This window comes from Nesoenas mayeri (genome assembly GCF_963082525.1).
Source record: "Nesoenas mayeri genome assembly, chromosome: 38".
NCBI classification, from domain to species: Eukaryota; Metazoa; Chordata; class Aves; order Columbiformes; family Columbidae; genus Nesoenas; species Nesoenas mayeri.
In genome coordinates, this window is record NC_137579.1 from 159,772 (window position 1) to 230,961 (window position 71,190).

The 71,190-nt window shown below is 61.3% G+C and overlaps 2 protein-coding genes across 3 annotated transcripts in view; both read right to left on the bottom strand.

Moving 5' to 3' along the window:
- LOC308051356 (methyl-CpG-binding domain protein 1-like) overlaps positions 1-5,175 on the bottom strand; it is a gene marked incomplete at its 3' end in the record, with an annotated part of 37,115 nt that extends 31,940 nt beyond the window's left edge. The window contains exons 1-2 of the mRNA XM_080361737.1: positions 5,132-5,175; positions 2,330-2,448 (exon numbers count right to left, since the gene is read on the bottom strand). Of these exons, the coding sequence (XP_080217863.1) occupies positions 2,330-2,439 (110 nt within the window). The 5' untranslated portion in view covers positions 2,440-2,448; positions 5,132-5,175. The remainder of the gene's footprint in view (positions 1-2,329; positions 2,449-5,131) is intronic.
- Positions 5,176-10,188: 5,013 nt separating this feature from the next.
- Positions 10,189-41,443, bottom strand: CXXC1 (CXXC finger protein 1). 2 transcript variants are annotated; one of them, XM_080361741.1, is made up of 15 exons: positions 41,424-41,443; positions 41,242-41,339; positions 39,984-40,084; positions 38,912-39,021; positions 36,783-36,938; positions 34,554-34,580; positions 33,919-33,954; positions 32,956-33,063; positions 30,264-30,448; positions 28,489-28,696; positions 26,100-26,210; positions 24,652-24,701; positions 23,680-23,776; positions 17,400-17,528; positions 10,189-10,948 (listed from the first exon to the last, which is right to left on the bottom strand). In XM_080361741.1, exons 1-15 carry the CDS (start codon positions 41,424-41,426, stop codon positions 10,808-10,810), a joined length of 1,560 nt encoding a protein of 519 aa, XP_080217867.1. In that variant the 5' UTR covers positions 41,427-41,443; the 3' UTR covers positions 10,189-10,807. The 2 variants fall into 2 exon arrangements, with proteins under 2 accessions (XP_080217867.1, XP_080217866.1); XM_080361740.1 differs by having other exon boundaries at positions 17,376-17,528.
- Positions 41,444-71,190: the final 29,747 nt, after the last annotated feature.

Consider the following 71,190-nt stretch of genomic DNA (forward strand, 5'->3'; position numbering starts at 1 on the left):
AAGTACCCCTAAGAGGGGTTGTTGGGTTATAGGGAGACCATGAATGTCAATGGGAAGTAATGGGGGGGAACAAATGGGGGGTCCCCAAAATAGGTGGGGGGGTCCCCAATATTATGGAGGGGTCCCCAAAATAAGGGGGGGGGACCCCAAAATATCCCTAAGAGGGGTTGTTGGGTTATAGGGAGACCATGAAAGTCAATGGGAAGTAATGGGGGGACAAATGGGGGGTCCCCAAAATAAGGGGGGATGCCCAAAATAAGGGGGGGGGCCCCAATATTATGGGGGGGTCTCCAATAATGAGGGGACCCCAAAATATCCCTAAGAGGGGTTGTTGGGTTATAGGGAAACCATGAATGTCAATGAGAAGTAATGGGGGGGAACAAATGTGGGGTCCCCAAAATAAGGAGGGGTCCCCAAAATAAGGGAGGGACCCCAAAATATCCCTAAGAGGGGTTGTTGGGTTATGGGGAGACCATGAAAGTCAATGGGAAGTAATGGGGGGGACAAATGGGGGGTCCCCAAAATAAGGAGGGGGGGTCCCCAATATTATGGAGGGTCCCCAATATTATGGGGGGTCCCCAAAATATCCCTAAGAGCGGTTGTTGGGTTATAGGGAGACCATGAATGTCAATGGGAAGTAATGGGGGGGACAAATGGGGGTCCCCAAAATAAGGGGGGATCTCCAAAATAAGGGGGGGGTCCCCAATATTATGGGGGGGTCTCCAATAATGGGGGGACCCTAAAATATCCCTAAGAGGGGTTGTTGGGTTATAGGGAGACCATGAAAGTCAATGGGAAATAATGGGGGGACAAATGGGGGGTCCCCAAAATAAGGGGGGGTCCCCAATATTATGGGGGGGTCCCCAAAATAAGGGGAGGGACCCCAAAATATCCCTAAGAGGGGTTGTTGGGTTATAGGGAGACCATGAAAGTCAATGGGAAGTAATGGGGGGACAAATGGGGGGTCCCCAAAATAAGGGGGGGTCCACAAAATAAGGGGGGGGACCCCAAAATATCCCTAAGAGGAGTTGTTGGGTTATGGGGAGACCATGAAAGTCAATGGGAAGTAATGGGGGGAACAAATGGGGGGTCCCCAAAATAAGGGGGGGGGTCCCCAAAATTATGGGGGGGGGTCCCAATATTATGGGGGGATCCCCAATAGTGGGGAGACCCCAAAATACCCCTAAGAGGGGTTATTGGGTTATAGGGAGACCATGAAAATCAATAGGAAGTAATGGGGGGGAACAAATGGGGGGTCCCCAAAATAAGGAGGGGGTCTCCAATAATATGGGGCGGGGTTTAAGACCCGGGGGGCGGGGTTTTGGACCCAGTGGGCGGGGTTTAGGAGCTGGGGGTGGGGCTTAGGACCCAGGGGGCGGGGCTTAGGACCCGGGGGCGGGGTTTAGGACTGGGGGGTGGGGCTTAGTACACGGGGGTGGGGTTTAAGACACAAGGGGCGGGGTTTAGGACCAGGGGGGCGGGGCTTAGAACCTGGGGGGGCGGGGTTTAGGATGCAGAGGTGGGGTTTAGGACCCAGGGGGCGGTGTTTAGGACCGGGGGGGTGGGGCTTAAGTCTGGGGGGGCGGGGTTTAAGCCACAGGGGGTGGGGTTTAGTACCGGGGGGGGAGGGGGGGGAGGGGCGGGGCTTAAGACCGGGGGGGCGGGGCTTAGGAACTGGGGGGTGGGTTTTAAGACATGGGGGAGGGGTTTAGGACCCGGGGGGCGGGGCTTAGGACCCAGGGGGGCGGGGCTTCAGGTGCATGGTTTAGGACCCAGTGGGCGGGGTTTAGGTCCCAGGAGGCGGGGTTTAGGAACTGGGGGGTGGGGTTTAGGAGCAAGGGGGCGGGGTTTAAGCCCTATAGGGCAGGGTTTAGGAGCTGGGGGGTGGGGTTTAAGACACAGGGGCGGGGTTTAGGACCCAGGGGGCGGGGTTTAGGTCCCAAGGGGCAGGGTTTAAGACCCAGGGGGCGGGGTTTAGGAGCCGGGGGGCGGGGCTTAGGGGGTACCTCTGGTAGTAGGTATCGGAGCGGGTTTATGAGCCATGGGGTGGGGTTTAAGACAGGGGGCGGGGTTTAGGACCTGGGGGGCGGGGTTTAGGACCAGGGAGGTAGGAACCCGAGGAGTGGGGTTTAGACCCCGGGGGGCGGGGTTTAGGAGCTGGGGGGGCGGGGTTTAGGACTGGGGGGGCGGGGTTTAAGATGCAGGGGTGGGGTTTAGGACCTAGAGGGCGGGGTTTAGGACCCAAGGGGTGGGGTTTAAGACGCAGTGGGCGGAGTTTAGGACCCGGGGGCGGGGTTTAGGAGCCAAGGGGGCGGGGCTTAGGGGGTACCTCTGGTAGTAGGTGTCGGAGCGGCCGCAGGTGGCTCCGGATTTGCGAAAGGCCTCTCGGCGCCGCCAGCCCGGGCCCAGCGCCGGGCACTCCACCCAGCCCTCCGCCATCCCGCGCTACTGCGGGAACCGGGCGCGTCAGGCCCCGCCCACCGGCCGCAGACCCCGCCCACTGGGTGCAAGCCCCGCCCACCCGCTGCCAACCCCGCCCAGGAGGTACAAGCCCCGCCCAGGAGGTACAAGCCCCGCCCACCGGGTGCAAACCCCGCCCACCGGGTGCAAACCCCGCCCATGACACTTAGAGCCCACCCACAACACTTAGACCCCGCCCATGAGGTGGAAACCCCGCCTGCAACACTTAGGCTCCGCCCACGGTGTGCAAACCCCACCCATGAGGTGCAAGCCCCGCCCACCGGCTGCAAGCCCCACCCACCGGCTGCAAACCCTGCCCACGTGCATCAAACCCCGCCCACTGGCTGCAAGCCCCGCCCACCGGCTGCAAACCCCGCCCACCGGGTGCAAACCCCGCCCACAACACTTAGATCCCACCCACAACACTTAGACCCCACCCACGAGGTGCAAACCCCGCCCACCAGCTGCAGACCCCGCCCACGAGGTGCAAACCCCGCCCACCGGCTGCAGACCCCGCCCACAGCACTTAGAGCCCACCCACAGCACTTAGGCCCCGCCCACGAGGTGCAAACCCCGCCCACCAGCTGCAGACCCCGCCCACGAGGTGCAAACCCCGCCCACCGGCTGCAGACCCCGCCCACAGCACTTAGGCTGTGCCCACGAGGTGCAGACCCCGCCCACCGGCTGCAAACCCCGCCCACCGGGTGCAAACCCCGCCCACCGGCTGCAAATCCCGCCCACCGGCTGCAAGCCCCGCCCACACCACTTAGGCCCCGCCCACGAGGTGCAAACCCCGCCCACTAGGTGCAAGCCTCGCCCACCGGCTGCAAACCCCTCCCATGACACTTAGAGCCCACCCACAGCACTTAGGCCCCGCCCACGAGGTGCAAACCCCGCCCACACAGCTTAGGCTCCGCCCATGAGGTGCAAACCCCGCCCACCGGCTGCAGACCCCGCCCACAGCACTTAGAGCCCACCCACAGCACTTAGGCCCCGCCCAGGATGTACAAACCCCGCCTACTGGGTGCAAACCCCGCCCATGACACTTAGAGCCCACCCACAACACTTAGGCCTCGCCCACGAGGTACAAACCCCGCCCACTGGGTGCAAACCCCGCCCACCGGGTGCAGACCCCGCCCACCCACTGCAGACCCTGCCCACAGGGTGCAAACCCCGCCCACAGGGTGCAACCCACGCCCACTGGCTGCAAACCCCGCCCACGACACTTAGAGACCACCTACAACACTTAGGCCCCGCCCACCAGCTACAAACCACGCCCACCAGGTGCAAGCCCCGCCCACCGGCTGCAAACCCCGCCCATGACACTTAGAGCCCACCCACAACACTTAAGCCCCGCCCACAAGGTGCAAACCCCACCCACAGCACTTAGAGCCCACCCACACCACTTAGGCCCCGCCCACAAGGTGCAAATCCCGCCCACCGACTGCAGACCCCGCCCACAGCACTTAGAGCCCACCCATAGCACTTAGGCCCCGCCCACGAGGTGCAGACCCCGCCCACTGGCTGCAGATCCCTCCCATGAGGTGCAAGCCCCGCCCACAGCACTTAGAGCCCACCCACAACACTTAGGCCCCGCCCACCAGCTACCAACCACGCCCACCAGGTGCTGACCCCACCCACCGGCTGCAGACCCCGCCCATGAGGCGCAAACCCCGCCCACGAGGTGCAAACCCCGCCCACACATTTAGAGCCCACCTGCAACACTTAGACCCCGCCCACGAGGTGCAAGCCCCGCCCACACCAGTTAGGCTCTGCCCACGAGGTGCAAACCCCACCCACTGGGTGCAAACCCCGCCCACTGGCTGCAAACCCCGCCCACAACTCTTAGGCCCCGCCCATGAGGTACAAGCCCTGCCACAACACTTGTCCTGGGCAGTACAAGCCACGCCCCCAAACCCCAAGCCCCGCCCCGAGCAACCAAAGCTCCGCCCCCTCCCCACCATCCTGTCCAGGCACCACAAGCCCCGCCCACAAGCCTCAAGCCCCGCCCACAAGCTCCACTACCTCATTACAACCCTGTACTGGGTGGCACAAGCCCCGCCCACAAGCCCCAAGCCCCGCCCCCGGCCTCAAGCCCCGCCCCCTCCTCACCCCCCTTGTCCCGGACACCACAAGGCCCGCCCACAAGCCCCAAGCCCCGCCCCCTCCTCACCCCCCTGTCCCGGGCACCACAAGCCCCGCCCACATCACCCAGGTTCCCCCCAAGCTCCGCCCCCAAACACCCCAGGCCACGCCCCCTCCCCCCCACGTGCAGCCCCAAAACCGCCGCATTTCCCCCCAAAACTCGTTTCTTCCCCCAAATCTTCACTTTTTACCCCCAAATAACCCCAAAATCGCCCCTTTTGACCCCACAAACACCCCCAAAACTCCTCATTCCCACCGCAGCCCCAAAATCGCCCCTTTTTCACCCATTTTCTCCCCGAGCCCGTTTTTCCCGCCAAAACCCCCAAAGCCGCCGCTTTTCCCGCCGAAAAGCCCCAAAACTCCGCGTTTTCGCCCCAAAACCCCCCGAAGCGCCATTTTTTCCCCCTCAACCCGCCCCTTTTCCCCCAAAGCGCCGCTTTTCCCCCCAAACTCGCCCCTTTTTGCCCGATTTTGCCCTTTTTCGCCCCATTTTCGGCGCCTTTTTCCCGTTTCCCGCCCCCGGTACCGTTCCCGCCATCTCGTGGCGCAGCAGCGGCCGCCGGCGCTACCGGAAGCGGAAGTGAAGGGGGGTGGTGAGGGCACGTGACGCGGCGGCGACCAATAGGAACCGAGAAGCCGGGGGGGGGGAAGGGGGCAGGGTTTGTTTTTCGGCACGTGACCCAGCGGTGGGCGGGGATATTCAAATGAAGAGACCACGTGGTGCAGAGGGCTCCGCCCCTCCTCTGGCCGCCTCGGGGGCACGTGACGTTAGGGGCGGGGTTATGTTAATGAGGCGTGCGGGCAGCGGCGGGGTGGGCGGGGCTATGCAAATGAGCGGAGGCGCTCCCGGCGGCCCCCGCGGCGCCTCCATAGAGCCCTATGGAGCCCTATAGAGCCCAATACAGCCCTATAGCGCCCCATAGTGCAATATAGGGACCTATAGAGCCATATACAGCCCCATAGATCCCCACAGAGATCTATAGAGCCCCATAAAGCCCCATAGAGCCATATAGGGACACATAGAACCCTATAGAGCCCCCCCAAGTGCCCCCTATAGAAACCCCTGTGGCCCCATAGAGCCCCCCCCCAGCCCCTATAGAATCCCCCTTGCCCTATAGAAACCCCTATAGCCCCACAGAGCCCCCCCAGCCGCTTCCTTTGACACCCATTTTATTGAGGGGGAGGGACCCAGGCATCCGGGAGGGACCCAGGCGTCCAGGGCAGCCCAAGAGTTCTGGGTGGGGGAGACTTGGGGAGGGGACCCAGGCGTCCGGGAGGGACCCAGGCGTCCAGGGATGAACACAAAGTGTCCAGGAAAAGGGACCCAGGCGTCCGGGGGGATACCCAGGTGTCAAGGGGGAGGGACCCAGGCGTCCGGGGCAGCCCAGGACTTGAAGGTGAAGGAGACTTTGGGAGGGGACCCAGGCGTCCGGGAAGGGACCCAGGCATCCAGGAAGGGACCCAGGCATCCAGGAAGGGACCCAGGCGTCCGGGAGGGACCCAGGCGTCCGGGGATGAACACAAAGTGTCCAGGAAAAGGGACCCAGGCGTCCGGGGGGATACCCAGGTGTCAAGGGGGAGGGACCCAGGCGTCCGGGGCAGCCCAGGACTTGAAGGTGAAGGAGACTTTGGGAGGGGACCCAGGCGTCCGGGAAGGGACCCAGGTGTCCGGGAAGGGACCCAGGCATCCAGGAAGGGACCCAGGCGTCCGGGAGGATACCCAGGGGTTCTAGGGGGGGACCCAGGCATCCGGGGCAGCCCAAGAGTTGTGGGTGGGGGAGACTTGGGGAGGGGACCCAGGCGTCCGGGAGGGACCCAGGCGTCCGGGAGAGGACCCAGGCATCCGGGGGTGAACACAAAGGGTCCAGGAAAAGGGACCCAGGCGTCCGGGAGGGGACCCAGGCGTCTGGTGCACCCCAAGACTTGTGGGTGGGGGAGACTTGGGGAGGGGACCCAGGCGTCCGGGAGGGACCCAGGCGTCCAGGGATGAACACAAAGTGTCCAGGAAAAGGGACCCAGGCGTCCGAGAGGGACCCAGGCGTCCGGGGATGAACACAAAGTGTCCAGGAAAAGGGACCCAGGCGTCCGGGGCAGCCCAAGAGTTCTGGGTGGGGGAGACTTGGGGAGGGGACCCAGGCGTCCGGGAGGGACCCAGGCGTCCGGGGATGAACACGAAGTGTCCAGGAAAAGGGACCCAGGCGTCCGGGGGGATACCCAGGTGTCAAGGGAGAGGGACCCAGGCGTCCGGGGCAGCCCAGGACTTGAAGGTGAAGGAGACTTTGGGAGGGGACCCAGGCGTCCGGGAAGGGACCCAGGCATCCAGGAAGGGACCCAGGCGTCCGGGAGGGACCCAGGCGTCCGGGGATGAACACAAAGTGTCCAGGAAAAGGGACCCAGGCGTCCGAGAGGGACCCAGGCGTCCGGGGATGAACACAAAGTGTCCAGGAAAAGGGACCCAGGCGTCCGGGGCAGCCCAAGAGTTCTGGGTGGGGGAGACTTGGGGAGGGGACCCAGGCGTCCGGGAGGGACCCAGGCGTCCGGGGATGAACACAAAGTGTCCAGGAAAAGGGACCCAGGCGTCCGGGGGGATACCCAGGTGTCAAGGGGGAGGGACCCAGGCGTCCGGGGCAGCCCAGGACTTGAAGGTGAAGGAGACTTTGGGAGGGGACCCAGGCATCCGGAGGGGACCCAGGCGTCCGGGGTGATACCCAGAGGTCCGGGGGGGGGACCCAGGCGTCCGGGGCAGCCCAGGACTTGAAGGTGAAGGAGACTTTGGGAGGGGACCCAGGCGTCCGGGGGGATACCCAGGCATCCAGGAGGGACCCAGGCGTCCGGGGAGGGACCCAGGCGTCCGGGGGGGACCCAGGCGTGCGGGTCAGCGGTGCGAGCGCAGGTCGGGCGTGAGCGGGTCGTGCTGGATGGTCTGGTGCAGCATGAGCCCAGGACGTGTGGGTGGGGGAGACTATGGGAAGGGACCCAGGCGTCCGGGAGGGACCCAGGCGTCCGGGAGAGGACCCAGGCATCCGGGGGTGAACACAAAGGGTCCAAGAAAAGGGACCCAGGCGTCCGGGAGGGGACCCAGGCGTCTGGTGCACCCCAAGAGTTCTGGGTGGGGGAGACTTGGGGAGGGGACCCAGGCGTCCGGGAGGGACCCAGGCGTCCGGGGATGAACACAAAGTGTCCAGGAAAAGGGACCCAGGCGTCCGGGGCAGCCCAAGAGTTCTGGGTGGGGGAGACTTTGGGAAGGGACCCAGGCGTCCGGGAGGGACCCAGGCGTCCGGGGATGAACACAAAGTGTCCAAGAAAAGGGACCCAGGCATCCGGGGGGATACCCAGGGGTCTGGGGGGGGACCCAGGCATCCGGGGCAGCCCAAGAGTTGTGGGTGGGGGAGATTTGGGGAGGGGACCCAGGCGTCCGGGGGGATACCCAGGCATCCGGGAGGGACCCAGGCGTCCGGGGAGGGGACCCAGGCGTCCGGGGGGGACCCAGGCGTGCGGGTCAGCGGTGCGAGCGCAGGTCGGGCGTGAGCGGGTCGTGCTGGATGGTCTGGTGCAGCATGAGCCCAGGACGTGTGGGTGGGGGAGACTTGGGGAGGACACCCAGGCGTCCGGGAGGGACCCAGGCGTCCGGGGATGAACACAAAGTGTCCAGGAAAAGGGACCCAGGCGTCCGGGAGGATACCCAGGTGTCAAGGGGGAGGGACCCAGGCATCCGGGGCAGCCCAAGAGTTCTGGGTGGGGCAGACTTGGGGAGGGGACCCAGGCGTCCGGGAGAGGACCCAGGCATCCGGGGGTGAACACAAAGGGTCCAGGAAAAGGGACCCAGGCGTCCGGGAGGGGACCCAGGCGTCTGGTGCACCCCAAGACTTGTGGGTGGGGGAGACTTGGGGAGGGGACCCAGGCGTCCGGGAGGGACCCAGGCGTCCGAGGATGAACACAAAGTGTCCAGGAAAAGGGACCCAGGCGTCCGGGAGGGACCCAGGCGTCCGGGGATGAACACAAAGTGTCCAGGAAAAGGGACCCAGGCGTCCGGGGCAGCCCAAGAGTTCTGGGTGGGGGAGACTTGGGGAGGGGACCCAGGCGTCCGGGAGGGACCCAGGCGTCCGGGGATGAACACAAAGTGTCCAGGAAAAGGGACCCAGGCGTCCGGGGGGATACCCAGGGGTCTGGGGGGGGCCCAGGCATCCGGGGCAGCCCAAGAGTTGTGGGTGGGGGAGACTTGGGGAGGGGACCCAGGCGTCCGGGGGGATACCCAGGCATCCAGGAGGGACCCAGGCGTCCGGGGAGGGACCCAGGCGTCCGGGGGGGACCCAGGCGTGCGGGTCAGCGGTGCGAGCGCAGGTCGGGCGTGAGCGGGTCGTGCTGGATGGTCTGGTGCAGCATGAGCCCAGGACGTGTGGGTGGGGGAGACTATGGGAAGGGACCCAGGCGTCCGGGAGGGACCCAGGCGTCCGGGGATGAACATAAAGTGTCCAGGAAAAGGGACCCAGGCGTCCGGGAGGATACCCAGGTGTCAAGGGGGAGGGACCCAGGCATCCGGGGCAGCCCAAGAGTTCTGGGTGGGGCAGACTTGGGGAGGGGACCCAGGCGTCCGAGAGGGACCCAGGCGTCCGGGAGAGGACCCAGGCATCCGGGGGTGAACACAAAGGGTCCAGGAAAAGGGACCCAGGCGTCCGGGAGGGGACCCAGGCGTCTGGTGCACCCCAAGACTTGTGGGTGGGGGAGACTTGGGGAGGGGACCCAGGCGTCCGGGAGGGACCCAGGCGTCCGAGGATGAACACAAAGTGTCCAGGAAAAGGGACCCAGGCGTCCGGGGCAGCCCAAGAGTTCTGGGTGGGGGAGATTTTGGGAAGGGACCCAGGCATCCGGGAGGGACCCAGGCGTCCGAGGATGAACACAAAGTGTCCAGGAAAAGGGACCCAGGCGTCCGGGGGGATACCCAGGTGTCAAGGGGGAGGGACCCAGGCGTCCGGGGCAGCCCAGGACTTGAAGGTGAAGGAGACTTTGGGAGGGGACCCAGGCATCCGGAGGGGACCCAGGCGTCCGGGGTGATACCCAGAGGTCCGGGGGGGGGACCCAGGCGTCCGGGGCAGCCCAGGACTTGAAGGTGAAGGAGACTTTGGGAGGGGACCCAGGCGTCCGGGGGGATACCCAGGCATCCGGGAGGGACCCAGGCGTCCGGGGATGAACACAAAGTGTCCAGGAAAAGGGACCCAGGTGTCTGGTGCACCCCAGGACTTGCAGGTGGGGGAGACTTGGGGAAGGGACCCAGGCGTCCGGGAGGGACCCAGGCGTCCGGGAGGGACCCAGGCGTCCGGGGAGGGACCCAGGCGTCCGGGGGGGACCCAGGCGTGCGGGTCAGCGGTGCGAGCGCAGGTCGGGCGTGAGCGGGTCGTGCTGGATGGTCTGGTGCAGCATGAGCCCAGGACGTGTGGGTGGGGGAGACTATGGGAAGGGACCCAGGCGTCCGGGAGGGACCCAGGCGTCCGGGGATGAACACCAAGTGTCCAGGAAAAGGGACCCAGGCGTCCGGGAGGATACCCAGGTGTCAAGGGGGAGGGACCCAGGCATCCGGGGCAGCCCAAGAGTTCTGAGTGGGGCAGACTTGGGGAGGGGACCCAGGCGTCCGGGAGGGACCCAGGCGTCCGGGAGACGACTCAGGCATCCGGGGGTGAACACAAAGGGTCCAGGAAAAGGGACCCAGGCGTCCGGGAGGGGACCCAGGCGTCTGGTGCACCCCAAGACTTGTGGGTGGGGGAGACTTGGGGAGGGGACCCAGGCGTCCGGGAGGGACCCAGGCGTCCGAGGATGAACACAAAGTGTCCAGGAAAAGGGACCCAGGCGTCCGGGAGGGACCCAGGCGTCCGGGGATGAACACAAAGTGTCCAGGAAAAGGGACCCAGGCGTCCGGGGCAGCCCAAGAGTTCTGGGTGGGGGAGACTTGGGGAGGGGACCCAGGCGTCCGGGAGGGACCCAGGCGTCCGGGGATGAACACAAAGTGTCCAGGAAAAGGGACCCAGGTGTCCGGGGGGATACCCAGGGGTCTGGGGGGGGACCCAGGCGTCCGGGGCAGCCCAAGAGTTGTGGGTGGGGGAGATTTGGGGAGGGGACCCAGGCGTCCGGGGGGATACCCAGGCATCCGGGAGGGACCCAGGCGTCCGGGGAGGGACCCAGGCGTCCGGGGGGGACCCAGGCGTGCGGGTCAGCGGTGCGAGCGCAGGTCGGGCGTGAGCGGGTCGTGCTGGATGGTCTGGTGCAGCATGAGCGCCAGCAGCCCCGCGCGGTTGGTCATGGCCGCGCGCACGTTGCGCTCCTGCTCAAACAGCTCGTCCAGCTTGTACCACTGCGGGACACACGGACACGGGACATGGGGACGTCATATGGGGACATGGGGACAGGATATGGGGACAGGGGGAAAGGATATGGGGATATGATATGGGGATATGGGGACAGGATATGGGGGCAGGACATGGGGACAGAGGGACATGATATGGGGATGTGGGGACATGGGGACAGGGGGACAGGGGGACATGGGGACAGAGGGACATGATATGGGGACATGGGGATATGGGGACAGGGGGACATGGGGACAGAGGGACATGATATGGGGATATGGGGACAGGGGACATGGGGATATGGGGACAGACATTGGGACATCAATAGGGATGTGGGGACATGATATGGGGACAGGGGGACATGATATGGGGATATGATATGGGGATATGGGGACAGGATATGGGGACAGAGGGACATGGGGACAGAGGGACATGATATGGGGATATGGGGATATGGGGACATGGGGACATGGGGACATGGGGACATGATATGGGGATATGGGGACATGGGGATATGGGGACAGACATTGGGACATCAATAGGGATGTGGGGACATGATATGGGGACAGGGGGACATGATATGGGGATATGATATGGGGATATGGGGACAGGATATGGGGACAGAGGGACATGGGGACAGAGGGACATGGGGACAGAGGGACATGATATGGGGATATGGGGACATGGGGATATGGGGACAGACATTGGGACATCAATAGGGATGTGGGGACATGATATGGGGACATGGGGACAGGGGGACAGACATGGGGACAGCAGTGGGGACATCAGTAGGGAAGTGGGGACATGGGGACATGGGACAGGGGGACATGGGGACAGACATGCGGACATCAATAGGTATGTGGGGACATGATATGGGGATGTGGGGACAGACACAGGGACAGACATGGGGACATCAGTGGGGAAAGGGTATGGGGACAGGGGGACGGGATATGGGGACAGGGGGACAGACAGGGGGACATGGGGATATGGGGACAGGCGGACATGGGGACAGACAGGGGGACATCAATAGGAAGGTGGAGACACCCTGATGTGTCTCCCAGTGTCACTCCATGATGGCCCCACTGTCCCCAATGTCCCCCAGTATCACCCAGTATCACCCTGATGTGTCCCCCAGTGTCCCCAATGACATCCCCAGTGTCCCCAGTGTCTCCCAGTATCACCCAATATCACTCTGATGTGTCTCCCAGTGTCACCCCATGATGTCCCCCAGTGTCCCCAATGTCTCCCAGTATCACCCTGATGTGTCTCCCAGTGACATCCCCAGTGTCCCCCAGTGTCCCCAGTATCACCCTGATGTGTCTCCCAGTGTCACCCCATGATGTCCCCAGTGTCCCCAGTATCACCCCATTGTGTCTCCCAGTGTCCCCAATGTCTCCCAGTATCACCCAGATGTGTCTCCCAGTGCCCCCAATAACATCCCCAGTGTCCCCAATGTCTCCCAGTGTCCCCCAGTATCACCCTGATGTGTCTCCCAGTGTCACCCCATGATGTCCCCAGTGTCCCCAGTGTCTCCCAGTGTCCCCCAATATCACTCTGATGTGTCTCCCAGTGTCACCCCATGATGTCCCCAGTGTCTCCAATGATGTCCCCAGTGTCCCCAATGACATCCCCAGTGTCCCCAGTGTCTCCCAGTGTCCCCCAATATCACTCTGATGTGTCTCCCAGTGTCACCCCATGATGTCCCCAGTGTCTCCAATGACATCCCCAGTGTCCCCAATGACATCCCCAGTGTCCCCAATGTCTCCCAGTATCACCCAATATCACCTTGATGTGTCTCCCAGTGTCACCCCATGATGTCCCCCAGTGTCCCCAATGTCTCCCAGTATCACCCAGTTGTGTCTCCCAGTGTCCCCAGTGACACCCCCAGTGTCCCCAATGACACCCCCAGTGTCCCCAATGGGTCCCCCAGCACCTCCCAGTGTCACCCACAGCATCTCAGCACCACCCAATGGACCTTCTAAGGTCCCCAATGTCCCCCAGTATCACCCAGTATCACCCTGGGGTGTCTCCCAGTGCCACCCAATGACATCCCCAGTGTCCCCAGTGCTGTCCCCACGCCGTCCCCATTGTCCCCATGTCACGCACCACTCGGACCCTCTCCAGATCCACCTCGGGCTCCCAGTGTCCCCCAGTATCACCCTGATGTGTCTCCCAGTGTCCCAAATGTCCCCCAGTATCACCCACTATCACCCAGTTGTGTCTCCCAGTGTCCCCAATGACATCCCCAGTGTCCCCAGTGTCTCCCAGTGTCCCCCAATATCACTCTGATGTGTCTCCCAGTGTCACCCCATGATGTCCCCAGTGTCCCCAATGACATCTCCATTGTCCCCAATGTCTCCCAGTATCACCCAGTGACATCTCCAGTATCACCCCAGTGTCCCCAGTGTCACTCACAGCATCTCAGCACCACCCAATGGACCTTCTAAGGTCCCCAATGTCCCCCAGTATCACCCAGTATCACCCTGGGGTGTCTCCCAGTGTCCCCAATGACATCCCCAGTGTCCCCAATGTCTCCCAGTGTCCCCCAGTATCACCCTGGTGTGTCTCCCAGTGCCACCCCATGATGTGACCAGTGTCCCCAGTGATGTCCCCAATGTCTCCCAGTATCTCCCAATATCACTCTGATGTGTCTCCCAGTGTCACCCCATGATGTCCCCAGTGTCCCCAGTGTCCCCCAGCATCACTCTGATGTCCCTCCCCAGTGTCCCCAATGACATCCTCAGTGTCCCCAATGTCTCCCAGTATCACCCAATATCACCTTGATGTGTCTCCCAGTGTCACCCCATGATGTCCCCCAGTGTCCCCAGTGTCCCCAGTATCACCCTGATGTGTCTCCCAGTGTCCCCAATGTCTCCCAATATCACCCAGTATCACCCTGATGTGTCTCCCAGTGTCACCCCATGATGTCCCCAGTGTCCCCAATGTCTCCCAGTATCAACCCAGTGCATCCCCAGTATCACCCTGGTGTGTCTCCCAGTGTCCCCAATGACATCCCCAGTGTCCCCAATGACACCCCCAGTGTCCCCAGTGTCCCCCAGTACCCCCCAGTATCACCCTGGGGTGTCTCCCAGTGCCACCCAACGACATCCCCAGTGTCCCCAGTGCTGTCCCCAGGCCGTCCCCATTGTCCCCATGTCACGCACCACTCGGACCCTCTCCAGATCCACCTCGGGCTCCCAGTGTCCCCCAGTATCACCCTGATGTGTCTCCCAGTGTCCCCAATGATGTCCCCAATGTCTCCCAGTATCACCCTGATGTGTCTCCCAGTGTCCCCAATGTCTCCCAGTATCACCCTGATGTGTCTCCCAGTGTCCCCAGTGACATCCCCAGTGTCCCCAGTGTCTCCCAATATCACCCAGTATCACCCCGATGAGTCTCCCAGTGTCCCCAATGTCCCCCAGTATCACCCTGATGTGTCTCCCAGTGTCCCCAGTGACACTCCCAGTGTCCCCAATGACATCCCCAATGTCCCCAGTGTCTCCCAGCGTCCCCCAATATCACTCTGATGTGTCTCCCAGTGTCACCCCATGATGTCCCCAGTGTCTCCAATGATGTCCCCACTGTCCCCAATGACATCCCCAGTGTCCCCAGTGTCTCCCAGTGTCCCCCAATATCACCTCGATGTGTCTCCCAGTGTCACCCCATGATGTCCCCAGTGTCCCCAATGTCCCCCAGTATCACCCTGATGTGTCTCCCAGTACCCCCAATAACATCCCCAGTGTCCCCAATGTCTCCCAGTGTCCCCCAGTACCCCTCAGTATCACCCTGGGGTGTCTCCCAGTGTCCCCAATGACATCCCCAGTGTCCCCAATGACACCCCCAGTGTCCCCAGTGTCCCCCAGTACCCCCCAGTATCACCCTGGGGTGTCTCCCAGTGCCACCCAACGACATCCCCAGTGTCCCCAGTGCTGTCCCCACGCCGTCCCCATTGTCCCCATGTCACGCACCACTCGGACCCTCTCCAGATCCACCTCGGGCTCCCAGTGTCCCCCAGTATCACCCTGATGTGTCTCCCAGTGTCCCAAATGTCCCCCAGTATCACCCAGTATCACCCAGTTGTGTCTCCCAGTGTCCCCAATGACATCCCCAGTGTCCCCAGTGTCTCCCAGTGTCCCCCAATATCACTCTGATGTGTCTCCCAGTGTCACCCCATGATGTCCCCAGTGTCCCCAATGACATCTCCATTGTCCCCAATGTCTCCCAGTATCACCCAGTGACATCTCCAGTACCACCCCAGTGTCCCCAGTGTCACTCACAGCATCTCAGCACCACCCAATGGACCTTCTAAGGTCCCCAATGTCCCCCAGTATCACCCAGCATCACCCTGGGGTGTCTCCCAGTGTCACCCAATGACATCCCCAGTGTCCCCAATGACATCCCCAGTGTCCCCAATGTCTCCCAGTATCACCCTGATGTGTCCCCCAGTGTCCCCAATGACATCCCCAGTGTCCCCAATGTCTCCCAGTGTCCCCCAGTATCACCCTGGTGTGTCTCCCAGTGCCACCCCATGATGTGACCAGTGTCCCCAGTGATGTCCCCAATGTCTCCCAGTGTCCCCCAATATCACTCTGATGTGTCTCCCAGTGTCACCCCATGATGTCCCCAGTGTCCCCAGTGTCCCCCAGCATCACTCTGATGTCCCTCCCCAGTGTCCTCAATGACATCCCCAGTGTCCCCAATGTCTAACAGTATCACCCAATATCACCTTGATGTGTCTCCCAGTGTCACCCCATGATGTCCCCCAGTGTCCCCAGTGTCCCCAGTATCACCCTGATGTGTCTCCCAGTGTCCCCAATGTCTCCCAATATCACCCAGTATCACCCTGATGTGTCTCCCAGTGTCACCCCATGATGTCCCCAGTGTCCCCAGTGATGTCCCCAGTGTCCCCAATGTCTCCCAGTATCAACCCAGTGCATCCCCAGTATCACCCTGGTGTGTCTCCCAGTGTCCCCAATGACATCCCCAGTGTCCCCAATGACACCCCCAGTGTCCCCAGTGTCCCCCAGTATCACCCTGGGGTGTCTCCCAGTGCCACCCAACGACATCCCCAGTGTCCCCAGTGCTGTCCCCAGGCCGTCCCCATTGTCCCCATGTCACGCACCACTCGGACCCTCTCCAGATCCACCTCGGGCTCCCAGTGTCCCCCAGTATCACCCTGATGTGTCTCCCAGTGTCCCCAATGATGTCCCCAATGTCTCCCAGTATCACCCTGATGTGTCTCCCAGTGTCCCCAATGTCTCCCAGTATCACCCTGATGTGTCTCCCAGTGTCCCCAGTGACATCCCCAGTGTCCCCAGTGTCTCCCAATATCACCCAGTATCACCCCGATGAGTCTCCCAGTGTCCCCAATGTCCCCCAGTATCACCCTGATGTGTCTCCCAGTGTCCCCAGTGACACTCCCAGTGTCCCCAATGACATCCCCAATGTCCCCAGTGTCTCCCAGTGTCCCCCAATATCACTCTGATGTGTCTCCCAGTGTCACCCCATGATGTCCCCAGTGTCTCCAATGATGTCCCCACTGTCCCCAATGACATCCCCAGTGTCCCCAGTGTCTCCCAGTGTCCCCCAATATCACTCTGATGTGTCTCCCAGTGTCACCCCATGATGTCCCCAGTGTCCCCAATGTCCCCCAGTATCACCCTGATGTGTCTCCCAGTGCCCCCAATAACATCCCCAGTGTCCCCAATGACACCCTCAGTGTCCCCCAGTATCACCCAGCATCACCCTGGGGGGTCTTCCAGTTCCACCCAATGACATCCTCAGTGTCCCCAATGACATCCCCAGTGTCCCCAATGTCTCCCAGTATCACCCAATATCACCTTGATGTGTCTCCCAGTGTCACCCCATGATGTCCCCAGTGTCCCCAGTATCACCCCATTGTGTCTCCCAGTGTCCCCAATGTCTCCCAGTATCACCCAGATGTGTCTCCCAGTGCCCCCAATAACATCCCCAGTGTCCCCAATGTCTCCCAGTGTCCCCCAGTATCACCCTGATGTGTCTCCCAGTGTCACTCAATGACATCCCCAGTGTCCCCAGTGTCTCCCAGTGTCCCCCAATATCACTCTGATGTGTCTCCCAGTGTCACCCCATGATGTCCCCAGTGTCTCCAACGATGTCCCCAGTGTCCCCAGTGACATCCCCAGTGTCCCCAATGTCTCCCAGTATCACCCAATATCACTCTGATGTGTCTCCCAGTGTCACCCCATGATGTCCCCAGTGTCCCCAATGTCCCCCAGTATCACCCTGATGTGTCTCCCAGTGCCCCCAATAACATCCCCAGTGTCCCCAATGTCTCCCAGTGTCCCCCAGTATCACCCAGTATCACCCTGGGGTGTCTCCCAGTGCCACCCAACGACATCCCCAGTGTCCCCAGTGCTGTCCCCAGGCCGTCCCCATTGTCCCCATGTCACGCACCACTCGGACCCTCTCCAGATCCACCTCGGCTCTCCGCAGCTTCTCCCAGCAGTAGTGGCGGTGGCAGCGGCGCTTGGGGACGCGGCAGAACTCGCCCGTCAGCTCGAACACGTCGCGCACCAGCGGGCACCCGCACACCTCGTCAGCAGGGACCTATGGGAGACGGCACCCATGGGTGCCCCGAGCACCCATAGAGACACATACAGACTCATAGACACTCATTGGAACCCATAGACATCCATTGGAACCCATAGAGACACATAGAGACACATAGGGACACACAGGAACCCATGGGTGGGGGACAGAACCCGCACACCTCGTCAGCCGGGACCTATGGGAGACGGCACCCATAGACACCCATTGGAACCCATAGACACCCGTTGGAACCCAGAGACACCCCTTGGAACCCATAGAGACACCCATTGGAACCCATAGAGACACATAGAGACACATTGGAATCCATAGAGACACATAGGAACCCATAGACACCCATTGGAACCCATAGACACCCACTGGAACCCATAGAGACACATAGAGACACATAGAGAGACATAGAGAAACATAGAGACCCATTGGAACCCATAGAGACACATAGAGACCCATTGGAACCCATAGAGACACATAGAGACCCATTGGAATCCATAGAGACACATAGAGACCCATTGGAATCCATAGAGACACATAGGGACACACAGGAACCCATGGGTGGGGGACAGAACCCGCACACCTCGTCAGCCGGGACCTATGGGAGATGGCACCCATAGACACCCATTGGAACCCATAGACACCCATTGGAACCCAGAGACACCCATTGGAACCCAGAGACACCCATTGGAACCCAGAGACACCCATTGGAACCCATAGGGACACATAGAGACACATTGGAATCCATAGAGACACATAGGAACCCATAGACACCCATTGGAACCCATAGACACCCACTGGAACCCATAGAGACACATAGAGAGACATAGAGAAACATAGAGACCCATTGGAACCCATAGAGACACATAGAGACCCATGGGAATACATAGAGACACATAGAGACCCATTGGAACCCATAGAGACACATAGAGACCCATTGGAATCCATAGAGACACATAGAGACCCATTGGAATCCATAGAGACACATAGGGACACACAGGAACCCATGGGTGGGGGACAGAACCCGCACACCTCGTCAGCCGGGACCTATGGGAGATGGCACCCATAGACACCCATTGGAACCCATAGACACCCGTTGGAACCCAGAGACACCCATTGGAACCCAGAGACACCCATTGGAACCCATAGAGACACATAGAGACACATTGGAATCCATAGAGACACATAGGAACCCATAGACACCCATTGGTACCCATAGACACCCATTGGAACCCAGAGACACCCATTGGAACCCAGAGACACCCATTGGAACCCATAGAGACACATAGAGACACATTGGAATCCATAGAGACACATAGGAACCCATAGACACCCATTGGAACCCATAGACACCCACTGGAACCCATAGAGACACATAGAGAGACATAGAGAAACATAGAGACCCATTGGAACCCATAGAGACACATAGAGACCCATTGGAACCCATAGAGACACATAGAGACCCATTGGAACCCATAGAGACACATAGAGACCCATTGGAACCCATAGAGACACATAGAGACCCATTGGAATCCATAGAGACACATAGGGACACACAGGAACCCATGGGTGGGGGACAGAACCCGCACACCTCGTCAGCTGGGACCTATGGGAGACGGCACCCATAGACACCCATTGGAACCCATAGACACCCGTTGGAACCCAGAGACACCCATTGGAACCCAGAGACACCCATTGGAACCCATAGAGACACATAGAGACCCATTGGAATCCATAGAGACACATAGGAACCCATAGACACCCATTGGAACCCATAGACACCCACTAGAACCCATAGAGACACATAGAGACACATAGAGAGACATAGAGAAACATAGAGACCCATTGGAACCCATAGAGACACATAGAGACCCATTGGAACCCATAGAGACACATAGAGACCCATTGGAATCCATAGAGACACATAGAGACCCATTGGAATCCATAGAGACACATAGAGACCCATTGGAACCCATAGAGACACATAGAGACCCATTGGAATCCATAGAGACACATAGAGACCCATTGGAACCCATAGAGACACATAGAGACCCATTGGAACCCATAGAGACACATAGAGACCCATTGGAATCCATAGAGACACATAGGGACACACAGGAACCCATGGGTGGGGGACAGAACCCACACACCTCGTCAGCCGGGACCTATGGGAGACGGCACCCATAGACACCCATTGGAACCCATAGACACCCGTTGGAACCCAGAGACACCCATTGGAACCCAGAGACACCCATTGGAACCCATAGAGACACATAGAGACACATTGGAATCCATAGAAACACATAGGAACCCATAGACACCCATTGGAACCCATAGACACCCACTGGAACCCATAGAGACACATAGAGACACATAGACAGACATAGAGAAACATAGAGACCCATTGGAACCCATAGAGACACATAGAGACCCATTGGAACCCATAGAGACACATAGAGACCCATTGGAACCCATAGAGACACATAGAGACCCATTGGAATCCATAGAGACACATAGGGACACACAGGAACCCATGGGTGGGGGACAGAACCCGCACACCTCGTCAGCTGGGACCTATGGGAGACGGCACCCATAGACACCCATTGGAACCCATAGACACCCGTTGGAACCCAGAGACACCCATTGGAACCCAGAGACACCCATTGGAACCCATAGAGACACATAGAGACCCATTGGAATCCATAGAGACACATAGGAACCCATAGACACCCATTGGAACCCATAGACACCCACTGGAACCCATAGAGACACATAGAGACACATAGAGAGACATAGAGAAACATAGAGACCCATTGGAACCCATAGAGACACATAGAGACCCATTGGAACCCATAGAGACACATAGAGACCCATTGGAATCCATAGAGACACATAGAGACCCATTGGAACCCATAGAGACACATAGAGACCCATTGGAATCCATAGAGACACATAGGGACACACAGGAACCCATGGGTGGGGGACAGAACCCGCACACCTCGTCAGCAGGGACCTATGGGAGATGGCACCCATGGGTGCCCCGAGCACCCATAGAGACATATACAGACCCATAGGGACACATAGAGACCATAGAGACACATAGAGATATAGGAACCCATAGAGACACATAGAGACCCATTGGAACCCATAGAGACACATAGAGACATATGAACCCATAGAGACACATAGAGACCCATAGAGATATATAGAGACACATAGAGATATAGGAACCCATAGAGACACATAGAGACCCATTGGAACCCATAGAGACACATAGAGACCCATAGAGATACATAGAGACCATAGAGACACATAGAGATATAGGAACCCATAGAGACACATAGAGACCCATAGAGATACATAGAGACCCATTGGAACCCATAGAGACCCACTGGAACCCATAGAGACACATAGGAACCCATAGAGACACATAGAGACCCATAGAGACCCATTGGAACCCATAGAGAGCCATTGGAACCCATAGAGACACATAGGGACACATAGAGACCATAGAGACACATAGAGACATAGGAACCCATAGAGACACATAGAGACCCATTGGAACCCATAGAGACACATAGAGACCATAGAGACACATAGGAACTCATAGAGACCTATTGGAACCCATAGACACCCATTGAAACTCATAGGGACCCATTGGAATCCATAGACACCCATTGGAACCCATAGAGACACATAGAGACCCATAGAGACCCATAGGAACCCATAGAGACACATAGAGACACATAGGAAGCCATAGAGACCCATAGAGACCCATAGGAACCCACAGAGACCCATAGGAACCCACAGCACCCATAGAGACCCATAGGAACCCATAAAGACACATAGAGACCCATAGGAACCCATAGCTCCCCATAGAGCACCCATAGCACCCCATAGCACCCATGGGTGCCCCACACCCACCTTGGGCTCGCGGGAGTGCTCGGGACACAGTGCTCCTCACAGCACCCATAGGAACCCATAGAGCCCCATAGAGCCCCCATAGCTCCCCATAGAGCACTCATAGGACCCCATAACACCCATAGAGCACCCATAGCACCCATAGCACCCATGGGTGCCCCACACCCACCTTGGGCTCGCGGGAGTGCTCGGGACACAGTGCTCCCCACAGCACCCATAGGAACCCATAGAGCCCCATAGAGCACCCATAGCTCCCCATAGAGCACCCATAGGACCCCATAGCACCCATAGAGCACCCATAGCACCCATGGGTGCCCCACACCCACCTTGGGCTCACGGGAGTGCTCGGGACACAGTGCTCCTCACAGCACCCATAGGAACCCATAGAGCCCCATAGAGCCCCCATAGCTCCCCATAGAGCACCCATAGGACCCCATAGCACCCATAGAGCACCCATAGCACCCATGGGTGCCCCACACCCACCTTGGGCTCGCAGGAGTGCTCGGGGCACAGTGCTCCCCACAGCACCCATAGGAACCCATAGAGCCCCATAGAGCCCCCATAGCTCCCCATAGAGCACCCATAGAGCACCCATAGCACCCATAGCACCCATGGGTGCCCCACACCCACCTTGGGCTCACGGGAGTGCTCGGGACACAGTGCTCCTCACAGCACCCATAGGAACCCATAGAGCCCCATAGAGCCCCCATAGAGCCCCATAGAGCACTCATAGGACCCCATAGCACCCATAGAGCACCCATAGCACCCTACAGCACCCATGGGTGCCCCACACCCACCTTGGGCTCACGGGAGTGCTCGGGACACAGTGCTCCCCACAGCACCCATAGGAACCCATAGAGCCCCCATAGCTCCCCATAGAGCACCCATAGGACCCCATAGCACCCATAGAGCACCCATAGCACCCCATAGCACCCATAGGTGCCCCACACCCACCTTGGGCTCGCGGGAGTGCTCGGGACACAGTGCTCCCCACAGCACCCATAGGAACCCATAGAGCCCCATAGAGCCCCCATAGCTCCCCATAGAGCACCCATAGGACCCCATAGCACCCATAGAGCACCCATAGCACCCATGGGTGCCCCACACCCACCTTGGGCTCGCGGGAGTGCTCGGGACACAGTGCTCCCCACAGCACCCATAGGAACCCATAGAGCCCCATAGAGCCCCCATAGCTCCCCATAGAGCACCCATAGGACCCCATAGCACCCATAGAGCACCCATAGCACCCATGGGTGCCCCACACCGACCTTGGGCTCACGGGAGTGCTCGGGACACAGTGCTCCTCACAGCACCCATAGGAACCCATAGAGCCCCATAGAGCCCCCATAGCTCCCCATAGAGCACCCATAGGACCCCATAGCACCCATAGAGCACCCATAGCACCTCATAGCACCCATAGAGCACCCATAGCACCCATGGGTGCCCCACACCCACCTTGGGCTCACGGGAGTGCTCGGGACACAGTGCTCCCCACAGCACCCATAAGAACCCATAGAGCCCCATAGAGCCCCCATAGCTCCCCATAGAGCACCCATAGGACCCCATAGCACCCATAGAGCACCCATAGCACCCATGGGTGCCCCACACCCACCTTGGGCTCGCAGGAGTGCTCGGGGCACAGTGCTCCCCACAGCACCCATAGGAACCCATAGAGCCCCATAGAGCCCCCATAGCTCCCCATAGAGCACCCATAGAGCACCCATAGCACCCATAGCACCCATGGGTGCCCCACACCCACCTTGGGCTTGCGGGAGTGCTCGGGACACAGTGCTCCCCACAGCACCCATAGGAACCCATAGAGCCCCCATAGCTCCCCATAGAGCACCCATAGGACCTCATAGCACCCATAGAGCACCCATAGCACCCATAGCACCCATGGGTGCCCCACACCCACCTTGGGCTCGCAGGAGTGCTCGGGGCACAGTGCTCCCCACAGCACCCATAGGAACCCATAGAGCACCCATAGCTCCCCATACAGCACCCATAGGACCCCATAGCACCCATAGAGCACCCATAGCACCCCACAGCACCCATGGGTGCCCCACACCCACCTTGGGCTCGCGGGAGTGCTCGGGACACAGTGCTCCCCACAGCACCCATAGGAACCCATAGAGCCCCATAGAGCACCCATAGCTCCCCATAGAGCACTCACAGGACCCCATAGCACCCATAGAGCACCCATAGCACCCTACAGCACCCATGGGTGCCCCACACCCACCTTGGGCTCGCGGGAGTGCTCGGGACACAGCACCTGCAGCCTCTTGCAATAGGTTTTGCTTTGGGGGTTGTAAACGTCGCAGAACAGGCGGGTGGCCCTGGCGGAGGGACCCAGGCGTCCGGGAGGGACCCAGGCGTCCGGGGGGACCCGGGAGTTTGGGGGGACCCGGGAGTTTGGGGGACCCAGGCGTCCGGGGGGGGACCCGGGAGTTTGGTGGACCCAGGAGTTCAGGGGACCCAGGAGTTCAGGAGGGACCCAGGAGTTCGGGAAGGGACCCAGGAGTTCGGGGAGGGGACCCAGGAGTTTGGGAAGGGACCCAGGAGTTTGGGAAGGGACCCAGGAGTTCAGGAGGGACCCAGGAGTTCAGGAGGGACCCAGGAGTTCGGGAAGGGACCCAGGAGTTCGGGGGACCCAGGAGTTCAGGAGGGACCCAGGAGTTCGGGAAGGGACCCAGGAGTTCGGGAGAGGGGACCCAGGAGTTCGGGAGAGGGGACCCAGGAGTTCGGGAGGGAAACCATAAGGAGGGACCCAGGCGTTCAGGAGGGGACCCAGGAGTTCGGGAGGGGACCCAGGCATCCGGGGTGACCCGGGAGTTTGGGGGGGACCCAGGTGTCCGGGAGGGGACCCAGGCATCCAGGAAGGGACCCAGGCGTCCGGGAAGGAAACAATAAGGAGGGACCCAGGAGTTTGGGGGGGGACCCAGGAGTTCGGGAAGGGAAACCATAAGGAGGGACCCAGGAGTTCAGAAAGGGACCCAGGAGTTCGGGAAGGGACCCAGGAGTTCAGGGAGGGACCCAGGAGTTCGGGGAGGGACCCAGGAGTTCGGGGAGGGACCCAGGAGTTCAGGGAGGGACCCAGGAGTTCGGGGAGGGACCCAGGCGTCCGGGGGGACCCAGGTGTCTGGGAGGGACCCAGGAGTTCGGGAAGGGACCCAGGCGTCCGGGAGGGACCCAGGCGTCCGGCCGCACTCACCCCTCGATGCGCGTTGGGTACATGGACCCGAAGGACGTTTGGCTCTCGTACTGCGGGGGAGTGGCCGCTCAGGGACCTATAGGGACCTATAGGGCCCCTATAGCCCCTATAGAGCCCCGTATTGGAGCCTATATGGCCCTGACAGAGCCCCATATGACCCCACAGCCCCTATACATCCCCATTGCGGGGTCCATATGGCCCCTATAGGAGCCCAGAGAAGCCCCACGGCCCCTATAGAACCCAAGAAGAGAATCCATATGGTCCCTATAGAAACCAGGGGAGCCCCATGGCCCCTATAGAGCCCACGGGCAGAGCCCATAGGGCACCTATAGAACCCAGACACCCCCTTACAGCCCCTATAGAGCCCCAGAATAGGGTCCATATGGTCCCTATAGAACCCAGACACCCCCCTATAGAGCCTCAGAACGGGATCCATATGGTCCCTATAGAACCCAGAGATCCCCCCATAGCCCCTATAGAGCCCCAGAACGGGATCCATATGTTCCCTATAGAACCCAGAGACACCCCTATAGAGCTCCAGAACGGGATCCATACATTCCCTATAGAACCCAGGGGGATCCCCTACAGAATACAGGGGACCCCTATAGGACATGGGCAGCCCCTATAGAACCCAAGACAAGGATCCATAAGGTCCCTATAGAAACTAGGGGAGCAACACGCCCCCTATAGACCCCATAGGGCTCCTATAGAGTCCATAGAGCACCTATAGAGCCCATAAGGCACCTATAGAACCCCCTATAAAGCTCCGGAATAGGGTCCATATGGTCCCTACAGAAGCTGGGGGAGCCACATGGCCCCTATAGAGCCCATAGGGCTCCTATAGAGCCCATAGAGCACCTATAGAACCCCCTATAAAGCTCCAGAATAGGGTCCATATGGTCCCTATAGAACCCAGACACCCCCCTATAGAGCCCCAGAACGGGATCCATATGGTCCCTATAGAAGCTGGGGGAGCCGCGCGTCCCCTATAGAGCCCATAGGGCACCTATAGAGCCCACAAGGCACCTATAGAACCCCCTACAAAGCTCCAGAATAGGGTCCATGTGGTCCCTATAGAATCTGGGGGAGCCACACGCCCCCTATAGAGCCCATAGGTCACCTATAGAGCCCATAGGGCACCTATAGAACCCCTTATAAAGCTCCAGAATAGGGTCTATATGGTCCCTATAGAAGCTGGGGGAGCCACACGCCCCCTATAGAGCCCATAGGGCTCCTCTAGAGTCCATAGGGCACCTATAGAGTCCATAGGGCTTCTATAGAGCCCATAAGGCACCTATAGAACCCCCTATAAAGCTCCGGAATAGGGTCCATATGGTCCCTATAGGCCCCGGGGTCCCCTATAGCGCCCCCTCCCGGGTCCCCCCGGGCCCTGCAGGGGGTCCCAGCCCCACACGTGGCCTGTAGGGCCCTATAGGATCCATAGGTACCTTGGCGTAGCAGCGCTCCATATGGCGCAGCGCCACCTTGGGGTTGATGGGGTGACCGCAGGACACGCAGAAGATCTGCAGGTCCGTGTCCTCGCTGTCCCCTTCGGTGCTCTGCGGACCCAGGCGTCCGGGAGGGACCCAGGCGTCCGGGAGGGACCCAGGCGTCCGGGGAGACAAGGGAGGTCAGGGGGACACAGGAGTTTGGGGGACCCAGGAGTTCGGGAGGGACCCAGGAGTTCGGGGGGACATTGGAGGTCAGGAGGACATGGGAGGTCAGGGGGGACCCAGGAGTTTGGGGAGGGACCCAGGAGTTCGGGAGGGACCCAGGAGTTCAGGAGGGACCCAGGAGTTCCGGAGGGACCCAGGAGTTCGGGGAGACATGGGAGGTCAGGGGGACCCAGGCGTCCGGGAGGGACCCAGGAGTCCGGGGAGGGACCCAGGACTTCGGGGTTGCCTTAAGACTTCAAGGAGGGACCCAGGAGTCCAGGAGGGACCCAGGCGTCCGGGAAGGGACCCAGGCGTCTGGGAAGGGACCCAGGAGTTCAGGAGGGACCCAGGAGTTCAGGAGGGACCCAGGAGTTCGGGAGGGGACCCAGGCGTCTGGGAGAGGGACCCAGGAGTTCGGGAGGGACCCAGGAGTCTGAGAGGGACCCAGGCATCCGGGGAGGGACCCAGGAGTTCGGGGTGGGCTTAAGACTTCAGGAAGGGACCCAGGCATCCGGGCGGGACCCAGGAGTTCAGGAGGGACCCAGGCGTCCGGGGAGGGACCCAGGAGCTCAGGAAGGGACCCAGGTGTCCGTAAGGGACCCAGGCGTCCGGGAGGGACCCAGGCGTCCGAGAGGGACCCAGGCGTCCAGCATTGGCTTAAGACTTCAGGAAGGGACCCAGGTGTCTGGGAGGGACCCAGGAGTTCAGGAGGGACCCAGGAGCTCAGGAGGGACCCAGGAGTTCGGAAGGGACCCAGGAGTTCGGAAGGGACCCAGGAGTTCGGAAGGGACCCAGGAGTTCAGGAGGGACCCAGGAGCTCAGGAGGGACCCAGGAGTTCCGAAGGGACCCAGGAGTTCAGGAAGGGACCCAGGAGTTCCGAAGGGACCCAGGAGTTCAGGAAGGGACCCAGGAGTTCAGGAGGGACCCAGGAGTTCGGGAGGGACCCAGGAGTTCAGAGAGGGACCCAGGCATCCAGGAGGGACCCAGGCGTTCGGGAAGGGACCCAGGAGTCCGGGGTTGGCTTAAAACTTCAAGGAGGGACCCAGGAGTCCTGGAGGGACCAAGGAGTTCGGGAGGGACCCAGGCGTCCGGGAGAGGGACCCAGGAGTTCGGGAGGGACCCAGGAGTCTGAGAGGGACCCAGGCGTCCGGGCGGGACCCAGGAGTTCAGGAGGGACCCAGGCGTCTGGGGAGGGACCCAGGAGCTCAGGAAGGGACCCAGGCATCCGGGAGGGGGACCCAGGCGTCCGAGAGGGACCCAGGAGCTCAGGAGGGACCCAGGAGCTCGGGGCTGGCTTAATACTTCAAGGAGGAACCCAGGTGTCTGGGAGCCACCCAGGAGTTCAGGAGGGACCCAGGAGTTCGGGGAGGGACCCAGGAGTTCGGGGAGGGACCCAGGAGCTCAGGAGGGACCCAGGAGTCCAGCATTGGCTTAAGACTTCAGGAAGGGACCCAGGCGTCCGGGGAGGGACCCAGGCGTCCGGGAGAGGGACCCAGGAGTTCAGGGAGGGACTCAGGAGTTCGGGAGGGACCCAGGAGTTCGGGAGGGACCCAGGAGTTCAGGGTTGGCTTAAGACTTCAGGAAGGGACCCAGGAGTTTGGGAGACCCAGGAGTTCAGGAGGGACCCAGGAGTTCGGGAGGGACCCAGGCATCCGGGGAGGGACCCAGGCGTCCGGGGAGGGACCCAGGCGTCCGGGGAGGGACACAGGAGCTCAGGAAGTGACCCAGGAGTTTGGGGGACCCAGGTGTCTGGCAGGGACCCAGGAGTTCGGGAGGGACCCAGGAGCTCGGGGAGACATGGGAGGTCAGGGGGACCCAGGCGTCCGGGAGGGACCCAGGAGTTCGGGAGGGACCCAGGTGTTCGGGAGGGACCCAGGAGTTCGGGGAGGGACCCAGGAGTTCGGGGTTGGCTTAAGACTTCAAGGAGGGACCCAGGTGTCCGGGAAGGGACCCAGGAGTTCGGGAGGGACCCAGGAGTTCGGGAGGGACCCAGGTGTTCGGGAGGGACCCAGGAGTTCGGGGAGGGACCCAGGAGTTCGGGGTTGGCTTAAGACTTCAAGGAGGGACCCAGGTGTCCGGGAAGGGACCCAGGAGTTCGGGGTTGACTTAAGACTTCAGGAAGGGACCCAGGCGTCCGGGGAGGGACCCAGGCGTCCGGGCGAGGGACCCAGGCGTGCCCACCTCCTCGTCCTCGCGCGGCGGGTGCCCCTTGGCGCGGGCGATGAGCCCCTCGAGCTCGTGGAAGCGCCGCTCCATGTCCTGCAGGCGCAGGCGCGCCTGGTGCTGCTCGCGCCGGATGCGCTCCAGCAGGCGCTTGCCGTGCTCCTCCGCCACGCACGGGCTCTGCTGCCACTGCTGGATGCGCTGCGGAAGGATCTCGTAGATCCGGCTAAAGGGGGAGAGAGGGGGATGAGGGGGGACCCAGGAGTTCGGGGGACCCAGGAGTTCGGGGGACCCAGGCGTTCGGGAGGGACCCAGGAGTTCGGGGAACCCACTGCTGGATGCGCTGCGGAAGGATCTCGTAGATCCGGCTACAGGGGGAGAAGGTAATGATGAGGGACCCAGGAGTTCGGGGGACCCAGGAGTTCGGGGGACCCAGGAGTTCAGGAGGGACACAGGAGTGAAGGAGGGACCCAGGAGTGAAGGAGGGACCCAGGAGTGAAAGAAGGGACCCAGGAGTTCGGGGGACATGGGAGGTGAGGGGGGTATGGGAGGTCAGGAGGGACCCAGGAGTTCGGGGAGGGACCCAGGAGTTCGGGGAGAACAGGAGGTCAAGGGACCCAGGAGTTCGGGGGATCCAGGAGTTCGGGAGGGACCCAGGAGTTCGGGGAGAACAGGAGGTGAGGGGGGTATGGGAGGTCAGGGAGGACCCAGGAGTGCCCCAAGGGACACAGGAGTTCAGGGGACCCAGGAGTTCAGGAGGGACCCAGGAGTTCGGGAGGGACCCAGGAGTTCGGGAGGGACCCAGGAGTTCGGGAGGGACCCAGGAGTTCGGGGAGAACATGAGGTCAGGGGGAACCCAGGAGTTCAGGGGACATGGGAGGTCAGGAGGGACCCAGGAGTTCAGGAGGGACCCAGGAGTTCGGGGGACATGGGAGGTGAGTGGGGACCCAGGAGTTCGGGAGGGACCCAGGAGTGCGGGAGGGACATTGGACGTCAGGAGGGACTCAGGAGTTCGGGAGGGACCCAGGAGTTCGGGGAACCCACTGCTGGATGCGCTGCGGAAGGATCTCGTAGATCCGGCTAAAGGGGGAGAAGGTAAAGATGAGGGGGACCCAGGAGTTCGGGGGACCCAGGAGTTCGGGAGGGACCCAGGAGTTCGGGGGATGTAAGAGGTCAGGGGGGTATGGGAGGTCAGGGGGACCCACTGCGGAAGGATCTCGTAGATCCGGCTAAAGGGGGAGAAGGGGGAATGAGGGGGGACCCAGGCGTTCGGGGGACCCAGGAGTTCGGGAGGGACCCAGGCGTCCGGGGGACCCAGGCGTCCGGGGGATATGGGAGGTCAGGGGGACATGGGAGGTGAGTGGGATGCACTGTGGAAGGATCTCATAGATCCGGCTAAAGGGGCAGAGGGGGGAATGAGGGGGGACCCAGGAGTTCGGGGGACCCAGGAGTTCGGGAGGGACCCAGGAGTTCGGGGAACCCACTGCGGAAGGATCTCGTAGATCCGGCTAAAGGGAGAAAGGGTGATGAGGGGGGACCCAGGAGTTCGGGGGGGACCCAGGAGTTCGGGAGGGACCCAGGAGTTCGAGAGGGACCCAGGAGTTCGGGAGGGACCCAGGAGTTCAGGAGACGCAGGAGTTCAGGAGGGACCCAGGAGTTCGGGCCTCAGGCCTCACTGCAGCACTGGAGTAACCTATCGCACCCTATACTGGTCTATGGTGATCCATACCAGCCCGTACCGGTCTATACTGGTCTATACTGGCCTGTACTGGTCCGTACTGGTTTATACTGACCTGGCGGCCAGCTCGACGCCGCAGGCCTCGCTGCAGTACTTGGAGGGCGGGCGCGCGGGCCGCGTGCAGCCGGGCCCCAGGCACTGGCCCAGCCCCGCGGGGTCGCGCCCGTCGGGCCGCTGGGGGTGCCGCCCGCGCTCCCGGTGCCGCGCGCGGGGACGGTGCCGCTTGTACCGCTCTTCCTTCTGCCACGGGAGCACCAGTTAGACCAGTTACACCAGTTACACCAGTTGGCAAAACCAGTTACACCAGTTACAACAAGCGCTGAGGGGCCACTAGGCCTCACTAGGCCTCACTGGGCCTCACTAGGCCTCAATAGGCCCCAATTGGCCCCAATAGGAACCAATAGGAACCAATAGGCACCAAATATGTCCCAATAGGTCCCAATAGGCACCAATAGGAACCAAATATGTCCCAATAGGAACCAATAGGAACCAATAGGCACCAAATATGTCCCAATAGGCACCAATAGGCACCAATAGGAACCAATAGGCACCAAATATGTCCCAATAGGCACCAATAGGCACCAATAGGGACCAATAGCAACCAAATATGTCCCAACAGGCACCAATAGGAACCAATAGGCACCAAATATGTCCCAATAGGAACCAATAGGAACCAATAGGCACCAAATATGTCCCAATAGGTCCCAATAGGAACCAATAGGCACCAATAGGAACCAAATATGTCCCAATAGGAACCAATAGGAACCAATAGGAACCAATAGGAACCAAATATGTCCCAATAGGAACCAATAGGAACCAATAGGAACCAAATATGTCCCAATAGGAACCAATAGGAACCAATAGGCACCAAATATGTCCCAATAGGCACCAATAGGGACCAATAGGGACCAAATATGTCCCAATAGGTCCCAATAGGCACCAATAGGCACCAAATATGTCCCAATAGGACCCAATAGGCACCAATAGGAACCAATAGGCACCAATAGGCACCAAATATGTCCCAATAGGCCCCAATAGGCACCAATAGGAACCAAATATGTCCCAATAGGAACCAATAGGAATCAATAGGCACCAAATATGTCCCAATAGGAACCAATAGGAACCAATAGGCACCAAATATGTCCCAATAGGCACCAAATATGTCCCAATAGGCACCAATAGGCACCAATAGGAATCAATAGGCACCAATAGGGACCAAATATGTCCCAATAGGCACCAAGAAGCACCAAATATGTCCCAATAGGAACCAATAGGCACCAATAGGAACCAATAGGAACCAAGAGGAACCAATAGGCACCAAATATGTCCCAATAGGCACCAATAGGCACCAATAGGAACCAAATATGTCCCAATAGGAACCAATAGGAACCAAATATGTCCCAATAGGCACCAATAGGCACCAATAGGAACCAAATATGTCCCAATAGGAACCAATAGGAACCAAATATGTCCCAATAGGCACCAATAGGAATCAATAGGAACCAAATATGTCCCAATAGGAACCAATAGGAATCAATAGGAACCAAATATGCCCCAATAGGCCCCAATAGGCACCAAATACGTCCCAATAGGCCCCAATAGGCACCAATAGGCACCAATAGGAACCAATAGGAATCCACAGGCACCAATAGGGACCAAATATGTCCCAATAGGAACCAATAGGCACCAAATATGTCCCAATAGGCACCAATAGGGACCAATAGGAACCAATAGGAACCAATAGGGACCAATAGGGACCAACAGGCACCAAATATGTCCCAACAGGCACCAATAGGCACCAATAGGAACCAATAGGAACCAAATATGTCCCAGTAGTAACCAATAGGCACCAAATATGTCCCAATAGGCACCAATAGGCACCAAATATGTCCCAATAGGCACCAAATATGTCCCAATAGGCACCAATAGGCCCTCCCAGTAACCCCCCAGTAGCTCCCAGTAACCACCAGTAACCCCCAATGGCTTCCAGTAGCTCCCAGTAACACAAGGACCCCCTGTGGAAGGGACCCAGGCGTCCGGGAGACCCCAGTAAGGGACCCAGGCATCCGGGAGACCCCAAATAAGGGACCCAGAAACCCCCTAAACCCCCCAAATGAGCCCAAATCGCCCCAAAATGGGACCCCAGCCCCCCCAGGGACCCCCCGAAAAGGGACCCAGGCATCCGGGTGCTCCCTAAAAAGGGACCCAGGTGTTCGGGTGCCCCCAAAAAAGGGACCCAGGCGTCCGGGAGACCTCAAATAAGGGACCCAGGCATCCGGGTGCCCCAAATAAGGGACCCATAAACCCCCCAAATTAACCCCAAATCACCCCAAAATGACCCCAAACCCCCCCAGGGACCCCCTAAAAAGGGACCCAGGCGTCCGGGTGTCCCAAATAAGGGACCCAGGCATCCGGGTGCCCCCAAATAAGGGACCCAGGCGTCTGGCTGCCCCAAATAAGGGCCCCAAAACCCCCCCAAATTAACCCCAAATCACCCCAAAGTGACCCCAGACCCCCCAGGGAACCCCCTAAAAAGGGACCCAGGCGTCCGGGAGACCCCAAATAAGGGACCCAGGCATCCGGGTGTCCCAAGTAAGGGACCCAGGCGTCCGGGAGAGCTCAAAATAGGGCCCCAGAAACTCCCCAAAATGGCTCTAAATCCCCCAAAATGGGTCCCCAACCCCCCCTAAAAAGGGACCCAGGCGTCCGGGAGCCCCCAAATAAGGGACCCAGGCGTCCGGCCGCACCTTCTTGTCGGATTTCTTGTCGCGGCGCTTGACGTGTTTGACTTTGACGGCGCGTTTGCGCAGCACGGGGTCCAGAAACGGGGCGTCCTCGGGGTCACTGAGCCACGGCTGGACGGACGGACAGGGGACAGACATGGGACATGGGGACAGACATGGGACATGGAGACAGGGGGATATGGGGATATGGGGACAGGGGGACATGGGGACAGGGGGACAGGGGGACTGACAGGAGGACAGGGGGACGTGGGGACATGGGGACAGACATGGGGACAATGGGACAGGGGGATATGGGGACATGGGGACAGACAGGGGGATATGGGGATATGGGGACAGGGGGACAGGGGGACACGGGAACAAGGGGACAGACAGGGGGACATGGGGATATGGGGACAGGGGGACAGGGGGACTTGAGGGATATGGGGACAGGGGGACATGGGGACAGGGGGACAGACATGGGGACAGGGGGACAGGGGGACAGGGGGACTTGAGGGATATGGGGACATGGGACAGACATGGGGACATGGGGACAGACATGGGGACAATGGGGATATGGGGACATGGGGACAGGGGGACAGGGGGACATGGGGACAGACATGGGGACAGGGGGATATGGGGACAATGGGGATATGGGGACAGGGGGACAGACATGAGGACAGGGGACAGGGGGACAGGGGGATATGGGGACAGACAGGGGGACATGGGGACAGGGGGACATGGGGACAGGGGGACATGGGGACAGACAGGGGGACAGGGGGATATGGGGACAGGGCGACAGACATGGGGACAGGGGACAGGGGGACAGGGGGACATGGGCACAGGGGGACATGGGATATGGGGACAGACATGGGGATATGGGGACAGACAGGGGGATATGGGAAAGGGGGATATGGGACAGGGGGACATGGGGACACGGGGACAGGGGGACATGGGGACAGGGGGACAGAGGGACAGGGGGACACTCACCATTCCGTGCTCCTCACAGGGGCCGTTGCCCAGATCCTGGGAGGGAAAGGGGGGTCAGGGACCCAGGAGTTCGGGAGGGACCCAGGAGTTCGGGGAAAGGGACCCAGGAGTTCGGGAGGGATCCAGGAGTTCAGGGGAAAGGGACCCAGGAGTTCGGGGGAGAGGGACCCAGGAGTTCGGGGAAAGGGACCCAGGAGTTCGGGGGAAAGGGACCCAGGAGTTCAGGGGAAAAGGGACCCAGGAGTTCGGGGAAAGGGACCCAGGAGTTCAGGGGAAAAGGGACCCAGGAGTGCGGGGAAAGGGACCCAGGAGTTCGGGGGAAAAGGGACTCAGGCGTCCGGGGAAAGGGACCCAGGAGTTCGGGGAAAGGGACCCAGGAGTTCGGGGGAAAGGGACCCAGGCGTCCGGGGAAAGGGACCCAGGAGTGCGGGGAAAGGGACCCAGGAGTGCGGGGAAAGGGACCCAGGAGTGCGGGGAAAGGGACCCAGGAGTGCGGGGAAAGGGACCCAGGAGTTCGGGAGGGACCCAAGAGTGCGGGGAAAAGGGACCCAGGAGTTCGGGGAAAAGGGACCCAGGCGTCCGGGGAAAGGGACCCAGGAGTTCGGGGGAAGGGACCCAGGCGTCCGGGTACTCACCGAGGAGGGGAAATACTTGTAGGATTCCTGTGGGGAGAAGGGGACACGTGAGTGACACGCTAAGAACACGCTAAGAACACGCTAAGCACACACTAAGCATATGCTAAGAACACACTAAGCACACGCTAAGCACACGCTAAGAACATCCTAAGAACACACTAAGAACACACTAAGAACACGTGTCAAAGAACACGTGTCATATTAAGAACATGCTAAGAACACGCTAAGAACACACTAAGCACATAGTAAGAACACACTAAGCACACACTAAGCACACATGAAGAACATGTTAAGAACACGCGAAGAACACGCGAAGAACACGCGAAGAACACCCTAAGCACACATGAAGAACATGTTAAGAACACACTAAGAACACGCTAAGAACATGCTAAGAACACGCTAAGACCATGCTAAGACCATGCTAAGCGCCCACTAAGAACATATGTTAAAGCCACAAGCCACACACCACAAACCACCCACCCAAACCATTCCGAACACGCTTCAAACACACTAAGAACACGCTAAGAACACATGTAAAACACACGTAAAACACACGTAGAACACACACTAAGCACACATTAAGAACATTCTAAGCACACGCTAAGCACACACTAAGCACACATGAAGAACATGCTAAGTACATAAGCACACACTAAGAACATACCAAGTACACACTAAGCACACGCTAAGCACACGCTAAGCACACGCTAAGCACACGCTACAAACACATGTCAAAGCCACAAGCCACACAACACAAACCACCCACCCAAACCATTCCGAACACGCTTCAAACACGCTAAGAACACACTAAGAACACCCTAAGCACACATGAAGAACATGCTAAGCACATAAGCACACACTAAGAACATACCAAGTACACACTAAGCACACACTAAGCACACACTAAGAACATAAGCATGCGCTAAGCACATGCTAAGCACATAAGCACATGCTAAGAACATGCTAAGCACATAAGCACATGCTAAGCACATCCTAATCACACGCTAAGCACACGCTACAAACACATGTCAAAGCCACAAGCCACACACCACAAACCACCCATCCAAACCATTCTGAACACACTTCAAACACGCTAAGAACACGCTAAGAACACACTAAGCACACGCTAAGCACATGATAAGCACACATGAAGAACACGTTAAGAACACACTAAGCACATGATAAGCACACACTAAGAACACACTAAGCACATACTAAGCACACATAAACATTCTCAGCACACACTAAGCACACATTAAGAACACGTGTCAAAGCCACAAGCCACACAACACAAACCACCCACCCAAACCATTCTGAACACGCTTCAAACACGCTAAGAACACACCAAGAACACACCAAGCACACACCAAGCACATCCTAAGAACATCCTACGCACGCACTAAGCACATATTAAGCACATACTAAGCACACATGAAGAACATGTTAAGCACATAAGCACACACTAAGAACATGCCAAGTACACACTAAGCACACACTAAGTACACACTAACAACATATGAAGCACATACACATGCGCTAAGCACATCCTAAGCACATAAGCACATGCTAAGCACATACTAAGCACATGCTAAGCACGTAAGCACATGCTAAGCACGTAAGCACATGCTAAGAACATGCTAAGCACATAAGCACATACTAAGCACATACTAAGCACATGCTAAGCACATGCTAAGCACGTAAGCACATACTAAGCACATACTAAGTACATGCTAAGTACATGCTAAGCACATAAGCACATGCTAAGCACATGCTAAGCACATGCTGAGCACATGCTAAGCACGTAAGCACATGCTAAGCGCGTAAGCACATGCTAAGCACATGCTAAGCACATGCTAAGCACATGCTAAGCACGTAAGCACATGCTAAGCACGTAAGCACATGCTAAGCACATGCTAAGAACATAAGCACATGCTAAGCGCATGCTAAGCGCATGCTAAGCGCATGCTAAGCACATGCTAAGCACATGCTAAGCACATGCTAAGCACATACTAAGCACATACTAAGCACGTAAGCACACGCTAAGCACACGCTAAGCACACGCTAAGCACACGCTAAGCACACGCTAAGCACACGCTAAGCACACGCTAAGCACACGCTAAGAACACATGTTAAAACCACAAGTCACACACCACAAACCACCCACCCAAACCATTCCGAACACGCTTCAAACACGCTTCAAACACGCTAAGAACACGCTAAGAGACGCACCCGTGCGCGCAGCTGGCACTGGCGCAGGCGGCACTTCTGTCGGATCTTGTTGGGCCCCCCGAATTTCTTCATGTCGCGGCAGAAGTCGCAGAGCCCGCAGTCCTCGGGGCGCCGGCACGCCTCGCACTCCCCGCACATGCGCGCCGACCGCTTCACCTGCCACACACGGGACCCAGGCGTCCGGGTGAGGACCCAGGCGTCCGGGAGGGACCCAGGCGTCCGGGGTGGGAGGTATGGGACGCCTAGGGGCCTTGTGGGTTATGGCTACAGGGCTTAAAGGGGAATAGAGGAGCTAGCCCGGACGCCTGGGTCCCTTGGGTGAGGTCACCCGAATGCCTGGGTCCCTCTCCCGGATGCCTGGGTCCCTGTCCCGGATGCCTGGGTCCCTGTCCCGGACGCCTGGGTCCCTGTCCCAGACGCCTGGGTCCCTTTCCTGGATGCCTGAGTCCCTCTCCCGGACGCCTGGGTCCCTTGTTTGAGATCTCCCGAATGCCTGGGTCCCTTTCCCGGACGCCTGGGTCCCTCTCCCGGACGCCTGGGTCCCATGTTTGAGGTCTCCCGGACGCCTGGGTCCCTTTCCTGGGTGCCTAGGTCCCTCTCCCGGATGCCTGGGTCCCCTCCCCAGACACCTGGGTCCCCCCTCCCGGACGCCTGGGTCCCTTGGGTGAGGTCACCCGAATGCCTGGGTCCCTCTCCCTGACGCGTGGGTCCCTGTCCCGGACGCCTGGGTCCCTCTCCCGGACACATGGGTCCCCCCTCCCGGACGCCTGGGTCCCCCCTCCCGGACGCCTGGGTCCCCCCTCCCGGACGCCTGGGTCCCTTTCCTGGATGCCTGAGTCCCTCTCCCGGACGCCTGGGTCCCATGTTTGAGATCTCCCGAATGCCTGGGTCCCTTTCCCGGACGCCTGGGTCCCTCTCCCGGACGCCTGGGTCCCATGTTTGAGGTCTCCCGGACGCCTGGGTCCCTTTCCTGGGTGCCTAGGTCCCTCTCCCGGATGCCTGGGTCCCCTCCCCAGACACCTGGGTCCCCCCTCCCGGACGCCTGGGTCCCTTGGGTGAGGTCACCCGAATGCCTGGGTCCCTCTCCCTGACGCGTGGGTCCCTGTCCCGGACGCCTGGGTCCCTCTCCCGGACACATGGGTCCCCCCTCCCGGACGCCTGGGTCCCCCCTCCCGGACGCCTGGGTCCCTCTCCCGGACGCCTGGGTCCCTCTCCCGGACGCCTGGGTCCCTTTCCTGGATGCCTGAGTCCCTCTCCCGGACGCCTGGGTCCCTTGTTTGAGATCTCCCGAATGCCTGGGTCCCTTTCCCGGACGCCTGGGTCCCTTGTTTGAGATCTCCCGAATGCCTGGGTCCCTCTCCCGGATGCCTGGGTCCCATGTTTGAGGTCTCCCGGACACCTGGGTCCCTTTCCTGGGTGCCTAGGTCCCTCTCCCGGATGCCTGGGTCCCCTCTCCAGACACCTGGGTCCCCCCTCCCGGACGCCTGGGTCCCTTGGGTGAGGTCACCCGAATGCCTGGGTCCCTCTCCCTGACGCATGGGTCCCTGTCCCGGACGCCTGGGTCCCTCTCCCGGACACCTGGGTCCCTCTCCCGGATGCCTGGGTCTCCCTCTCGGACACCTGGGTCCCTCTCCCGGACACCTGAGGTCCCCTCTCCCGGACACCTGAGGTCCCCCCTCCCGGACGCCTGGGTTCCTCCCGGACGCCTGGGTCCCCCTCCCGGACGCCTGGGTCCCGTCCCCAAACACCTGGGTCCCCCCTCCCGGACGCCTGGGTCCCCCCTCCCGGACGCCTGGGTCCCTCTCCCGGACACCTGGGTCCCTCTCCCGGACACCTGGGGTCTCCCCTCCCGGACACCTGGGTCCCTCTCCCGGACACCTGGGGTCCCCTCTCCCGGACACCTGAGGTCCCCCCTCCCGGACGCCTGGGTCCCTCCCGGACGCCTGGGTCCCCCTCCCGGACGCCTGGGTCCCATCCCCAAACACCTGGGTCCCCCCTCCCGGACGCCTGGGTCCCCCCTCCCGGACGCCTGGGTCCCTCTCCCGGACGCCTGGGTCCCCTTCCCAGACACCTGGGGTCCCTCCTCCCGGACGCCTGGGTCCCCCCTCCCGGACGCCTGGGTCCCTCACCTTGGCGGCCCGTCCGTGTTCGGTGTCCTGGGATTTGGGGGTTTCGGGGTCTCGCTCCTTTTCCCGCCATTTCTTGTGCCGGTACCGGATCTCCAGGGTGGGGTCCTTCTCTGGGGGGGGAGGGGATGACTCAGCGGGGGACCCAGGCGTCCGGGAGGGACCCAGGTGTCCGGGAACCCCGAAAAAGGGAACCAGGCGTCCGGGAAAGGGACCCAGGCGTCCGGGGAAGCTCAAAACAGGGACCCATAAACCCCCCCAAATTGACCCCAAACTCACTTAAGGACCCCCCCCCAAAAAGGGACCCAGGCGTCCGGGTGCCCCAAAAAGGGACCCAGGCGTCCGGGAGACCCCAAATAAGGGACCCAGGCGTCCGGGAGACCCCAAATAAGGGACCCAGAAACCCCCCAAACTAACCCCAAATCACCCCAATGTGACCCCAGCACCCCCAGGGATCCTCCCAAAAAGGGACCCAGGCGTCCGAGTACCCCCAATAAGGGACCCAGGCGTTCGGGAGACCCCAATAAGGGACCCAGGCGTCCGGGAGACCCCCAATAAGGGACCCAGGCGTCCGGGAGGGTTCAAAATAAGGACCCAGAAATCCACCTAAAACGCCCCAAATGAGCCCAAATCGCCCCAAAATGGGACCCCAGCCCCCCAGGGACCCCCCGAAAAGGGACCCAGGCATCTGGGTGCCCCAAATAAGGGACCCAGGTGTCCGGGAGACTCCCAATAAGGGACCCAGGCGTCCGGGAGATCCCCAATAAGGGACCCATTAAACCCCATAAACCCCCAAAATGAGCCCAAATCGCCTCAAAATGGAACCCCAGCCCCCCCAGGGACCCCCCAAAAAGGGACCCAGGCGTCCTGGAGACCCCAAATAAGGGACCCAGGCGTCCGGGAGAGGGACCCAGGCGTCCGGGAGACTCCCAATAAGAGACCCAGGTGTCCGGGAAACCCCCAATAAGGGACCCAGAAACCCCCAGAAACCCCCAAAATGAGCCCAAATCCCCCCAAATTGAGCCCCCAGTCCCCCCAGGGACCCCCCAAAAAGGGACCCAGGCGTCCGGCTCACCGCGGCACTGCCGGCAGTACCATTCCCGAATGGCCTTGGCCATCTTCTCCGTGATGTTGATGCAGTCGCCGTGGAACCACTCGTTGCAGTTGTCGCAGCCACTGCCAACGGGGACCCAGGAGTTCGGGGGGGACCCAGGAGTTCGGGGTAGGGGGGACCCAGGAGTTCAGGGTGGGGGGGACCCAGGAGTTCAGGGTGGGGGGGACCCAGGAGTTCAGGGTGGGGGGGACCCAGGAGTTCGGGGAAAGGGACCATAATGGGGACCCAGGAGTTCGGGGCAAAGGGACCCAGGAGTTTGGGAATAGGGACCCAGGAGTTCAGGGGGGGACCCAGGAGTTCGGGAGAAGGGACCCAGGAGTTCGGGAGAAGGGACCCAGGAGTTCGGGAGAAGGGGCCATAATGGGGACCCAGGTGTTCCAGAGGGACCCAGGAGTTCGGGGAAGGGACCCAGGAGTTCGGGGAAGGGACCCAGGAGTTCGGGGAAAAAGGGATCCAGGAGTTCGGGGAAAAAGGGACCCAGGAGTTCGGGGAAAAAGGGACCCAGGAGTTCGGGGAAAAAGGGACCCAGGAGTTCGGGGAAAAAGGGACCCAGGAGTTCGGGAAAGGGACCATAATGGGGACCCAGGTGTTCGTCGGGAGGGACCCAGGAGTTCGGGGGAGGGGGGGACCCAGAAGTTCGGGAATAGGGACCCAGGCGTCCGGGGAAGGGACCCAGGAGTTCCAGAGGGACCCAGGAGTTCCAGAGGGACCCAGGAGTTCGGGAAAGGGACCCAGGAGTTCCAGAGGGACCCAGGAGTTCCAGAGGGACCCAGGAGTTCGGGAATAGGGACCCAGGAGTTCGGGAATAGGGACCCAGGCATCCGGGGAAGGGACCCAGGAGTTCGGGGAAAAGGGACCCAGGAGTTCGGGGAAAAGGGACCCAGGAGTTCGGGGAAAAAGGGACCCAGGAGTCCGGGGAAAAGGGACCCAGGAGTCCGGGGAAAAGGGACCCAGGAGTCCGGGGAAAAGGGACCCAGGAGTCCGGGGAAAAGGGACCCAGGAGTCCGGGGAAAGGGGCCATAATGGGGACCCAGGTGTTCCAGAGGGACCCAGGAGTTCGGGGAAGGGACCCAGGAGTTCGGGGAAGGGACCCAGGAGTTCGGGGAAGGGACCCAGGAGTTCGGGAGGGGACCCAGGTGTTTAAGAGGGACCCAGGAGTTCGGGAATAGGGACCCAGGAGTTCGGGAAAGGGACCCAGGCGTCCGGCCCGCGCACTCACATCATGAAGCAGTTGATGTCGGGTTTCCTGCACACACAATAAACCGGCGCGTTCTCCTCCCCGCCCGCCGGCGCCTCCGCGTCCGAGAACTCGCTGTCCTGCTTCAAATCACACAAATCAGCCCCCTCTCGAGCCCCAAAATCCCCCGAATTCACCCCAAATCCCCCCCCGGCTTCTGTCACCATCGCTGCGTTGTCGCCGCCGACGCGAAGGCCGCGGAAAGCGGAAGTAGGAGGGGCGACTTCCGGTGCGGTGCCGTACGGAGGGGTGGGGGGGCGGTGTTACGGCGCGAACATGGCGGCGCCCGCAATGGGGAGGAGCGAAAGGCGGCGGCCATGTTGGGGGGGGGCGGTTGAATTGAAGCGGAGGGACCCGGATGGAGATGAATTAAAGCGACGTTTATTGGGGACATTGAGGACAGACGGGGGGACACGGAGACAGACAGGGGGACATGGGGACAGACAGGGGGACAGGGGGACGTTCTCCGTCTCTCGTTACGGGGTCGGCGCCTCCAGGGGGCGCTGCAGCCGCTCCATGTCCTGCAGGAGCCTGAGGGGGCGGGGTCAGGGTCAGGGGGACCCAGGAGTTCGGGGAGGGGACCCAGGAGTGCCCCAAGGGACCCAGGAGTTCGGGAGGGACCCAGGAGTTCGGGAGGGGACCCAGGAGTGCCCCAAGGGACCCAGGAGTTCAGGGAGGGACCCAGGAGTTCAGGGAGGGACCCAGGAGTTCAGGGAGGGACCCAGGAGTTCGGGGAGGGACCCAGGAGTTCGGGAGGACACAGGAATTCAGGGAGGGACCCAGGAGTTCGGGACGGGACCCAGGAGTCCGGGAGGGACCCAGGAGTTCGAGGAGGGACCCAGGAGTTCGGGGAGGGACCCAGGAGTTCGGGAGGACACAGGAATTCAGGGAGGAACCCAGGAGTTCAGGAGGGACCCAGGAGTTTGGGAAAGGGACCCAGGAGGTTGGGAAAGGGACCCAGGAGTTCGGGAAAGGGACCCAGGAGTTCGGAGAGGGACCCAGGAGTTCGGGGGAAAGGGACCCAGGAGTTCGGAGAGGGACCATAATGGGGACCCAGGCATCCGGGAGGAACCCAGGAGTTCGGGATGGACCCAGGCGTTCGGGGAAGGACCCAGGTGTTCGGAAGGGGACCCAGGAGTTCGGGCTCACCTGTCCCTGCGGTGCTGATTGGTCAGTTTCTGGCCAAGCTCCGCCCCCAGGCGCTGCCGCGCTGCCTCCATCTCCTGCTCCACCAATCGCCTGCGGGACCCAGGCGATGAGGGGGCGGGGTCAGATGCTCAGGGGGCGTGGCCAATGCTTAGGGGGCGGGGTCATGTGCCGGGGGCGGGGCTAGGCGCCTGTCACTCACGTGACCACGAAGGCTTCAGGGCCCAGCTGCTCCTCCAGCTCCAGCAGGTGGCGCTCTGCGGGGGGACCCAGGAGTTCGGGAGGGACCCAGGAGTTCGGGGAAAGGGACCCAGGAGTTCGGGAGGGACCCAGGAGTTCGGGGAAAGGGACCCAGGAGTTTGGGAAAGGGACCCAGGAGTTCGGGAGAGGGGACCCAGGAGTTTGGGAAGGGACCCAGGAGTTCGGGAGAGGGGACCCAGGAGTTCGGGGGAGGGACCCAGGAGTTCGGGAGAGGGGACCCAGGAGTTCGGGAGAGGGGACCCAGGAGTTCGGGAGGGACCCAGGAGTTCGGGAGAGGGGACCCAGGAGTTCGGGAGAGGGGACCCAGGAGTTCGGGAGGGACCCAGGCGTCCGGGGCTCACCCTGGCTCAGCAGCTTCTCCCTCTTCTCCTCCAGTTTCACCAGTTCAGCCTCCAACTGGGTCGGGTCCTGCGGGAGGGACCCAGGCGTCCGGGAGGGACCCAGGCGTCCGGGAGATCCCAAATAAGGGACCCAAGTGTCTGGGAAAGGGACCCAGGCATCCGGGAGACCCCCAAATAAGGGATCCAAGTGTCTGGGAAAGGGACCCAGGCGTCCGGGAGACCCCCAAATAAGGGACCCAAGTGTCTGGGAAAGGGACCCAGGCATCCGGGAGACCCCCAAATAAGGGACCCAAGTGTCTGGGAAAGGGACCCAGGCATCCGGGAGACCCCCAAATAAGGGATCCAAGTGTCTGGGAAAGGGACCCAGGCGTCCGGGAAAGGGACCCAGGCATCCGGGAAAGGGACCCAAAAAAGGGACCCAAGTGTCTGGGAAAGGGACCCAGGCATCCGGGAAAGGGACCCCCAAAAAGGGACCCAGGCATCCGGGAGACCCACAAATAAGGGACCCAGGCGTTCGGGAGAGGGACCCAGGCATTCGGGTGACCTCAAACAGGGGACCCAGGCGTCCAGAGAGGGACCCAAAACAGCCCATATAGGGGACCCAGGCGTCCGGGAGACCTCAAACAAGGGACCCAGGCGTCCGGGAAAGGGACCCAGGCGTCCGACGGACCCCAAAAAAGAGACCCAGGCGTCCGGGAGATCTCAAATAAGGGACCCAAGTGTCTGGGAAAGGGACCCAGGCGTCCGAGAGACCACAAATAAGGGACCCAGGCGTCCGGGAGATCCCAAATAAGGGACCCAAGTGTCTGGGAAAGGGACCCAGGCGTTCGAGAGACCACAAATAAGGGACCCAGGCGTCCGGGAGACCCCCAAAAAGGGACCCAGGCGTCCGGGAGGGTTCAAAATAAGGACCCAGAAACCCCCATAAAAGCCCCAAAATGAGCCCAAATCCCCCCAGATTGGGACCCCAGGGCCCCCAGGGACCCCCTGAAAAGGGACCCAGGCGTCCGGGTGCCCCAAATAAGGGACCCAGGTGTCCGAGAGACCCCCAAAAAGGGACCCAAGCGTCTGAGAGACCCCCAAAAAAGGGACCCAGGCATCCGGGAGACCGCAAATAAGGGACCCAGGCGTCCGGGAGAACCCCGAAAAAGGGACCCAGGCGTCCGAGAGACCCCCAAAAAAGGGACCCAGGCGTCCGGCTCTCACGTGCGCCCCCTGCAGGTCCCTGTGCTGCTCCATGATGCCCTCGAGCTGCCGCCAGAACTCGACCCTTGGGGTGACAAACGGGGTGTCCCCAACATGTCACGTGACCCGGGGTGTCCCCAACGCGTCACGTGACACGGGGTGTCCCCAATTGGTGTCACGTGACCCACCGGTGTCCCCGGCGCTGGTTCCGTGTGGTGGCGGCGCTGCCCCTCCCCCGCCAGCTCCCGGTGGCGGTTCAGGATCGACCCCCGGCGCCTAAAAAGGGTCAAAGGTCACGGGGGGGGGGGGGGTGGTCAAGGAGGTCAAAGGTCATCACACCCCCCCCCGGCCACGCCCACTCACCTTTGACCTTTGGCCTCCAACTCCTCCCAGCGCAGGCGGGAAACACGGAGGGACTCTGGAGGGACCCAGGAGATCGGGGAGGGACCCAGGAGTGCCCCAAGGGACCCAGGAGTTCGGGGAGGGACCCAGGAGTTCGGGGAGGGACCCAGGAGTTCAGGGAGGGACCCAGGAGTGCCCCAAGGGACCCAGGAGTTCGGAGAGGGACCCAGGAGTTCAGGAGGACACAGGAGTTGAGGGGGGACCCAGGAGTGCCCCAGGGGACCCAGGAGTTCGGGGAGGGACCCAGGAGTTCGGGAGGGACCCAGGAGTTCGGGGAGGGACCCAGGAGTTCGGGGAGGGACCCAGGAGTTCGGGAGGACACAGGAATTCGAGGAGGGACCCAGGAGTTCGAGGAGGGACCCAGGAGTTCGGGGAGGGACTCAGGAGTGCCCCAAGGGACCCAGGAGTTCAGGGGGGACCCAGGAGTTCGGGGAGGGACCCAGGCGTCCGGCTCACCCTGTTTCTGCTGCCACAGCCCGTCCAGCGCCGCCCGACGCTCCTCAACTGGGGGGGGCGGGGTCAGCACCCGGACGCCTGGGTCCCTCTCCCGGACGCCTGGGTCCCCTCCTGGTCCAGCTGACACCCCAAATCCCCCCAGAACTGCCCCCAAATTGATGCCTGGCCACGCCCACTCTCCCCTGGCCACACCCACCACCCTTTGCCCCGCCCACAAGCCCGTGGCCACGCCCACTCTCCCCCGGTCACGCCCACTCTCCCTTGGCCACGCCCAACACCCTTGGTCCCGCCCACAAGCCTGTGGTCACGCCCACTCTCCCATGGCCACGCCCACAAGTCCATGGCCATGCCCACCACCCTTGGCTCCGCCCACAAGCCTGTGGCCACGCCCACAAGTCCCTGGTCATGCCCACCACCCTTGGCCCCGCCCACTAGCCTGTGGCCACGCCCACTCTCCCGTGGTCACGCCCACTCTCCCGTGGCCACGCCCCCCACCCTTGGCCACGCCCACAAAGCCTGTGGCCACGCCCACTCTCCCATGGCCACGCCCACAAGTCCCTGGTCATGCCCACCACCCTTGGCCCCGCCCACAAGCCCTTGCCCCCCCGCCCACCATCTCCTGGCCCCACCCCCTGAGCTCCTGGCTCCGCCCCCTCCCCAGGCACTGGGTGACTCTCCCGGACGCCTGGGTCCCTCCCGGACGCCTGGGTCCCCTCCAGGGTGGCTCACGCTGGTCCAGTTGTTGCTGCAGGTCCTGAGCGTGACCCTGGGACCGGGCCAGATCCTGCGCGGCCACCTGGCGGGCTGGACAGACAGCGGACGTGGGACAGACGGACATGGGGACACATGGACATGGGGACAGACAGGGGGACAGACAGGGGGACAGACAGGGGGATGCTCACCCTGGTTCAGGCTCCGCAGTCGCCCCATAAGCGTCTCCATCCTTGGGGTCCCCCCAGGGGGACAAACAGACACCTGGGGACACACGGACACTCCTGTCTATGGGGACACATGTTTCCCGCCATTTTGCACCACGTTTCCCGCCATTTTCTATCATGTTTTCCCGCCATTTTCCATCATGTTTTCCCGCCATTTTGTCACGTTTTCCCGCCATTTTCTGGCCCTTTTCCCGCCATTTTCCCTCACGTTTTCCCGCCATTTTCTGCCCCTTCTTCCCGCCATTTTCCGTCACATTTTCCCGCCATTTCCCCTAACGTTTCCCGCTATTTTCTCCTTCTTCTTCCCGCCATTTTCTGACACGTTTTCCCGCCATTTCCCCTCCTGTTTCCCGCCATTTTCTCCTCCTTTTTCCCGCCATTTTCCGTCACATTTTCCCGCCATTTCCCCTCCTGTTTCTCGCCATTTTCTCCTCCTTCTTCCCGCCATTTTCTGTCACGTTTTCCCGCCATTTTCCTTCACGTTTTCCCGCCATTTTCTGCCTCTTCTTTCCGCTATTTTCAGTCATGTTTTCCTGCCATTTTCTGTCACGTTTTCCCTCCATTTTCTCCTCCTTCTTCCCGCCATTTTTTGTCACATTTTCCCGCCATTTTCTGTCACGTTTTCCCATAATTTTCTGCCCCTTCTTCCCGCCATTTTCTGTCACATTTCTCCACCATTTTCTGTCCCGTTTCCCGCCATTTTTCGTCACATTTTCACGCCATTTTCTGTCACAATTTCCCGCCATTTTCTGCCCCATCTTCTCGCCATTTTCCGTCACATTTTCCCGCCATTTTCTGTCCCGTTTCCCCGCCATTTTCCTCTCACATTTCCCGCCATTTTCCCTCACATTTCCCCGCCATTTTCTGCCCCTTCTTCCCGCGATTTTCTGTCACATTTTCCCGCCATTTTCCGTCACGTTTTTCCCGCCATTTTCCGTCACGTTTTTCCCGCCATTTTCTCCTCCTTCTTGCCACCATTTTCCGTCACATTTTCCCGCCATTTTCTGTCACGTTTTTCCTCCATTTTCTCCTCCTTCTTGCCACCATTTTCCTTCACGTTTTCCCGCCATTTTCTCCTCCTTCTTTCCGCCATTTTCAGTCACGTTTTCCTGCCATTTTCTCCTCCTTCTTCCCGCCATTTTCCCCTCACGTTTTCCCGCCATTTTCCCTCATGTTTCCCCGCCATTTTCTGCCCCTTCTTCCCGCCATTTTCTGTCACATTTTCCCACCATTTTCTCCTCCTTCTTCCCGCCATTTTCCCTCACGTTTTCCCGTCATTTTCCCTCACGTTTCCCACCATTTTTTGTCCCATTTTCCCGCCATTTTCTGTCAGGTTTCCCGCCATTTTCTGTCACCTTTTCCCGCCACCTTTTCCCGCCATTTTCGCCCCACCCCAGGCATCATAGGGTCCACACCCCCCTCCTAGACCCTATGGGGTCCACAAGCCCCTCCCCAGATTCTATAGGTTCCATACCCCCCTCCCAGACCCTATAGGGTCCATACCCCCCTCTCAGACCCTATAGGTTCCACACCCCCCCTCCCAGACCCTATAGATTCCATACGCCCCTCCCCAGACCCTATAGATTCCATACTCCCCTCCCAGACCCTATAGGGTCCATACTCCCCTCCCCAGACCCTATAGATTCCATACCCCCCTCCCAGACCCTATAGATTCCATACTCCCCTCCCCAGACCCTATAGATTCCATACTCCCCTCCCAGACCCTATAGGTTCCACACCCCCCCTCCCAGACCCTATAGATTCCATACTCCTCTCCCAGACCCTATAGGGTCCATACCCCCCCTCCCAGACCCTATAGGGTCCATACCCCCCTCCCAGACCCTAAGGATCCATACCCCCCTCCCACACCCTATAGATTCCATACTCCCCTCCCAGACCCTATAGGTTCCATACCCCCCTCCCAGACCCTATAGGGTCCATACCCCTCCTCCCCAGGCTCTATAGGGTCCAGGCAGCTCCAGCAGCTCAGGGGCTTTATTGGGGAAGGGGGGGGGGGGCGTGGCTTAAAGTGGGCGTGGCTCATTGTGGGCGTGGCTCAGAGTGGGCGTGGCTCTGGGCAGAGGGACCCAGGCGTCCGGGAGGTGGGGAGGTGCTGTGGTGGGCGTGGTCAGTCGAACAGGCTGGCGAAGCTCTGGCGCAGCGAGGGGGCGGGGCTGAGCGAGGGGGGCGTGGTCACGGCGGGCTGGGGGACCCAGGCGTCCGGGGGAGCCAGGCGTCCGGGTCCCCCCCCGCCCAATCCAAATCCCAACTTACCTGGGGGGGACTTGGGCGGCACCTCCAGGTTTGGGGGTCAGGGCGGGTTTGGGGGCGAGGGGCGGGGCTTGGGGGCGGGGCTGGCGCGTGGTGGGCGGGGCTTGGGGGCCGGGTGGGCGGGGCTGAGCAGAGGGTGGGCGGGGCTGGGGGGAGGTGGGTGGAGCTTGTGGCTGGGGCTGCGCGGTGGGCGGGGCTTGTGGGCGGGGCTGCGCGGTGGCGGGGCTTGTGGGCGGGGCTGCGCGGTGGGCGGAGCCTGAGGACGCAACTGCGCAGTGGGGGGGGCTTGTGGGCGGGGCTGCGCGGTGGGCGGGGCTTGTGGGCGGGGGCTGCGCGGCGGGCGGGGCTTGTGGGCGGGGCTGAGTGGTGGGCGGAGCCTGAGGACGCTGCAGGACCCCAGTGGGCGGAGCCTGAGGGCGCGGCTGGACCCCAGTGGGCGGGGCTTGTGGGCGGGGCTGCGCGGCGGTGGGCGGGGCTTGTGGGCGGGGCTGAGAAGTGGGCGGAGCCTGAGGACGCGGCTGGGGGGGAAGTGGGCGGAGTTTGTGGGCGGGGCTGCGCGGTGGGCGGGGTTTGTGGGCGGGGCTGCGCGGTGGGCGGGGTTTGTGGGCGGGGCTGCGCGGTGGGCGGAGCCTGAGGACGCCGCTGGGGGGAAGTGGGTGGAGCTTGTGGGCGGGGCTGGGCCCCGGTGGGCGGGGTTTGCGGGCGGGGCTGCGCGGTGGGCGGAGTTTGTGGGCGGGGCTGCTGGGTGGGGACTCGCGCGGGGGCGGGGCCGGCCGAGGCCACGCCCCCCGACGGGCGGGGCTGCCCCTGCGGCGGGGGGCGGGGCTGGGCTGGACCAATCAGAAGTGGAGCTGCCCTGGGTAGGGGAGGGGGAGAGAAACGGCTCAGGGGGCGTGGCCAGGAGGGGGGCGGGGCCTCAGGGTTAATTTACGGGGTCCCAATTTTTGGGGGGGGTCCCAGTTTTGGGGGGACCAGTTGGGGGGTCCCAGTTTGGGGGTCCAGTTTGGGGGGGTCCAGTTTGGGGGGGTCCCAATTGGGGGGGGTCCCAGTTTGGGAGTCCCAGTTTGGGGGGGTCCCAGTTTGGGGGGGACACAGTTTGGGGGGCCCAATTGGGGGGTGTCCCAATTTTGGGGGGGGGGGGGGTCCAGTTTGAGGGGGTCCCAATTGGGGGGTCCCAGTTTGGGGGGTCCCAATTTTGGGGGGGGTTCCCAGTTTGGGGGGGGTCCCAGTTTGGGGGGGGAGGTCCCAATTGGGGGGGTCCCAGTTTGTGGGGGTCCAGTTTCGGGGTGTCCCAGTTTGGGGGGGACCAGTTGGGGGGTCCCAGTTCGGGGGGGGGGTCCCAATTGAGGGGGGGGGGGGGGGGGGTCCCAATTTTGGGGGGACTCCCAGTTTGGGGGTCCCAATTGGGGGGGTCCCAGTTTGGGGGGGGTCCCAGTTTGGGGGGTCCCAATTGGGGGGGGTCCCAGTTTGGTAGGGGGGGGGTCCCAATTGGGGTGGATCCCAGTTTGGGGGGGGGGGTCCCAATTGGGGGGGGGGTCCCAGTTTGGGAGGGGGTCCCAATAGGGGAGGGTCCATTTTTGGGGGGTTCCAATTGGGGGGGGGGTCCCAGCTTGGAGGGGGGTTCCCAGTTTGGGAGGGTCCCAGTTTGGGGGGGGTCCCAATATTGGGGGGGGTCCCAATTTTGGGGGGGGTCCCAGTTTGGGGGGGTTCAGTTTGGGGGGGGTCCAGTTTGGGGGGGTCCAGTTTGATGGGGGTCCCAATTTGGGGGTCCCAATTGAGGGGGTGGCAATTGGGGGGGGTCCAGTTTGGGGGGTCCCAGTTTGGGGGGTGAGGTCCCAGTTCGAGGGGGTTCCAGTTATGGGGTCCCAATTGGGGGTCCCAGTTTGGGGGTAGGGGGGGGGTCCCCAATATTGGGGTCACTCACCCTGAGGGGGGGGTCGCTGTTCCGGGGGGGTCCCCGATATCACCTGTAGATCAATAATGGGGTGACATGGTGGGGGGAGTGGGGGGGGGGTTAAGACCCCTATGGGTCCCCCCCATATAAAGTTGGGGTGCAGGGGGGGTGTTGGGGGGGGTGGTACCTGTGGGGGGGGGCGGCAGCTCCGCCCTCATGCGCCCCAAAACCAGCTCCACGATGCGGGCCCGATCCTGCGCCGCCCCCGGGCCCTCCAGAGGTACCCAGGAACCCAGCACCTGCAGGGGACCCAGGCGTCCGGGAGGGACCCAGGAGTTCGGGAGGGACCCAGGAGTTCGGGGAGGGACCCAGGAGTTCGGGAGAGGGGACCCAGGAGTTCCGGGGGACCCAGGAGTTCGGGAGAGGGGACCCAGGAGTTCTGGGGGACCCAGGAGTTCGGGAGGGACCCAGGAGTTCGGGGTGGACCCAGGAGTTCGGGAGGGACCCAGGCATCCAGGAACAGGGACCAAGGTGTTCAGAGGGACCCAGGCGTCCGGGAAGGGACCCAGGTGTCCGGGAGGGACCCAGGCGTCCGGGAAGGGACCCAGGCGTCCGGGATGGGACCCAGGAGTCCGGGGAGGACCCAGATGTCCGGGAGGGACCCAGGCGGGTAGGAAGGGACCCAGGAGTCCGGGAAGGGACCCAGGAGTCCGGGGGAGACCCAGGCGGGTAAGAAGGACCCAGGAGTCCGGGGAGGACCCAGGCGGGTAAGAAGGACCCAGGAGTCCGGGGAGGACCCAGGCGGGTAAGAAGGACCCAGGAGTCCGGGAGGGACCCAGGCGGGTGGGAAGGGACCCAGGCGTCCGGGAGGGACCCAGGCAGGTGGGAAGGGACCCAGGCGTCCGGGGGGGACCCAGGCAGGTATTAAGGGACCCAGGCGTCCGGGAGGGACCCAGGCGGGTGGGAAGGGACCCAGGTGTCTGGGAGGGACCCAGGCGTCCGGGAAGGGACCCAGGCGTCCGGGCTGACCTCCAGGATGTGCTCCCGCCCGTCGGGCCCCCTCAGCGCCTCCACCCCACAGATGTCGAGGCCCCCGAAGAGCCGGGCGCAGGCGTCCAACCAGCTGCGGTGCCTGGGGAAGGGGGCGGGGCCTCCGTCAGACACGCCCCCTCCGCCATTGGCCACGCCCCCCATGGACATCAACCCCGCCCCCCCGGCACACAAGGAGTTACAGGGACACAGGTGAATGGGGGGACCCAGGAGGTCATGGGGACCCAGGAGTTCGGGAGGGACCCAGGAGTACCCCAAGGGACCCAGGAGTTCATGGGGACCCAGGAGTTCATGGGGACTCAAGAGTTCGGGAGGGACCCAGGAGTTCGAGGGAGGGACCCAGGAGTTCGAGAGGGACCCAGGCGTCCGGGAGAGGGGACCCAGGAGTCCGGGAGGGACCCAGGAGTTCAGGAGAGGGACCCAGGAGTGCCCCAAGGGACCCAGGAGTTCGGGACGGACCCAGGAGTGCCCCAAGGGACCCAGGAGTTCAGGTAGACCCAGGAGTTCATGGGGACCCAGGAGTTCGTGCGAGGGACCCAGGAGTTCGGGAGGGACCCAGGAGTTCGGGGGAGGGGACCCAGGCATCCGGGGAGGCCCAGGAGGTCATGGGGACCCAGGAGTTTGGGAGAGGGACCCAGGAGTGCCCCAAGGGACCCAGGAGTTCAGGTAGACCCAGGAGTTCATGGGGACCCAGGAGTTCGGGAGACACCCAGGAGTTCATGGGGACCCAGCAGTTTGGGGAAAGGGACCCAGGAGTTCGGGAGGGACCCAGGAGTTCGGGAGACCCCCAAAAAAGGGACCTAGGTGTCTGGGAAAGGGACCCAGGAGTTCGGGAAGGGACCCAGGAGTTCGGGAGAGGGACCCACATATTCCCCGCCCACATATTCCCCGCCCCCTCCTTGTAGCTCCGCCCCCCCGGTCTGGCCCCGCCCCTCACTCACCGTGCGCTCACTGCCATTGGCTGCAGCTGAGGCCCCGCCCCCGCGGGGTCCTCGGCTGCCAACGACCAGCTGGGGGGGGGGACAGGGGGGGTCTGAGTGTCCCCATGTCCCCCTGTCTGTCCCCATATCCCCATGTCCCCCTGTCCCCATATCCCCATGTCCCCATATCCCCATGTCCCCCTGTCCCCATGTCCCCATGTCTGTCCCCGTATTCCCCTGTCCCCCTGTCCCCCCGTCCCCATATCCCCATGTCCCCCTGTCCCCATGTCCCCCTGTCCCCCTGTCCCACTGTCTGTCTGTCCTCATGTCCCCCATCCCCATTTCCTCATATTCCCCTGTCCCATGTCCCCCTGTCCCCATGTCCCATGTCCCCCTGTCTGTCCCCATGTCCCACTGTCCCCCTGTCTGTCCCCCGTCCCCATGTCCCCATATCCCCCTGTCCCCATGTCCCCCTGTCCCCCTGTCCCTCTGTCCCCCTGTCCCCCCGTCCCCATATCCCCCTGTCCCCCTGTCCCCATGTCCCCCTGTCCCCTTGTCCCTCTGTCCCCATGTCCCCCTGTTCCCATATCCCCCTATCTGTCCCCATATCCCCCATATCCCCCTGTCCCCCTGTCCCCCTGTCCCCCTGTCTGTCCCCATGTCCCCCTGTCCCCTTGTCCCTCTGTCCCCACGTCCCCCTATCTGTCCCCATGTCCCCCTGTCCCCATGTCCCCATATCCCCATGTCCCCCTGTCTGTCCTCTGTCCCCCCGTCCCCATATCCCCCTGTCCCCCTGTCCCCATGTCCCCCTGTCCCCCTGTCCCTATGTCTGTCCCCATATCCCCCTGTCCCATGTCCCCGTGTCCGTGTGTCCTCACCTCAGCGCTCTGTCCGTCCCCCCGATCCGGGTCACCCTGACCCGTTGGGTCCCGCTCGGTGTCATTGTCACCAGCGCCCCCGCTCGGTTCCCGCCCATGGCCGCGGCCACCAATCGCAGCGCTTCCAGAGACCCCACCCGCGCCTGGGGGGCGGGGACAGCGCTGGACACGCCCCCTCGAGGCCACGCCCCCACCCATCCCCGCTGGGCACGCCCCTTCCAAGCTCCGCCCCCTCCAGGTTGGTCTATGGGAATAACCCCTGGACACGCCCCCTCGAGGCCACGCCCCCTCTGGGTTGGTCTATGGGAATAACCCCTGGCCACGCCCACTCGAGGCCACGCCCCCATCCATCCCCGCTGGGCACGCCCCCTTGAGGCCACGCCCCCGCCCAACCCCGCTGGACACGCCCCCTCCAGGCCACGCCCCCGCACAACCCCACTGGACACGCCCCCTCCAAGCCCCGCCCCCTCTGGCTTGGTCTATGGGGATAACCCCTGGACACGCCCACTCGAGGCCACGCCCCCACCCAACCCCACTGGACACGCCCCCTCCAAGCTCCGCCCCCTTCGGTTGGTCTATGGGAATAACCCCTGGACACGCCCCCTCGAGGCCACGCCCCCGCCCAACCCCGCTGGACACGCCCCCTCCAGGCCTCGCCTCCTCCCACCCCCTGGACACGCCCCCTCCAGGCCACGCCCCCGCCCGACCCCGCTGGACACGCCCCCTCCAAGCTCCGCCCCCTCTGGCTTGGTCTATGGGTATAACCCCTGGACACGCCCCCTTGAGGCCACGCCCCCGGGGACACGGGGGGTGGGGCTTGTGGAGGGGGCGGGGCCTCACCTGTCCCGCCCCGGGGGGGGCGGGGCTGAGCGTCACCGTCATGGGGAAGGTGGGGGCGGCCAACTGGGGACACCAGTGACACCAGTTACACACCAGTTACACACCAGTGACACACCAGTGACACACCAGTGACACCAGTGACACACCAGTTACACACCAGTTACACACCAGTGACACACCAGTGACACCAGTGACACCAGTGACCCCTCCCAGTGACACACCAGTTACACACCAGTTACACCAGTTACACACCAGTGACACCAGTGACACACCAGTTACACACCAGTTACACCAGTTACACACCAGTGACACCAGTGACACCAGTGACACCAGTGACACACCAGTTACACACCAGTTACACCAGTTACACACCAGTGACACCAGTGACACATCAGTTACACACCAGTGACACCAGTGACACCAGTGACACCAGTGACACACCAGTGACACCAGTGACACACCAGTGACACACCAGTTACACCAGTGACACACCAGTGACACACCAGTTACACACCAGTGACACCAGTGACACCAGTGACACCAGTTATACACCAGTTACACACCAGTTACACACCAGTGACACACCAGTTACACACCAGTGACACACTAGTGACACACCAGTGACACCAGTGACACACCAGTGACACACTAGTGACACACCAGTGACACACCAGTGACACACCAGTGACACCAGTGACACACCAGTGACACACCAGTGACACACCAGTGACACCAGTTACGCACCAGTGACACCAGTGACACACCAGTGACACCAGTTACACACCAGTGACACCAGTGACACACCAGTGACACACCAGTGACACACCAGTGACGCCCCCAGTTACACACCAGTGACACCAGTGACACACCAGTGACACCAGTGACACCAGTGACACCAGTTACACACCAGTTACACACCAGTGACACCAGTGACACCAGTGACCCCTCCCAGTGACACACCAGTGACACACCAGTTACACCAGTTACACACCAGTGACACCAGTGACACACCAGTTACACACCAGTGACACCAGTGACACCAGTGACACCAGTGACACACCAGTTACACACCAGTTACACACCAGTGACACCAGTGACACACCAGTGACACACCAGTTACACACCAGTGACACACCAGTTACACACCAGTGATGCCCCCAGTTACACACCAGTTACACACCAGTGACACACCAGTGACACACCAGTGACACACCAGTTACACACCAGTGACACACCAGTTACACCAGTTACACACCAGTGTACACCAGTTACACCAGTGACACACCAGTGACACCAGTGACACACCAGTTACACACCAGTGACACCAGTGACACCAGTGACACACCAGTGACACCAGTTACGCACCAGTGACACCAGTGACACCAGTGACACACCAGTGACACACCAGTGACACACCAGTGACACCAGTGACCCCCCCAGTTACACACCAGTTACACACCAGTGACACACCAGTGACCCCCCCAGTTACACACCAGTTACACACCAGTGACACACCAGTGACACACCAGTTACACACCAGTGACACACCAGTTACACCAGTTACACACCAGTTACACACCAGTTACACCCACCAGTTACACCAGTGACACACCAGTTACACACCAGTTATACCAGCGACCCCCCCAGTTACACACCAGTGACACACCAGTTACACACCAGTGACACCAGCGACCCCCCCAGTTACACACCAGTGACACACCAGTTACATACCAGTGACACCAGTGACCCCCCCAGTTACACACCAGTGACACACCAGTTACACACCAGTGACACCAGTAACCTCCCAGTTACCTCCCAGTAACACCAGTGACCTCCCAGTCCATCCCAGTTCCCCCCATTCCCTCCCAGTCCCTCCCAGTCCCTCCCAGTCCCTCCCAGTCCCTCCCAGTCCATCCCAGTCCCCCCCAGTTCAATCCCAGTCCATCCCAGTCCATCCCAGTCCATCCCAGTTCCCCCCAGTCCCTCCCAGTCCCTCCCAGTCCATCCCAGTCCCCCCCAGTTCAATCCCAGTCCATCCCAGTCCCTCCCAGTCCGCCCCAGTCCCCCCCAGTTCAATCCCAGTCCCCCCCATTCCCTCCCAGTCCCTCCCAGTCCATCCCAGTCCCCCCCAGTCCCCCCCAGTTCAATCCCAGTCCCCCCCATTCCCTCCCAGTCCCTCCCAGTCCATCCCAGTCCCCCCCAGTTCAATCCCAGTCCATCCCAGTTCAATCCCATTCCCCCCCATTCCCTCTCAGTCCATCCCAGTCCCCCTCAGTCCATCCCAGTCCCCCTCAGTCCATCCCAGTTCAATCCCAGTCCATCCCAGTCCCTCCCAGTCCCTCCCAGTCCATCCCATTCCCTCCCAGTCCCCCCCAGTCCCTCCCAGTTCATCCCAGTTCCCTCCCAGTCCCTCCCAGTCCCTCCCAGTCCCTCCCAGTCCCCTCCAGTCCTTCCCAGTCCCCCCCAGTCCCCCCCAGTTCAAACCAGTTCAAACCAGTTCACACCAGTTCACACCAGTACACACCAGTCCGCGGGGGCGGGTGCAGAAGCGCTGGGGCACCAGTGGAAACTCCTCGGCTCCCAGTTCCCGCTGCAGCTTCACCAACTGGGCAAACTGGGAACACTGGGATAGGCAGGGGGGGGCACGGCCACCCTGCCCAGTGCTCCCAGTAGCCTCCCAGTAGCCTCCCAGTGCAAACCAGTATGGCCCCCACCCCTCCCAGTGCCCCCCAGTCCCTCCCAGTGCTTCCCAGTTCAATCCCAGTCACTCCCAGTTCAATCCCAGTCCCTCCCAGTCCATCCCAGTCCCTCCCAGTCCCCCCCAGTCCCTCCCAGTCCATCCCAGTTCAATCCCAGTCACTTCCAATCCCTCCCAGTTCAATCCCAGTCACTCCCAATTCAATCCCAGTTCAATCCCTGTCCCCCCCATTCCCCCCCAGTCCCTCCCAGTCCCTTCCAGTTCAATCCCAATCCCTCCCAGTCCCCCCCATTCCCTCCCAATTCAATCCCAGTCCCTCTCAGTTCAATCCTAGTCCCCCCCACTCCCTCCCAGTTCAATCCCAGTTCACTCCCAGTCCCTCCCAGTCCCTCCCAGTTCCCCCCAGTCCCTCCCAGTTCCCCCCAGTCCATCCCACTCCCCCCCAGTCCATCCCAGTCCATCCCAGTCCATCCCAGTCCCTCCCAGTCCCTCCCAATTCAATCCCAGTCCCTCCCAATTCAATCCCAGTCCCCCCCAGTCCCTCCCAGTTCAATCCCAGTCCCTCCCAGTCCCTCCCAGTCCATCCCAGTTCAATCCCAGTTGATCCCCTTTCCCCCTCAGTCATCCCAGTTCCCTCCCAGTTCAATCCCAGTCCATCCCAGTTCAATCCCAGTCCATCCCAGTCCATCCCAGTCTCTCCCAATTCACTCCCAGTGCCCCCCACTCCCTCCCAGTCCATCCCAGTCCCCCCCATTCCCCCCCATCCCCCCCAATGCGGTTACCTGTGTGCGGGGGTCCCGCAGCGCCCTCTCGGCGGGCAGGGGGCCGGCGGCGGGCACGCCCCCCATGTGCAGCGCGGCCAGCAGCCGCTGCGGGAGCCCCGCCCCGCCCCCGGCCACGCCCCCGGCCCCGCCCCCGGCCCCGCCCCCGGCCACGCCCCGCGGCGCCTCCCGCAGCAGCACGAAGTCCGGACGGAAACGCCTGCGGGGGGGGGGGAAGGGGCGGGGTCAGAGCCCGTGGGGGCGGGGTCAGAGACAAAGGGGGCGGGGTTAGAGACAAAGGGGGCGGGGTTAGAGCCCGTGGGGGCGGGAAAGAGGCAATGGGGGCGGGGTTAGAGACAAAGGGGGCGGGGTCAGAGCCAATGGGGGGGCGGGGTTAGAGACAAAGGAGGCGGGGTCAGAGACAAAGTGGGCGGGGTCAGAGCCAAAGGGGGCGGGAGCAGAGGAAGTGGGGGCGGGGAAAGAGGCAAAGGGGGCGGGGTTAGAGACAAAGGGGGCGGGGAAAGAGGCAAAGGGGGCGGGGAAAGAGGTAAAGGGGACGGGGAAAGAGGCAAAGGGGGCGGGGTCAGAGCTAAAGGGGGCGGGGTCAGAGCCCATGGGGGCGGGGTCAGAGCCCATAGGGGCGGGGTCAAAGCCCATGGGGGCGGGGTCAGAGCCCATGGGGGCGGGGTTAGAGACAAAGGGGGCGGGGTCAGAGACAGAGGGGGCGGGGTTAGATACAAAGGGGGCGGGGAAAGAGGCAAAGGGGGCGGGGTCAGAGACAAAGGGGGCGGGGTTAGAGACAAAGGGGCGGGGTCAGAGCCAAAGAGGGGGCGGGGTCAGAGCCAAAGGGGGCGGGAGCAGAGGCAGTGGGGGCGGGGTCAGAGCCAATGGGGGGGCGGGGTTAGAGACAAAGGAGGCGGGGTCAGAGACAAAGTGGGCGGGGTCAGAGCCAAAGGGGGCGGGAAAGAGGCAATGGGGGCGGGGTTAGAGACAAAGGGGGCGGGGAAAGAGGCAAAGGGGGCGGGGAAAGAGGCAAAGGGGGCGGGGTTAGAGACAAAGGGGGCGGGGAAAGAGGCAAAGGGGGCGGGGAAAGAGGCAAAGGGGGCGGGGAAAGAGACAAAGGGGGCGGGGTCAGAGCTAAAGGGGGCGGGGTCAGAGCCCATGGGGGCGGGGTCAGAGACAAAGGGTGCGGGGTCAGAGCCAAAGGGGGCAGGGGCAGAGGCAATGGGGGGCGGGGTTAGAGACAAAGGGGGCGGGGTCAGAGACAGAGGGGGCGGGGTTAGAGACAAAGGGGCGGGGTCAGAGCCAAAGAGGGGGCGGGGTTAGAGACAAAGGGGCGGGGTCAGAGCCACAGAGGGGGCGGGGTCAGAGCCAAAGGGGGCGTGGTCAGAGCCAAAGAGGGGGCGGGGTTAGAGCCACAGAGGGGGCGGGGTCAGAGCCAAAGAGGGGGCGGGGTCAGAGCCAATTGGAGGGCGGGGTCAGAGCCAATGGGGGGGCGGGGTTAGAGCCAATGGGGGGGCGGGGTCAGAGCCAATGGGGGGACGTGGTCACAGGGGTGGGAGGGGCGGAGTTAAGAGGGGGCGGGGTCAAAGGAGGCGGAGTGACACCAGTGAACCCCCCCCACCCCCCCCCCCCAACTTTTGGGGCCCCCCCCCCCCACCCATTATGGGTGTGTCCCCCCCCCCACTTTTGGGGACCCCCCCCTTACTTTTAGGGACCCCCCCCTCACTTTTAGGACCCCTCCCCCCATTTCCCCCCCCCCCCCCCCCTTACTTTTGGGGACCCCCCCCCATTTTTGGGGACCCCCCCCATTTTTGGGGGACCCCCCCCCCATATTGGGGACCCACCGGTTGCCAATGGCGACGCTGAGCTCCCCGTGGGTCGAGGCGACCAATGAGAGTTGAGCAAACTGCGCCTGGAACCCCAAAATAGGGGGGGGACCCCAAAATTAGGGGGGGGGGACCCCAACATTAGGGGGGTCCCCAACATTATGGGGGGACCCCAAACCCCCCCAAAACCCACCCAAAGGACCCAAAAATCCACCCTGGGACCCCCAAGTTGGGGGGACCCCAAAATATGAGGGGGACCCCAAAATATGGGGGGGACCCCAAAGTGGAGGGGGAAACCAATATATGGGGGGGACCCCAAAATGTGGGGGGACCCCCAAATGTGGGGGGACCCCAAAGTGGGGGGGACCCTAAAATGGGGGGGGTACCCCAAATATGGGAGACCCCAAAGTGGGGGGACCCCTATATATGGGGGGACCCCAAAAAGTGGGTGGGACCCCAAAAATATGGGGGGAACCCCATAAAATATAGGGGGGGACCCCAAAGTGGGGACCCCAAAATGTGGGGGGGACCCCAAAATATATGGGGGGACACCAAAGTGTGGGGGGGACCCCAAAAAGTGGGGGGGACGCCAAAGTGGGGGGAACCTAAAGTGGGGGGGACCCCAAAATGTGGGGTGACCTCAATATATGGGGGGACCTCAATATATGGGGGGAACCCCAAAATGTGGGGGGACTCCAAAGTGGGGGGACCCCGAAATGTAGGGGAGACCCCTATATATGGGGGGACCCCAAAGTGGGGGGGACCCCAATATATGGGGGGGACCCCAAAAAATATGGGGGGAGCCAAAATGTGAGGGGACCCCAAATATGGGGGGGATCCCAAAATATATGGGGGGACCCCAAAAAGTGGGGGGGACCCCAAAATATATGGAGGGGATCCCAAAATGGGGGGGGACCCCAAAGTGGGGGGACACCAATATATGGGGGAGACCCCAAAATGTGGGGGGACCCCCAATATATGGGGGGGACCCCAAAGTGAGGGGGACCCCAAAAAGTGGGGGGACCCCAAAATATGGGGGGACATCAATAAATGGGGGACCCCAAAATTGGGGGGACCCCCAAAATGTGGGGGGACCCCCCAAAATGTGGGGGGCACCCCCAAACCCACCTGCTCGACGCGCAGCTCCACGTCCCCATGGACGGATTTGCCCTTAAAGAGCTGCACCCTAAAAATGGGGGGGGACCCCCATGTGGGACCCACAAGTGACCCCCAAGTGACCACAAGTGACCCATAAGTGACCCCCAAGTGACCCAAAGTGACCCAAAATGACCCATAAGTGACCCCCAAGTGACCCCCAAGTGACCACAAGTGACCCACAAGTGACCCACAAGTGACCCAAAGTGACCCCAAGTGACCCAAAGTGACCCACAAGTGACCCCAAGTGACCCCAAGTGACCCACAAGTGACCCCAAAATGACCCATAAGTGACCCTCAAGTGACCCCCATATGACCCTAAGTGACCCACAAGTGACCCATAAGTGACCCCAAAATGACCCATAAGTGACCCCCAAGTGACCCACAGGTGACCCCCAAGTGACCACAAGTGACCCACAAGTGACCCCCAAGTGACCCAAAGTGACCCACAAGTGACCCCAAGTGACCCCAAGTGGCCCACAAGTGACCCCAAAATGACCCATAATTGACCCACAACTGACCCCCATATGACCCTAAGTGACCCCCAAGTGACCCACAACTGACCCACAACTGACCCCCATATGACCCTAAGTGACCCCCAAGTGACCCACAACTGACCCACAACTGACCCCAAAATGACCCATAAGTGACCCCCAAGTAACCCCAAAGTGACCACAAGTGACCCACAAGTGACCCCAAAATGACCCATAAGTGACCCCCAAGTGACCCAAAATGACCCCCAAGTGACCCCCAAGTGACCCCCAAGTGACCACAAGTGACCCATAAGTGACCCCCAAGTGACCCAAAGTGACCCAAAGTGACCCCCAAGTGACCCAAAGTGACCCACAAGTGACCCCAAGTGACCCCAAGTGACCCACAAGTGACCCCCAAGTGACCCATAAGTGACCCCCAAGTGACCCCCATATGACCCTAAGTGACCCCCAAGTGACCCACAAGTGACCCCAAAGTGACCCAAGTGACCCACAACTGACCCCAAAATGACCCATAAGTGACCCCCAAGTAACCCCAAAGTGACCCCCAAGTGACCCCCAAGTGACCCACAGGTGACCTCAAAATGACCCATAAGTGACCCCCAAGTGACCCATAAGTGACCACCAAGTAACCCCAAAGTGACCCAAAGTGACCCACAAGTGACCCCAGGTGACCCCAAAGTGACCCAAAGTGACCCACAGGTGACCCCAAAATGACCCATAAGTGACCCCCAAGTAACCCCAAAGTGACCCACAAGTGACCCCAGGTGACCCCAATGACCCAAAAATGACCCCCAAGTGACCCCCATATTACCCCGAGTGACCCAAAGTGACCCACAAGTGACCCACAAGTGACCCCAAAATGACCCATAAGTGACCCCCAAGTAACCCCAAAGTGACCCACAAGTGACCCCCAAGTGACCCCCAGTGACTCCCAAGTGACCCCCAAGTGACCCCAAAGTCACCCCCCAAGTGTCCCCAATGTGACCCCCAAGTGACCCCCCAAATGTTGGGGGGGGGGGGGTTCTATAGGTCCCAGGGTTCTATATGTCACATGGGGGGTTCAGGGGGGATCTATAGGTCCCAGTGGGGGGGTTCTATAGGTCCCAGGGGTTTCTATAGGTCCCAGGGGGGTCAGGGGGATCTATAGGTCCCAGGGGGTTTGGGGGGGTTCTATAGGTCCCAGGGAGGTGGGGGGGGGTCTATAAGTCCCAGAGGGGGTCAGGGGGGATCTATAGGTTCCAGGGGGGTTCTATAGGTCCCAGGGGGGGTCAGGGGGGTTCTATATGTCCCAGGGGAGTTCTATATGTCCCAGGGGGGGTCTATATGTCCCAGGGGGTTTCTATAGGTCCCAGAGAGTCGGGGAGGTTCTATATGTCCTGGGGGGGGGGGGGTCTATAGGTCCCAGGGGGTTTGGGGGATCTATAGGTCTCAGGGAGGGTCAGGGAGGTTCTATAGGTCCCAGGGGGGATCTATAGGTCCCAGGGTGGGTCAAGGGGATCTATAGGTCTCAGGGGAGGTTGGGGGGGTTCTATATGTCCCAGGGGGGTTCAGGGGGGGGGTCTATAGGTCTCAGGAGTTTGGGGGTGGGGAGGCAGGGCTTCTATATGTCCCAGGGGGTTTCTATAGGTCCCAGGGGGGTCAGGGGGTTCTATATGTCCTGGGAGAGGTTCTATAGGTCCCAGGGGGGGTGGGGGATCTATAGGTCCCAGGGGTTTGGAGGAGTCAGGGGGGTTCTATATGTCCCAGGGGGAGTCTATAGGTCCCAGAGAGGTCAGGTGGGTTCTATAGGTCCCAGGGGGGCCAGGGGGGTTCTATATGTCCTGGGGGGGGTCAGGGGAATCTATAGGTCCCAGGGGGGGTCAGGGATCTATAGGGGGAGCTATAGGGGATATAGGGGCTGGAGGGGCCTTAGAGGTTCTAGTGGCCTTAGGTGGCTATAGGGGGGGCTATAGGAGGATCTATAGGGACTATAAGGGGATCTATAGGTGGATCTATTGGAGGGACCTATAGGGGATCTAGAGGTCGGGAGGGTTCTATATGTCCTGGGGGGGGTCAGGGGGTTCTATATGTCCTGGGAGGGGTTCTATAGGTCCCGGGGGAGGTTGGGGGGGATCTATAGGTCCCAGAGTGGGTCAAGGATCTATAGGGGGGGCTAGAGGGGCTATAGGGGCCTTAGGGGGCTAGAGGAGGATCTATAGGGGCTATAGGGGGATCTATAGGGGGGGCTAGAGGGGCTATATGAGGCCTTAGGGGGGATCTATAGGGGCTATAGGGGGATCTATAGGTGGATCTATACGGCATATAGAGGTCGGGGGGGTTCTATATGTCCGGGGGGGGGTTTCTATAGGTCCCAGGGGAGGTGGAGGGGGTCTATATGTCCCAGGGGGGGTCAGGGGGGATCTATAGGTCCCAGAGTGGGTCAGGGATCTATAGGGGGGGCTAGAGGGGCTATAGGGGCCTTAGAGGGGATCTATAGGGGGATCTATAGGGGGGGCTAGAGGGGCTATATGAGGCCTTAGGGGGGATCTATAGGGGCTATAGGGGGATCTATAGGTGGATCTATAGGGCATATAGAGGTCGAGGGGGGGTCTATATGTCCCAGGGGGGGTCAGGGGGGATATATAGGTCCCAGGGGTTTGGGGGAGGTCAGGGGGGTTCTATAGGTCCCAGGGGGGCCAGGGGGGTTCTATATGTCCTGGGGGGGGTCAGGGGAATCTATAGGTCCCAGGGGGGGTCAGGGATCTATAGGGGGAGCTGGAGGGGCTATATGGGCCTTAGGGGGCTACAGGAGGGTCTATAGGGGCTATAGGGGGATCTATAGGGGGATCTATAGGGGGATCTATAGGGGGAGCTAGAGGGGCTACAGGAGGATCTATAGGTGGATCTATAGGGGATATAGAGGTCAGGGGGTGGGTCTATATGTCCCAGGGGGGGTCAGGGGGGATCTATAGGTCCCAGGGGTTTGGGGGTGGGGAGGCAGGGCTTCTATATGTCCGGGGCTATAGGGGGATCTATGGGGGGGCTATAGGGGCTATACGGGCCTTAGGAGGCTATAGGAGGATCTAGGGGGGCTATAGGGGGATCTATAGGTGGATCTATAGGGGCTATAGGGGGATCTATAGGTGGATCTATAGGGCATATAGAGGTCGGGAAGGGGTCTATATGTCCTGGGGTGGGTCAGGGGGAATCTATAGGTCCCAAGGGGAGTCAGGGGGGTTCTATAGGTCCCAGGGGGGCCAGGGGGGTTCTATATGTCCTGGGGGGGGTCAGGGGAATCTATAGGTCCCAGGAGGGGTCAGGGATCTATAGGGGGAGCTGGAGGGGCTATATGGGCCTTAGGGGGCTACAGGAGGGTCTATAGGGGCTATAGGGGGATCTATAGGGGGATCTATAGGGGGATCTATAGGGGGAGCTAGAGGGGCTACAGGAGGATCTATAGGTGGATCTATAGGGGATATAGAGGTCGGGGGGTGGGTCTATATGTCCCAGGGCGGGTCAGGGGGGATCTATAGGTCCCAGGGGTTTGGGGGTGGGGAGGCAGGGCTTCTATATGTCCGGGGCTATAGGGGGATCTATGGGGGGGCTATAGGGGCTATACGGGCCTTAGGAGGCTATAGGAGGATCTAGGGGGGCTATAGGGGGATCTATAGGTGGATCTATAGGGGCTATAGGGGGATCTATAGGTGGATCTATAGGGCATATAGAGGTCGGGAAGGGGTCTATATGTCCTGGGGTGGGTCAGGGGGAATCTATAGGTCCCAAGGGGAGTCAGGGGGGTTCTATAGGTCCCAGGGGGGCCAGGGGGGTTCTATATGTCCTGGGGGGGGTCAGGGGAATCTATAGGTCCCAGGAGGGGTCAGGGATCTATAGGGGGAGCTGGAGGGGCTATATGGGCCTTAGGGGGCTACAGGAGGGTCTATAGGGGCTATAGGGGGATCTATAGGGGGATCTATAGGGGGATCTATAGGGGGAGCTAGAGGGGCTACAGGAGGATCTATAGGTGGATCTATAGGGGATATAGAGGTCAGGGGGTGGGTCTATATGTCCCAGGGCGGGTCAGGGGGGATCTATAGGTCCCAGGGGTTTGGGGGTGGGGAGGCAGGGCTTCTATATGTCCGGGGCTATAGGGGGATCTATGGGGGGGCTATAGGGGCTATACGGGCCTTAGGAGGCTATAGGAGGATCTATAGGGGCTATAGGGGGATCTATAGGTGGATCTATAGGGGCTATAGGGGGATCTATAGGTGGATCTATAGGGCATATAGAAGTCGGGGGGGGGTCTATATGTCCCGGGGTGGGGGTGGGGGGGGTTCTATAGGTTCTATACGTACCAGTCGGTGTCGGGGGGGCCGATGACGAGCAGCAGGGGGGGGGGTGGGGCCGCTCGGGGGGGGTTTCCCCCCCCCCGCCCCTCCCCCCGCCAGGAAGTTCCCGTCCGACAGGCGGCGCCGCAGGAACTGCATCCTATGGAGCTATAGGGGGCGCTATAGGGGGCGCTAGAGGGGGCGCTAGAGGGGATATACGGGCCTTAGGGGGCTACAGGAGGATCTATAGGGGCTAGAGGGGGAGCTATAGGGGGAGCTAGAGGGGCTATAGGGGCTATAGGGGGAGCTAGAGGGGGAGCTAGAGGGGCTATAGGGGCTATAGGGGGATCTAGAGGGGGAGCTAGAGGGGCTATATGGGCCTTAGGGGGAGTCTATAGGGGCTAGAAGGGCTAGAGGGGGATCTATAGGGGGGGCTAGAGGGGATATGGGGGCTATAGGGGGATCTATAGGGGGAGCTAGAGGGGGATCTATAGGGGAATCTATAGGGGGATCTATAGGGGGCGCTAGAGGGGCTATAGGGAGATCTATAGGGGGAGCTATAGGGGCTAGAGGGGGATCTATAGGGGGAGCTAGTGGGGGATCTATAGGGGGATCTATAGGGGGAGCTATAGGGGGAGCTAGAGGGGGATCTATAGTGGGAGCTAGAGGGGATGTAGGGGCTATAGGGGCCTTAGAGGGCTAGAGGAGGGGCTATAGGGGGATCTATAGGGGGATCTATAAGGGGGGCTAGAGGGGATATAGGGCTATACGGGCCTTAGGGGGCTAGAGGAGTATCTATAGGGGCTATAGGGGGATCTATAGAGGGATCTATAGGGGGAGCTAGAGGGGCTATACGGGCCTTAGGGGGGGACTATAGGGGCTATAGGGGGATCTATAGGGGGAGCTAGGGGGGATATAGGGGCTGGAGGGGCCTTAGAGGCTCTGGTGGCCTTAGGTGGCTATAGGGGCTATAGGGGCCTTAGGAGCTATAGGAGGATCTATAGGGGGATCTATAGGTGGATCTATAGGGGATGTAGGGGCTAGAGGGGCCTTAGGGGGCTAGAGGAGTCATAAGCGCTATAGAGGGGTATAGGGTATATAGGGGCCTTAGGAGCTATAGGAGGATCTATAGGGGGATCTATAGGTGGATCTATAGGGGGATCTATAGGGGACATAGGCGCTAGAGGGGCCTTACGGGTCTATATAGGGGGATCTATAGGGGGCGAGGGGGTCTATAGGGGAATATATAGGCGGATCTATAGGGGGAGCTATAGGGGATCTATAGGCGGATCTATAGGCAGATCTACAGTGGGCTGTAGGGGGATCTATAGGGGGATCTATAGAGGGATCCCTAGGGGGAGCTATAGGGGGATGTATAAGGGGATCTATAGGGAGCTATAGGAGGCTATGGGGGGATTTATAGGGGGCAATGGGGACTATGGGAAGATCTATAAGTGAATCTATAGAGGGCTATAGGGGGGTCTATAGGGGGCTATAGGAGCATCTATAAGGGGATCTATAGGGGGTGGGGGGGACTATGGGGTTCTATAGGGGCATCTATTTGGTGTTACAGGGGAATCTATAGGGAGCTTTATAGGGGGCTATAGGAGGCTTAGGGGTCTATGGGGGCTATAGGGGGCTATAGGGGGTGGAGCTATAGGGGCTATAGGGGTCTGATCTATAGGAGTCAGGGCCTCTAGGGGCTCAGCCTCTGCAGGACCCCCCTATAGGGACCTATAGGGCCAACCTATGGGGCTCTGAGATAGGAAGGGTCACCCTATAGGGCCTATAGGGGGCTGCCCTATAGGGGACGGGGTTGTGGTGCCTATAGAGGAGCGTCCCGGGGGGTATAGGGGAAGGAGCTCTATAGGAGTAGGGTCTATAGGGGAATGGAGGCGGGGGGGGGGATCTATAGGGGATGGGGCTATAGGGGCTATAGGGGAAGGGGCTATAGGGGCTATAGGGGATGGAGCTATAGGGGGTATAGGGGGTGGGTCTATAGGGGATGGAGCTATAGGGGGTGTGTCTATAGGAGATGGAGATATAGAAACTATAGGGGAGAGAGATATAGGGGCTATAGGGGATGGAGCTATAGGGGATGGGGTTATAGGGGCTATGGGGGGTGAGTCTATAGGGGATGGAGCTATAGGAACTATAGGGGATGGAGCTATAGGGAATGGGGCTATAGGGGCTATAGGGGCAATAGGGTCTATAGGGATGGGGCTATAGGGTCTATAGGGGATGGAGCTATAGGGCCTATAGGAGATGGGGCTATAGGGGCTATGGGGGGTGGGTCTATAGGGGATGGAGCTATAGGGTCTATAGGGGATGGGGCTATAGGGCCTATAGGGGATGGAGCTATAGGGTCTATAGGGGATGGGGCTATAGGGCCTATAGGGGAAGGGGCGCTGCCGGGAGCCCTATAGGATGCTATAGGAGTCCCCGGGCGGCCCCGCCCCACGCCCGCGCGCTCACTTCCGGCCCCGCCCCCTTAACCCCCCCACATCCGAGATGACGTCACCTGTGACGTCACCGCGGCGCAGCCCCGCCCGCCGTTCTGCAGTGGGAAAAAGGGCGGGGCCGGTGACGTCATGGCGGGCGGAGAGCGCCAGGAAAGGGACCCAGGCGTTCGGGAGCCCCCCCACCCAAGGGACCCAGGCGTCCGGGGATTCCCCCCCCCCCCCCCCCATCAAGGGACCCAGGCGTCCGAGTCCCACCCCCCCTCAAGGGACCCAGGCGTCCGAGACCCCCGATTAGGGGACCCAGGCGTCCGGGGATCCCCCTTCTCCCCACAAGGGACCCAGGCGTCCGAGTCCCACCCCCCCACAAGGGACCCAGGCGTCCGAGACCCCCGATTAGAGGACCCAGGCGTCCGGGGATCCCCCTTTTCCCCACTAAGGGGACCCAGGCGTCCGGGACCACCCCCCCCCCCCCCATTAGGGGACCCAGGCGTCCGGGGATTCTCCATCCTCCACAAGGGACCCAGGCGTCCGGGACCTCCCCCCTAAGGGACCCAGGCGTCCGAGTCCCACCAACCCCCGCCAAAAGGGGACCCAGGCGTCCGAGACCCCCGATTAGGGGACCCAGGCGTCCGGGAGTTCCCCCCTCCCCACTACAAGGGACCCAGGCGTCCGGGGATCCCCTCTCCCCCCCAAGGGACCCAGGCGTCCGGGACCCCCCCCCCCCAAAAAGGGACCCAGGCGTCCGGGGCCGCAGGGGTTGTCGGGTGTTTATTGGGAGGGGGGGGGGGGGGGGGTCAAGAGGCTTTTGGGGACAATTCAGGCGATTTTGGGCTCCGCAAGGGTCTCGTGACGTCACCGGAAGCTCAGTCCTCTGTGGGAGGAGGGGACGGGATCAATAAGGGACCCAGGCGTCCGGGCTCCCCCCACAAGGGACCCAGGCGTCCGGGGAATCCCCTGTCTGAACAAGGGACCCAGGCGTCCGAGACACCCCCACCCAAAAGGGGACCCAGGCGTCCGGGCCCCCCCCCCCAACCCCCCCTTCAAGGGACCCAGGTGTCCGGGGAATCCCCCTCTCCCCACAAGGGACCCAGGCATCCGGGAGTTCCCCCCTCCTCACTACAAGGGACCCAGGCGTCCGGGGATCCCCCTTCTCCCCACTAAGGGGACCCAGGCGTCCGGGACCCCCCCCCAGCGAAGGGACCCAGGCGTCCGGGAGTTCCCCCCTCCTCACTACAAGGGACCCAGGCGTCCGGGGATCCCCCTTCTCCCCACTAAGGGGACCCAGGCGTCCGGGACCCCCCCCCCAGCGAAGGGACCCAGGCGTCCGGGAGTTCCCCCCTCCCCACTACAAGGGACCCAGGCGTCCGGAGATCCCCCTTCTCCCCACTAAGAGGACCCAGGCGTCCGGCCCCCCCCCCACCCCGGGAAGGGACCCAGGCGTCCGGGACACCCCATTAGGGGACCCAGGCATCCGGGGAATCCCCTTCTCCCCACAAGGGACCCAGGTGTCCGGGACACCCCATTAAGAGACCCAGGTGGCTGGGGTCCCATTAGGGGACCCAGGCGTCCGGGAGGTCCCCGTCCCCACTACAAGGGACCCAGGCATCCGGGGATCCCCCTTCTCCCCACTAAGGGGACCCAGGCGTCCGGGCCCCCTCCCCGCCAAGGGACCCAGGCGTCCGAGTCCCACCCCTCCCAACAAGGGACCCAGGCGTCCGAGTCCCACCCCCACCCCGCCAAAAGGGGACCCAGGCGTCCGGGAGGTCCCCTTCTCCCCACTAAGGGGACCCAGGCGTCCGGGGATCCCCCTTCTCCCCACTAAGGGGACCCAGGCGTCCGAGCCCCCCCCTCACCCCGTGAAGGGACCCAGGCATCCGGGGAATCCCCTTCTCCCCACTAAGGGGACCCAGGCGTCCGACCCCCCCCCTCACCCCGTGAAGGGACCCAGGCATCCGGGGAATCCCCTTCTCCCCACTAAGGGGACCCAGGCGTCCGAGCCCCCCCCCCCACCCCGTGAAGGGACCCAGGCGTCCGAGGATCCCCCTTCTCCCCACTAAGGGGACCCAGGCGTCCGGGGATCCCCCTTCTCCCCACTAAGGGGACCCAGGCGTCCGGCCCCCCCCCCCCCCGCGAAGGGACCCAGGCGTCCGGCGCACCGTGGGGGGGGGGGCAGGGCAGCACGTGGCGGCAGGGCCGCGTCTCCTCCAGGCGCAGGCTCTGGCCGCCCAGGGGGGGGCAGCGCGGGCGCGGGACCCCCCAGAACGACACGTTCACGGGCACCGAGGAGCTGACGGGGGTCGCCGTGGGGCTGCGAGGGGACACGGTGACCCCAAAGATCCCCATTGAGCACCATTGACACCATAGAGCCACCATTGACCCCATAGAGCCACCATTGACCCCATAGAGCCACCATTGACCCCATAGACCCCCATTGACCCCATAGAGCCACCATTGACCTCATAGACCCACCATTGACCTCATAGACCCACCATTGACCCCATAGAGCCACCATTGACCCCATAGACCCACCATTGACCCCATAGAGCCACCATTGACCCCATAGACCCCCATTGACCCCATAGACCCACCGTTGACCCCATAGACCCATCATTGACCCCATTGACCCACCATTGACTCCATAGACCCCCATTGACCCCATAGACCCATCATTGACCCCATAGACCCATCATTGACCCCATAGACCCCCATTGACCCTATAGACCCACCATTGACCCCATAGACTCATCATTGACCCCATAGACCCCCATTGACCCTATAGACCCACCATTGACCCCATAGACCCATCATTGACCCCATAGACCCCCATTGACCCTATAGACCCACCATTGACCCCATAGAGCCACCATTGACCCCATAGACCCCCATTGACCCCATAGACCCATCATTGACCCCACAGACCCCCATTGACCCTATAGACCCACCATTGACCCCATAGACCCATCATTGACCCCATAGACACCATAGACCCACCATTGACCCCATAGACCCATCATTGACCCCATAGACCCATCATTGACCCCATAGACACCATAGACCCATCATTGACCCCATAGATCCCCATAGACCCATCAGTGACCCCATTGACCCACCATTGACCCCATAGACACCATAGACCCATCATTGACCCCATAGATCCCCATAGACCCATCAGTGACCCCATTAACCCACCATTGACCCCATAGACCCATCATTGACCCCATAGACCCCCATAGACCCCCATTGACCCACCACTGATCCCATAGACACCATAGACCCACCATTGACCCCATACACCCCCATTGACCCCATAGACCCATCATTGACCCCATAGACCCCCATTGACCCTATAGACCCACCATTGACCCCACACACCCATCATTGACCCCATAGACCCATCATTGACCCCATAGACCCCCATTGACCCACCATTGACCCCATAGACACCATAGACCCACCACTGACCCCATTGACCCACCATTGACCCCATAGACACCATAGACCCATCATTGACCCCATAGATCCCCATAGACCCATCAGTGACCCCATTAACCCACCATTGACCCCATTGACCCATCATTGACCCCATAGACCCCCATAGACCCCCATTGACCCACCACTGATCTCATAGACATCATAGACCCATCAT

Bases quoted from the DNA above. Each gene is read 5' to 3' on its own strand.
- CXXC1 (XM_080361740.1), bottom strand. The intron at 39,022-39,983 runs GTGAGCCGGACG...CTCCCCCCCCAG, and splicing joins GTACTGCCGGCAGTGCCGCG to AGAAGGACCCCACCCTGGAG. The intron at 30,449-32,955 runs GTGCGGCCGGAC...CTCCCGTGGCAG, and splicing joins ACAAGAAATCCGACAAGAAG to AAGGAAGAGCGGTACAAGCG.